Source organism: Manis javanica, chromosome 9 (assembly GCF_040802235.1).
Source record: "Manis javanica isolate MJ-LG chromosome 9, MJ_LKY, whole genome shotgun sequence".
Taxonomy (NCBI): Eukaryota; Metazoa; Chordata; class Mammalia; order Pholidota; family Manidae; genus Manis; species Manis javanica.
Genome location: NC_133164.1, coordinates 46249830 through 46321918, shown reverse-complemented (window position 1 = coordinate 46321918; position 72089 = coordinate 46249830). Strand labels below are relative to the sequence as shown.

General features: G+C 37.1%; 1 long non-coding RNA gene across 1 annotated transcript; it reads right to left on the bottom strand.

The window, feature by feature from the left end:
• Positions 1-20059: 20059 nt before the first annotated feature.
• On the bottom strand, positions 20060-54984 carry LOC118973267 (uncharacterized). Its single transcript, XR_005062533.2, has 3 exons — positions 54897-54984; positions 28550-28596; positions 20060-20231 (listed from the first exon to the last, which is right to left on the bottom strand). It is a non-coding gene; the product is annotated as an uncharacterized lncRNA (long non-coding RNA).
• Positions 54985-72089: the final 17105 nt, after the last annotated feature.

Genomic DNA, 72089 nt, shown 5'->3' with positions numbered 1-72089 from the left:
TGAGGAACTTGGGTCACTTTCCCACAGTATATTCTCAAGTCTGGATTTTGTTTTTATAATATCCACATGGTATTCATTTGTATTTCCTAAAAATTGCTAGTTGGATCTAGATATTTAATCCAATTTAGGTTTGAGACTTGAGTTTGAAACATAGAATACTTCGTATGTTTTCTTTCATTACAAAAGTTTATCTTAAACTATTTTTACCTCCTGTAGCATGTTTAAATAGTTAACTCAGATATCCAAAAGAAGTCAATATCCTAACCTTGCTGAAAAGATCTTTCACTAATAAAAATATAAACACTCTAAATACTATTTTTACCTGTCCATTAAAATGTGTTCTAGCAAGAATCCTAGGAATAGGTGTACTTTTACCATTGTAAGACATGAAAGGTGTTGGTTACTTCACGACAAGTTTTTGGGTTGTGATTTATGATGTAGTTTCTGATAACAGTTTGTAAAGTCACAGAAGGAAAATGCATGTGAAAACAGGTCACAAGTGGTATTTGATTAAAAGAATAAGAAATCTAGCATCTATTTATGTATTTGCTATAATATTGGACTATTCTTTCTAATTTAACAAATGCTTAAAAGTATTTTTAAAATCTCTACAAGGTTCCAGCAACAGTGTGTGCATGGGATACATCAATGAATAGGAAAGATAAAAATCCCTTCCCACTGAGTCAGACAATATATTAAATTTAATCATCAGGATCTTCTCAATGCTCTTTGTTTATGGCTATGACTTAAGTTCTGACAATATGGAAAAGACTTGTATCTTAATTTAGGCTCTTCTTCTTTTATTCTTTCCAATTTTAACAGAGATACCAAGATTTGTTTACAGACAAGATTTACATATGGCAAGAAAATGGATCAATGGGGCAGAAGTCCTTTGGGTCAGACAGAAACTTTTAGTTATCAGAAATTTTGCTCCCAGAGTACTGGTCTCTCAGGTAGAAGATTTGCTAATTTTAATTAATTACTCAATTTTTCAAAGTGCATTAGCCTAAGCAAAACTTAAGCACAGTGTTATATTTTAAAACACTTGCAATCTTCAGATTTTTGCTAAAGTTCATATGAGAAAAATGCAATAAAATCTATTTGAGGATGCAGCTGAGACAATGAAATTAAACATATTATGGACTTTCTTGTTCATAACAGAATCTGAACAGAATGATTAATTTCTTATTTTTATATTTCAGTTTTAAACGAATTTCTAATGATTTAGAAACATCTTGCCTGAGACTTCATGATATACTGATTTAATCCATTTGACTTTCACTTTAAGAGATTTGGGTTTAATCTGACTCTGATGTCAAATTCAATTAGTTTAGTGGCATATAGTCATTAACAAATAGTCCATCCACTCAGTATTTTAAGAAAGTGATAGAAGCATTTAAGTATGATATTGATAAAATAGTTTTTCTAATCATCTTTGAGAAATAAGTGAGTTAACAGAAAGTAGTCACCGCCTGAAGTTCTAAATATGCACCAAACCAGTAATAAAGATCTTGTGGATATTAAACTTATCAATAACTTTAGAAGTACACCTTTATGTTTTATGAGCTCCACCTGAAAAAATGAACCACTGTAGATACTCTCTGCCCTGCAGGTAATAGGTGCGCTGCCTGATTAATGATGATGGCTGATCTAACATTAAGTACAATAGCCATCATTACGCCAGAAGACGTTCTGTTTCTGTGTAAGATTGGCACAAGTAGCAGCTGAATGATAGTTGATGAACACAGACCTATGAGAAAGCTCAAACATCTCTAAAGCCTTTTACCAAAAGAATAGAACAAATACAATAAAAGGCTGACACATACGTTCCTTCATAAAACAAACAAACTCACCAAATATCCATTAATACATACTTGCTATATTAAGGAATAGTTGTGTTTATGTGAGTTAAACTACAGATTGTGCATGCCCAAGCATTCTCTATGCATGTGAGTTTTTACAAGTTTTTTCACTTGAGTAACTGTAATAGACTCCATGAAGAAGGAAAAGATAAAAAGCAAAAAAAATGTAGTTAAGCAGTTATTTAAAAATAAACATACAAACATTTCTTGCATAATCAATGAATGTGCTAGCAAATATCAATCCATATTCAATGGATAAAATGTAATTAATCTAAATGATTTAAATAAATTATGCAATTTTTATTTTCTCAGACAAAATAATAAGCAAACACTTGAAATAGCTTCCCTTTCTTATAGAAAGAATGCTGCACATCCAGAATGTTTTCTTACAATCAACTTTTTATATCCCCTAAATATATGAACTAGAAATGTGTGTGCCTCCTGAAATGAGGAATTCATCTTTAATATATCTAATCATAAGGGCATTTTAATGAAGATTTTTTATTTCCCACAGAGATGAAGTACAGTGTGTAAGAATCATTATTCAAACTTGCAAATACTAACTGCACTTAATTCACATAGAAGACACTAATTTCAAGAAATTCATTCTATGAATAAAAGATAGGAAACATAAACATCTATGAGTGGAAACACACAAAAAATTCTAACTTTTTATTACTATTCCATTATTCTGAATATATACTTTCAACAATAACTTCAAACAATATAATGGACAAAACACAGAAATAAATATAACAAGAAAACAGTAATATTTTAGAAAAATGATACTTTTTCTTTATGAACAAATGAGGTTACATGTAATTTAAGAATTTATAATTGTAATTTACTTCCTAACTTCTAAATTCATGGAATTCTTTTAAAAAATACTACTCTTGAATAGCAAAATTTTTAAGGAAAGACAATATTTTATGATGGCCAAAATCTATGTATGTGTGTATGTTGGAATTCAAAATCTCTAATATATACAGGTGAAGAAATTCTATACTTTTTCAATTCAAATGTATCCTAGATAAACCAATAATTAAGGGAACTACTGTAATTTTCACCTGTTATATAATCAGTAAGTATTTGTCACATGCCCAGATTACATAAGATTTATCTACAATATATATGAATGTTCCTACACTAGGTTTACATGAAAGGACAACGTAATTAGCCTTTATTATCAAGGACAGCCTAATCTGCCTGACATTTGGACATTTGCCCAGTGGTCTGTTGAACTCAGGTGCATAACCCCAGTTGAGGGATCATGTCGCAGCACCATCTGTTTCTGATTCTGTGATTCTGCCCAGATTTTTCAGCTCCTTGTGCTCAAATATTTCTTCTTGGTTTGTGAATTTAGGGTCATCTTAGACAAAACTGTGAGGCAGGTGATGTCTCTCCTTGATATTCTCACATTTCCCTTTTAACCTCTTGGCAACTTCACTGAAGTCCTGTGCCCCAGGTACTCAAATGCTGTCCAAAGTCTTACACCACAGAAAACCATCTAAAGCCTGCCACTTCTAGCAGCTCCCTAACCTCAAAATTATTGCTTCAGGTCCCAAATATTTCAGTCAGCATTTTTAGTTGTTAGTAATGAACACCAAATGTAACTATTCTAAACAAAAGATAATTAACTGGGAGGACACTGAGACCTCAAAAATTCATGAGAAACTGTGAGGAGTAGTTCAGTTGTGTGATTAGAAGAAAAGGCAACAGGGTAGCTAGAGAGTGGAGACAGCAAGCACAGAGGCTGCTGTAAACAAGCCTAAACTCATGTCAACACAAACGCTTTATACTTCTTATCTGAGATTTGAATATCAAAAAGTCCAAACAAAAAGGGCTGGGAAAGGCAAATACAAAACAATTTCCTTCTGCTACTTTTGTTTTGAAATCTACTTATTTATTATAAGATATATCATGGTAGTTATAGGAAAGAACAGAAACCAGAAATCTTATAATAAAAGAACAATCCAGAAAAATCTGTTAAAATGTTTCTCTGTATCTTATTTGAGATAAGATGAAGCTGCTCCCATGGCAAATCCAGGCATTATGTAGTAAATATAGTATTGTCGGTAAAAATTGCAATATTTCCAGAACCTCTCACCTGGCCTTAGTGGTTTTACATAACAAAGGTGTTTACCACTGCAGCATCTTGCAGCCTCCAGGGACAAGCTTCCTGTTGCACAATTTGTCAGGCACCTGTCAGTCACTGGGGCCCCACCTGCAAAGTTTCTTCCTTAAGGGGCAGGGAGAAAGGAGAGCACATGCCTGGATGGGAGAGGAATGGCCAGCAAGGAACTGCAGGAGAGACAAACAGAGCCAGGCCTCTTGTAAGCAGTAAAGACCTTCTCCCGTCTATCTTTTCCCTTGACTGTTTTCAGCTTCACCAGTTTCACTAGTTTATTTGCCCCAGGATGGGACCGCACTTTCCCCTGATGCTACAAGTATCTGAAAAGTCTTTAAGTCTTTGTTGACCACATAACCCACATGAATCAAGGTTTCATGGTCAGTAATTGGCAGGAATGAAAGACTTCAAGTATCTGTATTGAATGACATTTTTTAAGACAAGGGGAAAAATGTAAAGTAGAGAATTTACAGTAAAAGAACTTATGACAAAAACCATCAAGAAAAAAGTGGTCAGCCTCCTTAATAACCAAATAACTTCAGATTACAGCACAGTGAGTTCTCAGGTTTTTGTTTTTTTTCAAAAATGAGAAACAACATTTATTGTTTTCTGTTAGAACAGGGTGCTCTCGTGGGTAGAGAGTACAGAAGGAAAGGAGACTTCCTGCAGCAGGCTTCCTCACTCACCCCAGGGGTGGCACTGTTCATCCCAAGCTCTCCTTGCTCTATGGAAGGGAAGGGAAAGCTCTCCACCCACTCATGGGAAATGGGCCACTGTAGTTTTAATTTTGATTACTTGCATGTGTGGAAAGACATCCACCCTCCCGTCAAAAGGCTACATGCCCCAGGCACATTTACTCAGTCTGCTAGGACAGAGGAACTTGGGCCTCAAATCCACACCCCCATGTACAGCCAGGACAAGATGATACCCTGGAGATCTGGTGGGTATTCCTGGCTAGGGACGGAAGGAGACCCCGCTCCAGGTCAGCTGGTTAGAAACATGCGTAGTACCTCCAGTGAGGGGCTGAGATGCCAGCAGACAGCTCCCTGGCCACAGGAGCAAACTGGTCTAGAAGCTATTTACTGCATCTCCCCCTGAGATCTCTTAAATTGACAACAGTGAATTCTAGTTTCAACAGGGCACACCCAATGAGAGTCAGGTAAAGGACGTCATTAAGGCAGCAGTCTCAACAAGTCCACATGCAGAGCTCTAATCCCACCACCCCCTCCCCTCAAAGTTCTCAGTTTTAAACAATCAAATTTGTAAAGGTTTAAAAAATAAAACTGCTCAGGGCTAAAAGTATTTGGAGAATTAGGCAGTCTCATGCAGGAATAGATAAATGAATACATGATACAACATTGGTGGGGACTATTAAGCCACTTTAATCAGCATTTTAACATGTCAAAATAATGAAACCAAATAACTCATAAATCTAGGAATTTATCAGAAAATAATCACACATATGAGCAAGAATGTCCACAAGTTTATTGTTATACCATCCTTTATAAAAAGGAGAAGTTTGAAACACTTTAGCTATCCAACAACTGGAGCACTATGTAGTTGTTAAGAGTGATTTTTAAATATGGAAAATGTTTAGAATATATTAAAGAAAAAATTATATAATTTATGAAATAAATATTATATAATTTATGAAATAAATACATCATGTGATTTATATTAGTTTTCTAGGGCTGTGGTAACAAAATGCCACAGAATGGGTAGCTTAAGCAACAAAAAAGGTATTTTCTCACGAGATAGTGGGTATGTACCTGTATATCCTGTATATTAGTCTGAAAAGAATTATGGGATGCATAGCTTGCTCAGGACATGGGTATTATGGCCACCATGTGGCTTAAATGAACTTTTCTAATACATAAAGTTGGATATTTTTTAAAAAAGCTCTGGAGGTTAGAAGTCCAAGGTGTCAACAGGGTTGGTCCTTCTGAGGGTTTCGGGGAAGGATTTGTTCAGGCCCCTCTCCTTGCCTTGTAGGATGGCTGTCTTCTCCCTGTGTCTTCATATTGTCTTCTCACTATCCATGTCTGTGTCCAAATTTCCTCTTCTTATAAAGATCTTAGTCATATTGAATGGAGCTCATCTGAATGACCTAATTTTAACATAATTACCTCTGTAAAACCCCTATCTCCAAATATATTCAGAGGTACCAGGGATTAGGACTTCCACATATGAATTGAGAAGAGGGAAACACTTCAGTTCATAACATGAGTATCCATATTTAAATATCTTTTAAAGGTATCAATGTGTGTAAAAGTGTATCGGCGGCATATACATATGGGTATGTATGTGCACACATATAAAAAGAGAAAATAGCAGGAATGCATATATAAGCATTTCTGCTGAAATACCACATTTGTGTCCTTGAAAAATCTTCATTCTATAAAATTATGCACTGGAAGTATTGGGCTTAATGAGGAAATTGGGGATAAGAGCAGTCTGCTTGAATCCTATGAAATTTTGTATCCAAAGCACCAACAGTAACAATAACAATAAAAACACAAACAGTTCAATTTCTCTGGGCTTTTACCTAGCATCACAATGAGGAGAGCCTCTGTAGCCTTAAAACCAGGGGTCTTGCTTCCTCCTTTGAAATGGAAATCCTGAAAGACATTTACTTTAATGCTAGGATACATCTTTACAATTTCTTTATCAGCACTTTCAGCTTCTCCAGACATCTTAATATATTTGAGAGTGTAGAATTTTTAAGCCTCTTAGCCAGTCACTACTTCTACAATGGAAGGCAGTTCTGTACTTTTTGTAGTTCTTTTTCAGCTCGTTTTGTAAGTTCTCTCTGTATTGTTAAACCCTGATTGTAAAAAAGTTTGCCTCTGATCTCTTCAAAATATTAATGTGTTGGAAAATTTGGGGACATACACCAATAGGCCTTTGTCATTATACTATTCATCATTTCCTCTTTAAATAGGTCTTTTTTAGCTAATTTGTATTTTTTTAAATGTCTTATAGCACAAAAGACAGTACTTCCAGATGTTAAGAGTGTTTGTGGTGGATATGTATGGGATATTCATCTCCTAGCCCTCCTGTGCTTTTCCAGTCACAAGGCTGCTGTTAGCATCTCCAAATTAGTACAGTGTGACAGTGAATTGGACGCAGACATTATTCCAAGTGTGTGTATTTGAAATCTAAGTTAGTCCCCATTCCTTGGTACTGTTGGATATGATGACCTCATTCTTTTCCCTGTGGCTGAAACTAAAATGTAAAGTATTTCCAGCCATATCAATCAGAGGAGCAGAGGTTGTCCAGTTACAGGGGAGAGATACAAGCTGAAGTCATGTGCACAAATGAGGACGAAAGAAGGGCTGATTGTATTTGAGTGTCTAGTTTCATATATTCCTAAGATCCTGCAGTTTCTGATTTTGTTCTGCAAAACACCACACTATCTTTAAACAAATTCATGTTCCCTGTGCTTATGCTGATTAAGATCAGATTCCTATCACTTGCAACCAAAATAGTCCTGACAGGCAATAATAGCTCAGTAGTGAGATTATGTGTGACTTTGATGTTCTCATTATACTTTATTTTCAAAAATTCTATAATAAACATCTTTTATTTTATAAATAGACAAAATCAGAAGTAGCTGTAAAGTGAGCAATGAAATAAAAATTCTGTATAGTGATTATTTTGTAGTTTGTGCAGCTTTCAATAATGCAGAATGTAATGGAAATTGAGACACCTACTACACTATACTTTTTAAATCTGCATGATTTGCAATGTTCACAATGCCACCCTTTGTGACATGTATTGCTCCCCACAAGTTTCCCAGAAGTCATATGCCTTTGGCTATCTCTCACTAAAGAGCTATGAAATGCAACCGCATCTATAATGCTATTCTTACCTGTTTTCAGGAAGAGAAATTGTAGGACGCTTTATTTGGCAGGAAAGTCTTCCCATTCCTCCACCATCATCTCCCTCCCCTTCTTTCTTTTCCCCTTCTTTCTCCTCCCCTTCTTTCTCTTAATTACCCACACTATGTGTCTGTTGGTCCAAAGGAATCCCATAACTTTTTAAAAGGTACATGCATTTGTCTATAGTATGAATGGCAAGTAATATGCCCAAAAAGCCTCTTTAGAAGTACTTTGGAAGATACTCATCTCCAGTGTAAAAACTATTGATATTTGAAAACCTTTTACAGCAGTAAATACAACGTGGTGACAAAAAAAGGACTTAAATATTTTAAAGGAAAGTTAATATTTGTTCAGAAGAGGGAAAAAGTTTCCCAGTATCTACAATGACATATGACTTTAATTAAGCTTAAGAGAATATTAAAATAGAGTGAATGTTAATCTTGGGTAAAATTCCTCTCATAGTCTAATCAAGTATAAATTTAATGATAAAGATATAATAAAATAACTAAGGGCTTCACTGAAGATTTGAATTTTATATTTTAGAGGTATTTGTCACAACAATCCTTATAATATGTCTGTTTATATAATTGTGACATTGTACCTGTTGGTCTATAAATTATTTGAGAGCAGAAGGTGCACCATCTGTATTTATATATGGTACAGTGTCTTACACATTGTTTATCTTTAAAAAATCTGTGGAATTTGAAATATAATCTGGAAGGGATCTGTTATTTCAGTATTTATCTAATACATATCCCTAATATAGTACATAAAATCACTAAATTTCTTAGTCTTCTCCACCCCTCTACTCTTTTTAAATATTTTCTTCCTTAACCTCCCTCATTTACACACACTGGCTCAACTAAACAATCACCTGATGAAATAAACTCATTAGCAATCAGTATGATGCTTTTCTGAAAAATAATTTGCACACAGATCCTGTGACTAGTTGAGATGGTCAGTAAGCATTTGATTTGGATACAGAAGCAAGCATTCCCTCATAAAAGATAATACTTTGGGCAAGAGAAAAAAAACAGAAAGAAAAAAAATACAAGAAGAAAGAAAGAAAAAAAAATCAAAGGAAAGCTCTGCTCATTTACTAACTTGCCACTAAACAAGATGCTGGCTCTATTGCCAATATTACTTTTTAAGCAATCCTCTTAGTCTCCATACATAGCATAGTACATAGCACAAAGTAGGTGCTTAACAACAATGCTGCAATCAAGTATTTTACAGAGACATTTGCTAATAATTTCTTAATATCAATAATGACATATACTCATTTTCTTTTTGCTGAGATAGGAGTTTCGTCTAAGATGAACATATTCTTACCTATAAGCAAACCTGGAGATGTACACAAATTATAAAGAAATCATTGATTGCATTCTGATAATCAGGTGTTTTCACAAATGTCTGCAGGTACATCTTTTCATTTATAAAAGGCTAATTTTACTTATTAAAGCACTAAAATGTTTTTACTACTGTTAATAACATGTAGCTATAAAAATACAGAAGTGTGGCATCTGCAACAATTGAGATACACAAAGTGGAAACTACAACAGTTAGACTCAGGAGATCAGTTACTTCTTGCTAAAGATGGTATGTAATACTGAAAGTATGACCATGTTAAGTAGGTCGGTCATGTGCCTATCGCGCTTCTCTTAAAGCAAGTTGAAAAACTGATGAAAGACTAAGGACCACGGTGGAACTTAAAGCATTAGGGAATTAGAAGATGTAGTAAGAAAGTTCTCTTTCACTTAAAATAGTTATATGTTCCTTGCATACAAAAAACAGTCTTAATCCTCTTTTAGCTGTTGTGATCTTAGCTGAATTTTCAGGTTTCTTCGGTGTACTAGAAAGGGCAAAAAATGCTATTGTTCGAAGCTTTGCCCAGTTTTACTAAATTTAGGGGACAGAAACATGAGTATTATCTATTTTATTCTTTTAAAGAAGAAAAGGGGGGATTAGGACCTGTTTTTTTTTCCAAGCAAAATTCAACTTGAAGGAGCATTACACTCAGGTTCAATGTGGTCATGCTGATCCGATTAAGAAGTTACACAGGCACATTATGTCGTTTGCTTTGAAAGGAAAAGCAACTGACTTGATCAAAACATGTCTCCCCGTGGCTGCACTGTCAGAGAGGACCACTTTTAGGATGTGAATGACAATTGTTATTTCCCAGAATTGTTCAGTGAGTATCTAATAATAGATATCAGATGTTCTTTCCATTTTTTTCCTAGTCTAACTCTGTAAGATTCAATAAAGGGATCAGTAATTTTTGACTACGAACATATCTGGCTTCCTGCTACCACGTACCCAGGTTAATTCTGCATGTATTTTATATATGTGTGTAGAAGTACTGAGTATTCTCTTCCCAATGATGCATTATGTAAAAGATTTTCAAGTATGATTTAAATAATGTCTTCATTATACTATGAAGTAACTCCAATACTCCGAGTTGTTGCTGTATAAAGGTATCTTTCCAATAAAGAGAAAGTCAAATCTTATTACAAAATTTGCTAAAGAAACATTAATCATGGCCATATCATTCCACTGTTATTTATTGAGCACTACTATGTGTCAGTCCATGTCCCAGGTTATTATCATATTTCAATAAACAAAGGAGGACAAAAAAATGCCTACCCTCACTGCAGTCATATTGTAGTAGTGGTACTGACATGTGTGTGTGTAGAGGGTGGTAATTGATTTTGTGGAGAAAATACAGAGCCGAAAAGAGTAATAGGGTATCGGATAGGGAGAGTGGCATTTTTAAATATAGTTATAAGAAAGACCTTCACTTATGTTTTTAATTAAAGACCTGAGAGAAGTGAAAGCGATATCCATGCTGTCTTTTGTGAAGAGAGTATTCCAGAATTAGGCAATGTGCACAGGCATGGGTGCATTTCAGGAATAGCAAATAGGTAGAGCTGCAGCAGGTGGGCCAGGGCTGGAGTGATTGTGAGAGAGGCAACAGAGCAAAACATTGTGTAGGGGCCGGCAGATCACTGTAAGGATTTAGCTTCCCTTTGAGTGAGATGGGAAGCCATTGCAGGGTTTAAAGCAGTATTATAGACGTTCTCATGCTGGGTCCTGTGATGAGAACAGGTTCCTGGAGAATAAGCATGTAACCCAGCAGCCCAGTCGCAGTTACAGCAAGCCTGCGAGTGAGAGGTGATTATGGCTTGAACAGGGCAAGTGAAATTATATGTGGCCATATTTTTAATACAACTGAAGACAAATACAACAGGTTTTGCTGTTGGGTTGGAGGTTTGGGATAAGAAAACAAAATGTGTGAAGGGTGACCCTAAGGATTTGGTCTCACCACCTGGAAAGTGGGAGTTGTGTCTTTTGAAATAAAGACTGGGAAAACAAGTTTTGAATAGAAATCAGAAGTCTGGTGGGGATGCTTTAAGTTAGAAACCTACATGATAAATTCAAATATTTGATTGCATATGCAAGTCTGGAGATGACAGAGAGGTCCTATATATCAATTATCCATTTGTAGATGTATTTAGCACTATGAGAATGGATGGATTCACAAGAAGAATGAGTACAGAGAAAAAAGTGAATAGTTTAGAGGACTGAGAATTGGAACACTCCAGTATTTAGTGTTTGAGAAGGTAAGAAAGAATCAGGTAGAAAAATTTAGCAGAGTCAGCCAAGGAAGAAGAAAGAAAATCACATTGTTATGATTCTTTGAATTGCACATATATTTGTATTATATATGATATACATTGTTTGCACATATGTTAATAAACATTTTAATTATTTAATACAATCATTTATTATAAAGCAAATACTACATATTATATATTCTATATATAATATATATTCTATATACCACATATAGTCAAATAAATTTTATTTTGGACCTTGTATATAAAAGAAACATGAAGCCTAAGCTTGGAGCTGATGCTTGTTTCTACCCTTGAAAAGGCAGATAGGGAAGTATTCTCATCTCAATTCAATGAGCTAGAACAAGACTGGCTTGCAGCTTAAGGTAGATTTAGCCTACCTCTTTTTCTAATGTCTGCAAAAACAAGATGTATCGTGTGTTTGTTGCAGATTATCCCTCCAGTGGGACTTTGTCTCCTAAGAGCCATCAGGCTACGAGAACTCATTCTGGGGGGTCAGCCCAATTCTCTAGCTGTTCACATCGCCATCTCAGCACTCACACATGTCCTGTGGGGAAAAATCAGGGGTCTGGAGTTCCTGTACATGCCAATCCAGCATATAAACCCACATCACTGTCAGGAGTTTTGATATTACCTCCTCCCCCAATGGATTCACCTGCCTAATTAATCTACCTTCATGTACCATTGAATCTGACCCTCATCTTGCAATCAAATGACTCCAGGAACAGAAAACATCTGAAAATCTCAAGCTTAACTAACAAGGGTTCTTCCTGTTACTGTAGCTCATCTTATCTTTTCACTTCCACTGTTTAAGAAAAAACACAAAATTTTAACTTATTTTTTGTTTTTCCTAGTTGTTACTCTGAGAGTGACTTTCTCTTGCTAGTTACCAAACCTTACGTGTAAGTAGATGTCTAATTTTTTGTTGTCTTTATTCACATTTTTATAGCACAGGTTTTCCACACTATCTGAAAGTAGAGCATCCCCATGAAACACTTCATAGACCAAAGTGCTGTAAAGTGAAGAAGCAATTATCATTTCAGAAAAGCAAAAATCCTCTTCAGATTTCTTTTGGTTAGCAAAAACATATTAACATAAGTCTACAATCCTGTATTTGAGCATCTGAGAAAAAATAACTGAATGTCAAGCACAAGTGGGGCAGTAAACAGTACACAGATAGTTTCACTAAAGAACAAGATGTGGGGAGAGGACTCTAGCAATTGCTGGTGGTGTAACTTGAAGCAAGTTTTGTTAAGTTCTGAAAGCCCTCATTAAAGACTCAATAACAGGAGCTGTAATGAATATTTTTTTATTTACTTCCCTTTAACTTCACATTCTGATGAGAGCACTCTGATTTTCCTAGAGGAAACCACCATTCTAACTCATTCTGAAGCCAACTTGTGTTCACCTGAGTCCATCCCAGGCTTCGGGAGCGGACACATGACCCTAAAAGTCAAACAGAGCATTTCACCCCCAATGTAGTAACACCCCTGATCAGGGCAAGAGGATTCTGCCAAGTTCCCCACGTGGCCTGTTTGCACAGTCCTCTGGAATCATAATAAACACACATCTTGTAGCTCATTTGTTTGAGAGGATGGTGAAAGCTTAGAGCTGTTGGCATCCACTTTACTACCTCAGGGCAACCTTGCCCCACTTGAGGGATGCAGCACATGGGAAAACAGAGCCAAGAAACTGAGACAGGAAGTCCTGTTGGCTTCATACAAGGCACTAAATGAGATGAGCTTGATATAATATCAACTTTTACACTATTCTCTTAAACTTCCTTCACTCCTAAAACAAGAAAAGCCCCTACTAATACAACAAGGTTAAACAGTTTCCTCTCAGTCATGAAAAATAAACTAACAAAGTGTGGAAAAAGAAGACGCATTCCAGTTTCTGCAGAGATCTCTGCACTCTGTAAGAAGATAACATTTTTTTAACTGAAATTACCTACACTCCCTTAGCAATGTCAGGCTAAAAGAAGCAAACTCATCCTTTCTTTGATAGCATAAGCTGCAATTTTACTGTCATTGCACAGAAGGAAATGGGGAAATTCTGAGATCAACTAAATAAATGGGATTCCTGTTTTGATTCTTCACTAATGACTCCTTTAACTCTTAGTCGTTGAATACAAGTCAGTTTTCATACCCATGTATTACTGAGGTAGTTGACCTCAAAAAATAAACAAAAATAAATATATCAATGATGTCCTAGATGATACCAAGATGGTTGTAGATATTCATTTTCAGTCCAATAATAATAAGTGCAATGTCCTTTTACAGGGCAAAGTGTATAAATTGTAGATTTTTATTATTTTTGCATATTATAAAACTCTATTACCTTTAAAATAAAATTAAATATTAAGTTCTTAAATTCCTTTTTGAAATACTAATAGTGAAGCCAAGTTAGACATCATTAAGAGCGATCTGACTTGTTTTCTTTGGCCTCAGGCATCAGAAGTTGGATCCATGGAAGAAAATCAGAGAAAAGATTTTAACTTAATGTTCTAACAATTACCTCTGTCTAAAAATGAAATAAGCCATGAAAAATAATTATTAATTTTATGTTTGCCTTTGAGCCGTCAAATTCTTTAAAGTCTGTGATTCTTGATTGATAAATGGTGAAAGTCTAAAGGATTATTCCTATGAACTACATAGGAGAGAATTATGCTACATAGAAGAGAATTAATATTTTAATTGATTAAACTGTGACAGATTTTAAATATCTCCTCTTATTGTATAAAACTGAAAACAATTGTTATTAATCCCATTTTTATTGATTGAAAACGGAGGCTTACAAAGGTAAGGTAACTTGTCCAAGGCCATGAGCTAATAAATCATATAGCAGAAGTGTATTCTACAAACCCAGCGTCTTTCACTACGCAGTACTGTTCATTCAGTATCACACGCCTGATGCTTCTTTCCAAAGTTAGTAATGTTGCCTTGACATAAGTAAATTATTTATACAGCTATATGGACTTGAAAAATAATAAGACAAAATTAGCAGAGAGATAAAATTTATAAATATTTACAATGATTACAAAGAAAAAAATAGAAATTATTGCTTTTTTGTAATTAGTTTTCTGTTTTGAGCACTAAGGAAAAAAAACTTCAACTACAAACAAATGTATACTCACAGTTCCCCAGCACACTCTAACAGAAGTAGCCACATTTAGCTTCACAGGACTTAGGGAATAAGGGCATACAAAGTGCTATCACAGAACTAACTAGCATTAGTCAGGATGGTATTCAACATGTATACTAACCTATAACACTTCATCATTACTTTCAGTGTCATCAATGTAAACAGTATAGTCCTCTTCCATATCAAAAACTATAGATCAAGAGCTATACTGGAAGATTTCCAACATCTTTTTGGTGAATCGAATAACTTTTTTCACCGTTTCTAAGATGTAAGATATTTCTGCCAGAGAGTTGCTACAGTAATGTTGCCTTTATGTCCTGAACACAGACATCTCATATTCAAGGTTAGAAATTATAGAGAAAAGTAGACATACTATTTATATACTTCTACAAAATTAGATCTGATTATACCTAAGCAGTAAGACAGCATAATGATTAAGAACTTGGCATATGGAGCTTGAGTTCAGAGGACTTCTGCTCATTACTAGCTGTTTGACACCAAAAAGCTAATTAATTATTTATGCTTCTGTTGTGTGTTTGGTAAAATGGAGAACCTAATACTGCTTAACTGTACGTATGTGTGTATAAAGTTCTTAGAAAATTGTCTGGCACAAAATGAGCCCTGGATAAATATTAACCTTGATTATTTTAGCTTGTTTTTTTCAAATAAATATTAACTTCTCTGTCTTTTCTAGTTGCTATTCTGGTTTCATGGGGTGAGGGGAGGGAATTAGAAAGATATTCTACATGTAATGCTGTAATTTTTAAAATCTTATCATGTTTCCTAACTAAAATACTTGAATATAACTGTTTTCCTTGTTTCAGAAAAAAATTTTCAATAGTTATTCATGTAGTGATTACATTTCAAATACCATCTATTTTCTTACTCCCCTTTAAAATGAATCATGTAATATTAGTTGTCCTAGAAGATACAAGGTTGTAAAAGGAATCTATACTCCCTAAAATGTATGAGATAGGGATGTATGAAAATTAACTACTTATCAAGTCTACAATTCCTATAGATTCATAGAGCTACATAGCAAACTATACATTTATATAAGAAAAGATCAGGGAAGAGAAAAGAGAAACTTACCTTAAGTATTTTCACTAAATATATATAATCTCAATTTTATAAATAAAATGCAAATGACACATATGAAATTGTAATAGAATGACAGAGCAAATGTGTATGGTTTTGCCAACCTCTCTGCAAGTTGAAATTAACATACCTTTTAAAATAACTGATTCATCATGGCTCCATAGTTTACCTTTGTTGATAGATGGTGTCACATTACTTAAACTCCTACATGTGCAGAAATATCCTGTGACATTTCTTTAAATCAATTTTAGTGGTTACACAGTCATTTAGAAATGAAAACCAGGTAAGATGTAAATCAATGTAAGTTTTACAAAACAGAAATAATGGTAATGGATATAGAATAATATGTGTCTCATATATGACTTAGTACAGTTTTTCAATCCCTATAGTAATCTTTCTTTTTAAGCTTTAGTTTTAAATATTTCCTCTTTTTCTTTCAGATTCTGATTTAATGAACAATTTCTATAAATTGCCTAATGTGAAGAAACTAAACATTTCTACTGAGGCATAAAACCAAAACTTAGGATAATGTAGTCTAAAAAATTTAGATAATGTAAAGAATGACATCCCTTAATTAAGGAAGGTCATACTGTTTGGTTGAGTGTCAAGTTCAAGATGGATGCACATGGAGTGGTCAGATCCAACAGGCAAATAGTACCAGCCAGGTCGTTTGGAAAAGGATCAACTCCCAGGGCATAACAGATGTTGTACGTAGATGATTCTCCAAAGTAGTCTGTCCTTCCTGCCTATCCTGTTTTGTGAACTCCAAATTATTTTCAAATTTCAGCTATGGTTTTAATGTTTTTGTGAATCTTTGCTTGACTCACCCAGAAGTTAGGTACTCCATACTCCTTCACAGTTTTATAGGACCTTGACTGTGCCAGTATCATTCACAGAGGGGATTTAGAATGGACTTCATGATCATTTTACAGTCCAACTTTCAGATCAGGTTTTTCATATAGTTCAATATTATTTCAATATAATTCAATAAGCATTTGCTTATACTTATAATCCTGTATTGCAATTTGTAGAACCAGATAAGTTTAATCACCCTGGTGAACCACCAGAATACTGGGGTCATGTTTTATTCATTATGAATCAACATAAATTAGTGTAGTTTATAATACAAAATATCCATTCAATACCTACATTTGTTGACTTCTTTGAAACTTTCAATTTCAATGATTTTAAATATATGGGTCACAGTTTGCTGACAGAAATATATTTGTGCAAAGGAAAGACATCCCCCACAGGAGCTCCTTCACATCTCTGCAAGCTACCCTACCTGTGGTCCTGGTCTATTTTTGTTCACCATGTTACTCTCAGTGCCCTTTCAGAGTACCAACATTCATGAAACTTTTTCTATTATTATTCCTTTATAATAATAATAATTATGATTTCCACAGTATCTCTCTTCCCTTTTCTTTTGTCTAAAGTGTCTATTATGGAGCTAATTGATCTGAGAGAAAGATCGTTGTCTCCTACAAGCAAAGTAGTACATATTTCTAGTTATTTTGCTGGCACTTTAATGATTATACTTTAAAATATCTCTTTAAAGAAACTGTTGAAGTATTAAAGTTTTTAAAACACAATAACTGACTTTTAAAATATGCCTTAAACATGTATAATGAGGTGCCTTATTCCTCCTCTCCAAAAAACATCAAACTTAGGTTGTCATTTTTCAACACAGTGACCACCTGTTAGCACATGAAAACACATTTCTTTTCCCATCAGTGTCACCCTCTCACTCCTCCCTTCCATTATTATTAGACCTTTATGTAATTCCAGTTCTATAAAAGGGTTTAGGGCTTAATTTTGCAGTTTCAAAATCTGAATTCATTACTGTGTAGAGAGCTCTATTCTCAGGGAGTAACTTCACACTGACCAAGCACACGAGGTCTGATTACTTATACCATACTTAAAATGTATAAATTCATAATGAAAAATAATCATGTGGAGAACAATATCTATACCCAAAAGACCCACATGTTTCTTTCCCTATATTACAACTAAAATATGGAGTCAGAAATATGTAACAGTGTATAACATTCTAAGTCAGTACACCCTCCCTTGCCTCTTACTGAATGGGAGAATGCCATGCCCATAATAGCTTATCTGCCAACCTTAACCTACAAAAACAACATGTGATTGTTAACCAATCTCCTTACTCCATCTTGGATTCTTAGTTTGTTATAACTAAAAGCATCTCCTTGAGGGGATTTAGAATGGATTTCACTGATCATTTTACAGTCCAACTTTCAGATCAGGTTTTTAATATATTTCAATATTATTTTGAGGAGGAAAATACTTAATTTTTCCTTAATATCATATATATCACTTTAAATATTCACTATAAAATACATACCTTTTCAAAGCATCAGGAATTGTGGGAGGGGGCAATAGAAAAAAAGGAATAATAGTTATTTATTATCTATTTGTTCCATATGAGTTGAAAATATCTCATAAATATTCACAATAGCCATATGATAAACATTGATTATTTCCCTATGAGGCTCAAAAACATTATATAACTTCTCCAGATTGCACATAAGGCTAGGATGCAAGCATAGATCTAACTTTAAAGTATACTTTCCATTATATAGTGCATCACAGAAGCAAAGAACCCTGCCATGAGAGCAATTCATTATGGAGACTAGATGACAAAGAAAAAAACTTACTGACTCCACAAAAATTTATCTTATATGCATTTAATAATATGCACAATTGTTGCTGTTTTGCCCTATAATTAAGATATAAACACTGAACAGTTTAGTAAATAGCTGTACTTAATATTAAAAAGTCAAAGTATTTCTGAATCAGAACAAAGAAAAATCTGATAACAGGAAAGTGTTCTAAAGTCTTACTTAACAAACTGGAATCCCCTTAATCCTCTACTGATAATAAATAGATGGGGTTTTCAGCTACTTAGTTTGTAGTAATTTGCTACATAGCAATATAAAACTATTACAGCCCAATATAAAGCCTCCTTGTCTCCATCTTCCCTTTCTTCATGTGTCCTATTACATAAAATTGTCACATGTATAATTTATATACAAAGAACCACATTTATTAATGTGTATAATTTTGTGAATTTGGACATATGCAAACTTCCATGATGACATCACTACAATCAAGAGAATAGGCATGTCCAATACCTCCCAAAGTTTTCTTGTGTCCCTTTGTTTTTTATTTTTGCTCTGTTTGCTTCCATTTTTTGTGTTTTTTATTTTGTTCTGGATGTTACAACTTAAGTAGCTGGCCCTATATATGTGCTCTGCAAAATATCAGCTGTCCTGTTGATCTTCATTACTATTCTGCAGCACCTGGTCGCAGATGCCCAGCAGGAGCCTGGTACCCAGACAATAAGGATCTTTGGGGAGCACTAACAAGGCTGCCTCATAACACTGGCAAACCACCTCCATTGATGTCAGAGCTGCCACATGGCCTTCAAGAAGGTGGTGATTCATTTAGTTTAATTCTTATTTGCTGTTTTGCTGCTGTTCCTTAGACTAGAACTCAGAGATGAGCTAAGAAAGTAGAGCCAGAGCTCCATCTGACAGACCAAATCTTCTTTACCAACATTTTCACTGACTCTCACTGAATCTGAATGAAATAGTGGTATCTGGGATTCTCTCCACTATCAAATGAGTCTTTCCCAGAAGGCCACTCTTTATGTAAACATATACGTAGGATGGTGATTCCCCTGTAACTTCTTTCATGCCAAGACCCACTGATTTCTAGTGTGGTTATACTTTAGGGTTAAAATGCAAGCTAGCTTAATCAACAAGGATTACACAACAGAGCACATTAAGGCCTCATATTCCAACTGTGCATCATTATTACAAAAGTAGGTAAGTTTTCCCTTCTTAAATCCTAAAAGAATAGAAAGAGTCACATTAATTTTTTGACATGAAAACTGGGGTCCACAAGGTTAAATCAAATAGTTACTTAGGGTCTGATCAAGAAACACAATAAACCAATCAAGAAAATGATAATGAAAAAAACATCAAAATCTAATTTTCTATAAATATAACAAGTGAGAACTTAATCAATGTTTAAATAAACAAGGTCTTAACTATAGAAAGAAGCAAAATGAGAAAGCTCTGCTCCGATGTTGATAAAAGTGTGCCCTCAGGAGAAGGGTTCTAAGATATTTTCCAAAGAAGCTATCACACAAGTACCATTATAACAGGGAAAATACCTGAACTTCAAGTCACACTTTGGATGTTTTCTCTCAATGCTTCTGAATTCAAAGCTATAACAAAAACTAAGCTTTTATACTTACAAAGTTAAATTTTGGAACTTCTCACTTATCTCTCATAATCTTTGGACTCTCTTTTAACACAATTACTGCCAAACATGTGGACTTTTTTTGGGGTGTACATCGGCTATCTTAGATTTCTGATTTTCCTTCTTTCTAGTAATACTCAGCATTGTGTCTTCTGAGCCATCATTGTAATCTTGCATTAGCTCAAATCCAGAGCTGAAAAACAGAAGTATTAGACACTTATTATGCACTTAATAAATACCAATTCCACATAAGGCTGTTAACTAATTTCTGTTAAACCACCATAGCCATAGTGTACACCTTGCACAATTTCTATTTTTAATACATAGCCTGCTCATTTTATGTGAGTCACTAGTTTTAAGAAACAGTTTATTGCAACAAGTATCTCTTGTCTATCTAGCAGGAGGAAGGCACTCCGATGGGTGATGTAGAATCACAATATGAACAGCAGATGGTCCTGTGCACTGGGACTCTTCCTGGGCACACCCACTTTGGCAGTTCCGCACCCTATATCCTACCATTCTGATCAGAGCGAGGAGCAGGAAGTTGATGCGGGGAGAGCCAGGGCTGGCCCAAAAGAAAAGATTAACTTTGTCTTGTAACCTTTCTGCCCTGTAGCTCCTGGTGTCACCTATCTCTGCTTTCCCAGGATATCAATCTATTCATATTATTGTATACTATTTTGTGATGCATTTACTTAATCTGTCCTCCTCTTTTTCAAACTGGAATCAGATTTCAAAATTGCCTTTTTTCATCCTTATAACCATCAATTCGCCCTTGCAATGATGAGTGTCAGAGATAGTGTGCTTGCCTGGATGTAGTGTAGCATAACCACTGGTATAAGAAAAAAATGGTGACTTTGTATTAATAAACAGCATGCTTAGCATTCCAATAATGTTTCTTATACAAAGTTGGTATATATATAAAATTATTGGAAGAGTAAGTTGAAATAGAGGCTTTCTTTGCCACTCCCACCCCCTCCACACAGCCATACACACATATAAACATGGAAAAACATCTATCTATGTATTCTGTCACTACTGTATCGGAATCCAAAACTTCAGCATTTATTCTCCAAGTTATATTAGGCAAACTAATTAAATGTCATGAGATTCAGTCTCCTCATCTCTAAAATGAAGTTGGATAATAAATCACTTCATTTGGTAGCGATATATTTCACAGAACTGAGGTAATACAGTGACTAGCAGAATACCTGGGGCATAGGAGACAATAAATACCATTATCCCCTGATTCAAGTAAAAACAACAATCTAATCCACTGAAACCATAACATTTTGAATCTACTTTGGTTATAAATATCTATCTGTATTTACTATTACAGAACACATAATAGTATTTATCTGTATTTACTCTATACTACAGTATATAATCTGTATTTACTATTACAGAACACAAACAGTATTTAACTGTATTTACTATATACTACAGTATATAATCTATATTAACTCTTATGTTTTACATCTGTAAAAAGTGTTGAAAACTTGTATATATATATATATATATATATATATATATATATATATATATAAATTGCAATTGGCAGATGATAAACTGTGCGCCTAATTTAAAAAAATCACAAGCTGAAGACTGGAAAGTGCTATAATCAAAGGTTAAATGACTTACTCAACATCACAGTATAATTAATAACAGAGTCAATACAGGCCTTTTTGACTAACATGCTCCCTTCCCATCCCGCGCTGGCAGCACCAGCAGCCGGGCCACCGCAGCTGTCTGCCTGCCGGTGCGCTTCCCTGGACGGACTCCAGGTGAAGGTGCCCCACCTCGTCCTGCTCGTGAGGTACACTCAGTTTCACTTCTGGCTGTCTTTCCGTTTTAAATGTCCTACAGAGGGGATTTTCTCTGGCTGTATATTTAAAAGATATGTTTTCTCAAGCATTGCCTGCAGTTTGGCCCTGTTTTGAAATCACATTTCAGTAAGATCCGCAGAGAGCCGGTGAAATTGAGAGCAGTCACGGCCATCCAGCCGTAAGACAGTGATTAGTTTTAAAAGCAGTCATGTGACATAATTAATTCTCACCAGTGAGGTGTTAGACCAGATGAGTTCGTAGGGCTTCTCAGAAATCATGCTCTCTCTTAATAAATAACAGAAAGACGTGCTGTCTCTTTTCTCCTCTCTAGATATTATCAACCACATGTAACACTTGGATTTACAATAATCCATGAATCATCCACTGAGAATGGCAGAGGAGCAAGGTGGAAGGACTTAATGCGACTACAGACCTGATGAATAAGCGAAGTCTTGGAGCACCCTACCTCTCGACTTCATTAGGTGAAATATACCCTTATTGATCAAGGCACTTTTAGCGATGTTCTCAACAACTGCAGCATAAGGCCTGAGACTGACAAAGCCAGGATGAGCCTTCACTAGGATATTGTGATTCCTTGTCTTGGAGCCTTTAAAAATTTTTATAGTATCATGTATGTTATACTAGGAAACACACCTACTCATATAATGTAGAAAACTGAGATTTTATTACTCCAAGGAAGACTTTTTTTTTTAACAATTTAGGGAAAAGGAGTACATTTCATTCTAAAACACAATTTTTTCTTAATCAAGCAGTCCTCCATTCTGCAGCCAAAATAATAACACATAAACTACATTTCTGCAACTTACTTAAAATTCTTGTAAGTCTCTCCAACCCTATTGCTTGTAGCAGTGTTTCTCACCCGTGGCTGAACATTTTAATAACTTGGGGAAATTTTAGAAATAACAGTGCCCAAGTTCCCTCCCCCAGAGATTCTGACATTTTAGGTCTGGGTGTGGCCTGGGCATCAAGATTTAAACGTGCAGCCATGGATGAAAACCTTTGCGCTAGAGACTAATTCAGTCGGTTTAGGAAGGGACCTGGAAGTTATATGCTTTTATCTTTTTAAGGGTCTCCAGGTGAGTACAAATTAGCCAATATTGAGAAATACTGGCGTATGAGACAAAGTATGAATGCCTTATGTGGTATACAATACATTTTATTATCTCTCTCTAAATATTTTCAAACTGCCTTTCACAACAAGGACTGCTCCCTCACTCTGTTCCAGTTAATCTACATCAATTATAATTTAATTCCATTTCATATAACAGAAAAACTCAAAACCAGTGGCTTAAAGAGAATGGAAATGTATCTTTTTCTCCTATAAAAAAAAAGTTTTAAAGTATACATTGACAGCTCTAAGGTGTTATCAGAGTCCCAGACAACCCTTTATTTGACACCTCATTGGCTAGAACTTCATCATATGGCCAACCCTAGTGCCAAGGGACACTGAACATATTGTTCTTATAAACAAAGTCAGTGTTCTGCAATAAATGGGAAATAGAGGATAAATATTAGTTGGCTACAAACTCTATATACGAAAATATATAAAATTTCCCTAATCATCATGCTTTTGTCCCTATGTGCCTTTATTCAACTCTCAAGCAACTACTTGCCTTTTAAATCCAAGTTCAACTATCAGATTAACTACAAGAACCTTTCTTCATGTGAAACTGACTCACTCTTTTATGCATACTGATATCCTACCACCTAGGAAATTGTATTTGCACTTATATGTTTACATCATTCTCTCTTTTTACAGAACTATTTATTCCTTAAGCACAAAGGCAGTTTTAAGGTATGGATATTTCTAGCATCTAGAGATACTGTACAGAATAGTGACCAAAGCAAAAGCACAGACCCTGGCTCTACAACTTATTTTCTGTGTATAGAATTCAAAGAACTTATATTATATCTCAGTACCTCTCTTTCCCTATCTATAATTTTACATTTATGTAAAATAAATAGTGCCTATTTGATAAAGTTATTATGATGGTGGAATGAATTAATAAGCATAAAGCACTTAGAATAGTCCCTGGCACATTGTAAGTGCTATCCAAGGAGCAGTGAAAATTGTGAATGCATTGCCTAGCACAAAATAATGCCACATTTATTGAATGAATGAATCATCCATGTGTATTGACTTGCAAGTTTTAAATTATGAAGAGATTTATTGAAAGGGACATAGATGCATGAGATATTATCTGTATAATACAGAAGCAGAGCATAGAGCTGGAATGAAAATGCTGGCATCTAATGTGATACTTTGTCTCAAGTGAGGTCTCAAGTCCATGGAACACATGATAGATGATACCAGTCAGGGGAAGTGAAGTTAACTGAGGGTAATTGACACTACTGAGGGGAAGCTTCATGAATAAGATTAGTTCAAGCTGGATGTTAAAGGCTGCACAAAGATGTCAGAAAAAGTCATAGAGGCATTCTAGAAATGACAATGTGGTCCTATTTTTGAGGCAGAGTAGCCTGACTGGAACAGAGCTTTCGATCTGAGATGTAGATTCAACAAAAATAGATTTAACAAGCATTTGTATTTGAACAAAGTTCCAGTCACAGTCCTGCTAGTTTTAAAGAAAAAGATAGGTAGAACAAGAAAGAGTACTTATAAAGGAGTTCTAAAGAAAACTACAAGAATATAGATTTAATGTAGGTTAGGAATTTCATGAGGAAGCTGGTGTGTAAGGAGATATGGTGTGTGACATGTGGGAGCATTTGATGAAAATACAGTCTAGAATAAAGGACAGCTAAAAGATAATACCTTTAATAAAATGTATTACAGCACATAGCATACCACCTACATTTATCCCAGAGCATTAGTTTCCGAATGGAGACCAGTTCTGGAAATACAGCTGGGCTAAAATATCTTTTCAAAGCACATTGTGATTTATTTGGGGAGAAAAAGATACCTACTTTAACAATATATTTACATTCAGACTTTTAATCGACATTCCATGACATTATTCACTGTCAAATTATGAAGCTGACAAACATCTCTTTCCCCATGCTGCTGAAATCTCTGAAGATTTATCTAGATTTAGAGACTAGTTTAAATTGAATGACTGTATGAGAGGAGTTCCTATTTGAGCTTCCTTAATATCAAAATAATTTTTGTTTAAACTCATGCTCCAATACTTTGTTTTAATAACTGTATCTATATAGAAGCACCTTCTTTTCTGGAGAGATATTCTTTGCAATTTCCCCAAAGTCCTTGAAGTGGTTAAAAATATTTCAGCAACAAGAGATTACACAGAGTGACACCAGTAAAATGGCTGAACAGGAAACTTAGACCCTTTTTCCACTCATGGAGACACTGATTCAATAAAACATGCTCAATTCCCTTTCTGTGAATTCCATAAAACAGTTAGGAGACTCTTACATCCCAGGCAAGTGCAAAACCAGCCACATTAAAGCTAGTAGTGTTGCTGGGCAGCTGTATCTGGGGAGGCCTCTCTCTGTACACCAGACAGGGGAGGGAGGGTTCTTGACTCTGAATGAGAAAGAATTCTCAAGTAGGTGGGACAAGTGGAAGTAAGGAAGGAATTTGTTAAAGTGGAAGTAGCAGGGAATGGGAGCTGCTTTGCAGGCGACAAAGGATAGGAAAAATGCAGAGGGAAAGAGAGAAAGTTCACTGAACATTTGCTTAGTATAGAGCAGATTCCCTTGCCATCTCTTAAAGCCAGGGTCACTTGGTGTCCCATGTCTACTTGGAGCCACACTGCATGGGGACTGGACCCCACCACCTCAGGATTTAGGGAGCCATGAAGCACAGAATGGAGTGCGATTATGTTCTGAGAACCTCCCAAAGAAGGGAGGTTTTCAGGCAGCCTCCTGCAGCTGCAGTTCCGTCCAGGTCACCCTGGCAATGGGAACTTGCAGGCCCAAATCTGAGCTCTCAGCAGCCCCTCCTTACTTACCAGGGATAAAATGGAGACTTGGAAATAGAATGAAATAGCAAAAAAGACAAAACGCAGTAAGTTGAGCAAGGAGAAACCTTTATTTAAAGGTACACAGTTAAAGAGAGAAAAAGTACAGGTGTCCTCAGAGAGATGGCCCACTGAAAAGCTGGGGTTTCTGTCTCTTAAGCATTTTTCAGAGGACCAGGGGGTATATAGATGTGTATAGAGCTGGAATGAAAATGCTGGCATCTAATGTGATACTTTGTCTCAAGTGAGGTCTCAAAATGCTTGTCTACAGTGAGAGATATTAAGTCTCTTCTATTATCAGTCCTCCAGGTAATTCTGTAAAATTAACTTAACACAAGAAATTTACTGATCCAGTTCTTCTGGATAGCAGCTTCCCTCTGGGAACATATTAATCAAGATCACCTGCCCCGCCCCCAAGGTGAGCTGAGTTATTGTCTGTTTGCTAAAGAATATGTTAGAAATCTTACTTCCTAACTCCCTGATTTTTAAAATGGAATCTTAGCTTTAAGATAGAATCTCTCCTATTCTTACTATACTATTTATATCTCAGCATTTTTCATCATAGGCAGGAAAAGTTAATGATGATACTTGTCCCAGATCCCTGCCCTATCTCAGTAGGAAAATTTGTGGCACCCTCTCACCACTGCCAACCCCCGCCTCAGTGCAGTGTCCATGATCAGGAGAAAACTCCCAGCTCTCAGCTTTCCCCCAGGAGGGAAAGAAAAGATTGGACCATACATCCAACATACTAACTTTTTGGTGCAGTTGTTTAAGGGCCTGGTTTCTGTCTTGTCTGTCTCAGAGTGCAGACAGGACCCAACACACTCTTAGATGCCTAATGGCCCCTGAGAAGAAAAAAGCCTGGGACAGCATGAGCTCCATAGGGCCCGTGGTATAAGGCACCCTGGCCAAGTCAGCTCAGTGGCCTTCCCTCAGGAGGGAAAAGTGGACGGTGTGTCCAACTGCCTGGCTTTTTAAAGGACTGTCTGAGGAACCCGTTTCTGTCTAACCCAACTTTCTCTAGTGACCCACATACTCTAGATGACTCAGGGCCTCTGAGAACAAAAACAGTAGTGTGGCATTTTGCTGCTTTGGGGGACCCGCGAAGCAGCAGACAGACACCAGAGGAAGCAAGAGATGATGAGCTCCTGTAAAAAATGGAAATTGGCAAAAATCCCTCTAATTGGGAATCTGTAAGTCCAAGGAAGCCATATCTGCAGAAAAGGTGTGGAAGGCCTTGTGTGTTGCTAGCTGGGCTTTCTGTGTCAGAAGTTCATAAAGGCTATGAAAAGTGCCTATTTTATGTGGATCCCAACACAAAATTACAAGGAACACAAAAAGTTCCACCACTCCCCTTTCCTTCTCTCTAAGCCAGATGACAACAGGAAGCTCAATAATGAGCAATGTAGGTTGCAGGACAGACCAGCCATCCCCCAGTGGAGACCAATGTGTTTCTAGAGGCTGTTAATAGGTCTAGGAGCCCTATCTGATTTCCGTTGCAGTAAGATTCTATAATACACGCCTGGAGGGAAAATGGAAGTTCTATGGCTAGGATCCTCACCTGATACCCACCATGTACCAGAGATGAGGCAATACTTAGCCTACTGCGCAGGCGCATGCATACATACCCATTGGCAGTCAGGCAGTACAGCCGGTATTGCTATAAACAGTTCCCCCAGCTCTAAAAGCAGAGCCCAGAAAAGAGAGCAGACCTGGGGAGCAGACAGCAGAGGCAGTGTCTGGGGCAGAGACTGAGACAGGCTTGCCGCATGCAGAGGCGAACGTGATTCTAAGTGCTTGACCTGACACCGTGAGACTAAAGCTTGGTATGAGCCCCTTTTTACCCACAAGGTTCGTTGTCGTTATTCCTCACTGAATTCAGAGTGAACTTGCCCCGGGGGTTAAACCCTCAGGTGAGACAATACCCTGAGTGGAGGATCCAGGTGATCAGAGGCTTAATGTTTATACAATCCTGGAGGCACTCTTTAAAAAAAAAATTCAAAATTGTAAATCATTGCCAGATCCCCATGTAGATGAAGGTCCCAGAAACTTTCCTTCCCACTAAAGCCACTTCTGGAATTATTTCTACAATGTATACCCTGGAATGCTTAGAAATGATGATGCAGAGGTAGAAATTAGGAATACGGAGAATGGACTGGGATTAGCAAGAAGAAATGACCAAAAAAGAGAATTTACTTCTTTAGGCTAAATTTAACAGGCTTGACAGAATCTTACATTTTGTTTCATTTTCCTTGCTACTTTGTGCAGTAACAGTTTTAAAGATCAAATATTTTAGTAAGAACTACCATAAAAATCATTATTTTTCTTAACATTTTGTTAGGAATTATGACATTTTTTCACTCTCATTACTGTTCAGTGTGTTATGGCACTTTCATTAACTCAGTAAATATACTAGTGCTATATGTTGGGAATTCTTGGAGTACTAACATTGTCATTTACCAGAAGTTTGTCCATAGGTAACCAGTCACCATTTTAACTTGCTGTTCTGCATAATGAGGTAAAAGCTCAAGCCATCCTTATGGTGAATATAAAGATCAAAAGAGATACCATATAAAATAGCTCTTTATATGTAAGTGTTAAATCTCTATATAAATACATGTTTTATTACTAGCTTTTAGAACCACTCCCTGTTTGGTACAGCACAGAGGTTAACAAATATGATTAGAGTTGAACTGACAAAGGTTTTAAAACACAGTTCTATCACTCACCAGGTCTTAATCAAGTGTCTTCGTCTACGCAAGCATCAGCTTCTTCACTGAAAACGATAATAATAATGAGTTCATTCAGAAAGGTTATTGTGAGGAATCAAAAGTTAGAATGTATTAGATGCTTCAAACAATGATTGACATTGTAACATAATTAACGTTACTGATTATTATATTACTTAATCATATTACTAAGGGTATCTCTGAAAGCTGTATTTCATTAACCCTTGGGATTTTGTTGGTAGCTAACAATACTGAATCGTTTGGTAGATGATGAACTCCACAGCAGAAGGGATCAAGACATCCATTCTTAAGTTCTGTCAGGGTGTAGTTCAGTGATGTGATTGTATGTTATGACAAATAGATATTTGTTAATTAATTAATACTATAGTGAATCAAAACTGTAAGTTTAAGGAATGATATCGTCTTATTTTTTGTTAGTATTTTTATTAGTACTATGAATAATGCACAACTGTGGGAACTTCAATCCTAGTCCACTTTGTTAACTTCTTTAAGGAGAAGCTTGTTTCACACTATTTGACATTTTCCACCCTTTACTTAAAGAAACTAAATTAAAGCTATTGGTTAATAGGGTAGCTAATTGGTCTGTGAATATGTATAGTAGAGAGAAAGCAGAATTTTTTTTTCAAATAAAACTTTGGGTATTTGGTGGTCCTAGTTTGAAAGATGAGATCAAGTTTCTTGATAGCAATTTTGGTATAAATACATAGTTTTTGGATAAACTCAAATAGTAACATTATTTTTTATTTCACTAAGTTCAAATTGTATTTCCATTTCTTCAGTTGGTCTTAGTTTTGTTAATTTATATATACCCTTGAAAAATGGTATTTTAACTAATTAGTTATGCCTGGCCTTTTTTATTTTACTTTTTGGACCTTCAGTTATGGATTAGAATTAAAGCAATCAGCAAAATGAGGTTCGCAATCAAGAATAGAACCTCCTTCATGGCATATAATACTGCAATTTCAAATTTCTGAGTACTTTAAAAAATAAATAAATAAAAAGAACAATGGACAGATTTACGGGCTATTTTCCTCATTTTCGTCTTCATTCAAACCTTCTCTCTTATTATCCACGAAGAAGAACAGATACCTCCATTTAGCCTCCTTTGTTAAGTTTTTCTATTTTTTTATTTTTTCAGGTAAAGGTATGAGGGCTCCCTAGCTCCTGGGACAATTATTAAAATAGATTAATTTCATTTTTCCTTACTTCTTTGCCTTTGAGCTGGGAAAGGATGAACACAAACCTAAATAATACTCAAGTGATCCATGCCAATTTTGTCATTGCTGATACATTCTGCAGTAGCTGACACATAATTTAAAAATTATACCCTAAGTAGCATAAGTCATCATGGAGATTGTGGCAAGAAAAAGGACTGAAAGAAAATTTGTTATATAGAAATATTTATTGCAGAATATCAGAAAAGCAATATTACAACAGGTGATAGAACTTATTTCATATAGAATCAGGATATTGAAGCTTATATAACCTCAGACACCCTAAGGGAAATTCATTTAATGAAATTATACCTGAATATGGATAAAAGGTATAAAAATGCCAAAGGTGAGGAGGACTGTGGATTTCTATCCCACGCACAGACAAAAACAACTTCCAAGCCCTACCTGAAAAGTCAATTCTTTAATTATATTTGACTAAATCATTGATAAATTTAATACTTCAGAACTACTAATAAATATATCGGTCTTGCTATTTTGCCAGGAGGGTATGGCCTCTTCCATTACTGGCCTAGAAAACACTTTCTTCTTTGCCAACTCAATGGCTACCAGATTTTTAGGATGCCAAAGAAACTGCATATTTTGTAAAGTGTATTTTTCAAATGCATGAAAATGTATTTGAATAATCTGGTCTGGAGGGATTTCTCCTTTGTCTGAATGTAATGGCATTTAAAGGCTAAAACACACAATTTAGCATTTGGAATGTTTTCAGTGGTTCTTCAATGGTTTCAGGAAAATTAATCTTATCTTCCCGTAGAGAAAGTAGGTTTTTAAACAAGGATCATATATTTTAGTACTTTTAAATCAACCAGAGGTATATACAAGTATATGTATGCTCCACTGGTTGATACCTTTGAGGCAATTTAGATAACATTTAACACAATAAAAGAAACAATTTCCAAATATTGTTTTGGGGATTTGAGAGACCGTGCCTTCTCTAAAACCTTAGACTTGTGTTCTTAGCACTAGGTATCAAGCAATGCCAAATTTAAAGGTTTCCTTCTTTTCTTCCTCTTTCCCTCTTTCCCTGTTCTATTCTCTCCTTCCTTGCTTTTTTCCTTCTTCTTTACATCTTTTTTTCTTAAGACTTTGCTCTTTTGCAATATTTCACTTAATGATATGTGTAACAAGGAAATCTTCAAAACTAATGTGATTATGGAGAATTTTGATGGTAAATCACTAAAATACTGAGTTGTTCTTCAAGCAATTTTTACATTTTGTTATCAACATATCTTCATTGTTTTCCTTAGTCTAAGGAACATAATTCTTGGAAGAAAAACTGAAAAATGTAAAGTTATCTTATGACCTCATTCAAGGATATAACATGCTACTTTTCAGAATGTTTATTTTATTTCAGTTAATGAGTGTTATTGAACATCCTGACAGCAGGTCAAAAAAATAGTAGCCTAGATGAATGAACAAATAAGTCCAATAACATCTTTTAACATATTTTGGAACAAAGGATGGACTTCAATTAGTATGTGTGTTTCTGGCATTCTAAATTTGGAAGAGGGTAACAACTATATAATAGTGTAAAGATAAATTTCATAAAACAGAACTGAAGTTGAATTAAACCATCAAAATTATTTTATTTATAATTCAAAGAACTTAAACCAATAACCTTATTTGGGTAAACATTTAGGGAAGTTTTCTTATACTGTACATTATTGATATAAAGTGTATTAATGCAAAATTTCTTAACTATATTTAAACTTTAACATACAAATTTGATCTTAATTTTTCTGTTGTTACTGATTTATCCAAGTTTAGTTATTATTTCACAATTAATTGAACTATGTTAACTTCATGAAAGTATACATAAAATATTCAGAAATACACTTTCTTTATTTAATATTGCACACTTAAACTACCAAAATCAATGTATTTTGTTTAATGAGATAGTTTTCACTGTATTTAAATGAAATCTGAATTTTCTGTAACTGAAAAGATTTGACTGAAAAGGAGTTCAGTGTAGGTTAATGAAATACTCTTCCAAACAATTAAGGAAAATGTGCCTTTTTTTCATTTTGTCCACAAAAAAGCATGTTTAGTTTTTCATTTGCTAGCTGTTATATTTAATGGCATATGCTACAGGAAGTCTGACTAATGTAAAAGGAAGGGATTTTCACTGACATAGAATAAATATATAAGTAATACAAGCAGAAAAATGATATTTTAACTTAGCAGAGGGGTTCATAGTTTATAAAGTACATTTATAATGAGCGTTTTGACCTAAATAAGAATGGAAGGGAAAATAAAGTGAATAAAGGAGAAAATGAGGAAACAAGTACAGTGCATAGAATTGCCAGTCTTGGTAGCAGAATAATCTCCCCCTGCCACCAAACACAGACACATCCTAAACTGTGGAACCTGTGAGTATGTTAGGTTACATGGCAAAGCATCACGAAGGTTGCATAGAGAATTAAGGTTGCTAATCAGCAGGATTTAAGATAGGAAGATTTTCCTGGATTATCTGGCTAGGTCCAAACTAATCACAAGCGCCCTGGAATGTGGAAGAAAGAGGCAGAAGAAAAGGTCAGACTGATACAACATTAGAAGGACTCAACCATCTGTTGCAGGCTCTAAAGATAGAAGAAAGGGCCACAGCCAAGAATGTAGGCTGCCTCTAGAGGCTAGAAAAGGTAAAACAATAGATTCCTATCAAAAATCTCCAGAAAGGAATCTAGTCCTACTGATATCTTGATTTTAGCTTAATAAGACACATGTTGAATTTCTGAACAATAGAAATTTAAAATACTAAATTTGTAGTGTTTTAGTCACTAAGTTTCTGGTAATTTGTTATAGCAGCAATAAAAAACTAATATTTCAGCATTCTACTTTCATTGACTATTATCACATTTATTCTCCTATGTTAACATTAGAATCTTGTGTCCAGTAAGAATTTTTTCAAATTATTTCCACTTACTGATTTTGTTTGTGAATTTAGTGCAAAGTGCAAATTTTATGTCATCGACCATTGGAATCTTTTAAATTTTAGTTTTTTTCTTTTCACTTAGGGCAACATATGCCTTTGCTTATAAAGTTTATTATTATTCAGTTGAATTTTCTTTTCATTTAGATACTATATATTTTGTATTATGTTTTATCTTTTACATTTTAGGTTTTTGTTGCTGTTATAAGTGATGTCTTCTATTGTACTTTACTTGATTATAAGTGGTGTTATCATTTGTATGTTCATGTTAAAATCGATCATATTTCCAATTCTTTTCTTTTAAGTAATTTTTTAATTTGAGTATATTAGAGCTTCAAATTACAACAATATCCTTAAATAAGTTTTTCCTTCTTCCTTACATTGTGTTTCTTATTTCTTTCCATTTATCTCTTGCAGCGTTTGTTGGTACCTCCTGAACAATGTTAAGTAACGTCCAAGATCATGGGCATTCTTCTTTTTTCCTGACTTTTGTCATGCTATTTCTAGGATTTCATCATTAAGTATGATGTTCAACATTCATATGATTACTTGTTTTAATTGTATGGTTACAACAAAGCAAATAGAGCTAAATTCAGTATGCAACTCTGCTTCGAATTTAGAAATGTAAACTGCAAAAGAGATTACAATTAGTCTAATAAATATATTTCCTGCCTATGTAGAAGTACATTCCTAATCTACCATTGCACTCTGTGAATAACACAGAAGTGGGGTCACATACTGTTACAGACTATGGTGTCTATTGATATCCCTGGTAGGTAAAAGTGAATGCAGCAGATATACAAACCCCGAGTTTCTCAATTTAGGGGGTAAAATAAAAATATGGAGTATTAAAGAAGAGAGTCCATATAAAAAGCAGAGAGAAGGCAGATCTCAAGATGGAAAAGCAAGTTTTCAAACAAGGCACTCCTAGGAGACGACTGTGAGAGTTTTATTTACATATTCTTCCACATGATATCTGGTTTCAGCCTATGAAATAAAGTGTGACATTTTGGAGCCAATTTTTAGTAGCCAGCTTGGAATATTTTTTGAAGATATTTTCCTCCGAATTATAAATCTCTTAAGAAAATTCCCCAAATTCAGAAAAGGCTACTGTACATATAGCACTCTTACACTGATGAACTATGGTGGATGATTAAGTTTGGGGATAGAAAAGGAAAATTTGGCATTGTCTTAAATCACCCTCTACTCAGATCTGAGCAGTGGGATTAAGATCATTTTAAGGAAAGCTGGAAGTACTAGAATTCCAGACTGTGATTAGCAAGAAGCCATGGGGAGATGAGACAACTCCTGTCCTCATAGGAATTAAATTGGGCTTTTATTAAAGACACAGATTCCTAATGGATCTGGAATGGGACTTGAAATGTGTATACTAGCCAAAATTCAATTTATGGTTAGATTATTTTGTGAAAATGTAAACAGAATGTTTCCCTTCAAAACTGTAAGGATAAATCAATTACAAACATTTTCACTTTCATTGTGGTATATTGACATGTATATTACAGTACAAAAGTGTTGCTGTATTGATGCTTCCCTGAAACTTGCATTTATTTACCAAAAATATTCTAAAATATAGCTATCATTCCCACAGGCAAAACTTGGTCCCCAGTGGAATAAACTCTTAATATTGAGAAACCAATATTCTATTACAATTACTTGACTCTGCAGGAAATTTCTGGAACTAATCATTTTAATAAGCAAGTATATCCTGCTCTCTTAGTCCACTTGGTCTACAATAACTGAATAATTATGAACTATTAGATGTCTTATAAACAACATAAATTTATTTCCACAGTTCCAGAGCTGAGAAGCCCAAGACCAAGGTGCCTGCAGATCTAGGGGTCTGTTGAGAGGCTGCAGTTAATGTGTTAACTTAAAGGCATCCAAGTGTATGGTAATGTTCAATATGGGCTGTGTGAGAAGCGTATGGTTCTTTCAGCTGCTGGATTGCCTCTTCTGTAGAGATCTAGATCCTACAAGTCATACTTTTCTTAAACAGCACATATTGAATGGGTATCAAATATATAGCCCTTTGACTACACCACATAATGGGAGTTCTATCTCCTACTGATGATCAGGGTCAATTATCCCAAACAAGTGGGTGAATCATTTTCTGGCCTTTTGGTCTTTTTTTTTTTTTTTGTATCATTAATGTACAAATACATGAGCAACATTATTTACTAGACTCCGCCCATTGTCAAGTCCCAACCACATACCCCATTAGAGACACTGTCCACCAGCATAGTAAGATGCTATAGAATCACTAATTGTCTTCTCAGTGCTTCAGTGCGCTCCCCGTGCCCCCTCCCACTACACTATGTGTACTAATCGTAATGCTCCTTTTACCCCCTTATCCCTCCCTTCCTATCCATCCTCCCCAGTCTCTTTCCCTTTGGTAACTGTTAGTTCATTCTTGGGTTCTGTGAGTCTGCTGCTGTTTTGTTCCTTCATGTTTTGCTTTGTTCTTATGCTCCACAGATGAGTGAAATCATTTGATACTTGTCTTTCTCCACCTGGCTTATTTCACTGAGCATAATACCCTCTAGCTCCATCCATGTTTTGCAAATGGTAGGATTTGTTTCTTTCTTATGGCTGAATAATATTCCATTGTGTATATGTACCACATCTTCTTTATCCATTCATCTACTGATGGACACCTAGGTTGCTTCCAATTCTTAGCTATTATAAATAGTGCTGCGATAAACATAGGGGTGTGTATGTCTTTTTCAAACTGGGCTCCTGCATTCTTAGGGTAAATTCCTAAGAGTGGAATTCCTGGGTCAAATGGTATTTCTATTTTTAGTTTTTTGAGAACCTCCAAACTGTTTTCCACAATGGTTAAACTAGTTTACATTCCCACCAGCAGTGTAGGAGGGTTCCCCTTTCTCCACATCCTCGTCAACGTTTGTTGTTCCTAGTCGTTTTGATGTGGGCCATCCTAACTGGTGTGAGGTGATATTTCATTGTGGTTTTAATTTGCATTTCTCTGATGATTAGCAATGTGGAGCATCTTTACATGTGCCTATTGGCCATCTGAATTTCTTCTTTGGAGAACTGTCTGTTTAGCTTCTCTCCCCATTTTTTAATTGGATTATTTGCTTTTTGTTTGTTGAGGTGCATGAACTCTTTATATATTTTGGATGTCAAACCCTTATCGTTATGTCATTTATGAATATATTCTCCCATACTGTAGATTGTCTTTTTGTACTACTGATGGTGTCCTTTGTGGTACAGAAGCTTTTCAGCTTGATATAGTCCCACTTGTTCATTTTTGCTTTTGCTTCCCTTGCCCAAGGAGATATGTTCATGAAGAAATTGCTCATGTTTATGTCCAAGAGGTTTTTGCCTATGTTTTTTTCTAAGAGTTTTATGGTTTCATGACTTATATTCAGGTCTTTGATTCATTTGTGGTTAGACAATAATCCAGTTTCATTCTCTTCATGTAGCTGTCCAGTTTTGCAAACACCAGCTGTTGAAGAGGCTGTCATTTCCCGATTGTATGACCATGGCTCCTTGTCATATTTTAATTGACCATATATAATTGGGTTAATATCTGGACTCTCTATTCTTCTCCACTGGTCTCTGGGTCTGTTCTTGTGCCAGTACCAAATTGTCTTAATTACTGTGGCTTTGTCGTAGAGCTTGAAGTTGGGGAGTGAGATCCCCCCCACTTTATACTTCCTTCTCAGGATTGCTTTGGCTTTCGGGATCTTTTGTGGTTCCATATGAATTTCAGAACTCTTTTCCAGATCAGTGAAGAATGCTGTTGGTATTTTGATAGGGATTGCATTGAATCTGTAGATTGCTTTAGGCAGGATGGCCATTTTGAAAATATTAATTCTTCCTACCCAAGAGCATGGAATGAATTTCCATTTATTAGTGTCCTCTTTAATTTTTATCTTAATACTGTCTTGTAGTTTTCAGGGTATAGGTCTTTCACTTCCTTGGTTCAGTTCATTCCCAGGTATTTTATTCCTTTTGATGCAATTGTGAATGAAATTGTTTTCCTGCTAGTTCATAGTTAGTGAACAGGAATGGCAACAGATTTCTGTGCATTAATTTTATATCCTACTACTTTGCTGAATTCAGGTATTGGTTCTAGTAGTTTGGGAGTGGATTATTTAGGGTTTGTTACATACAATATCATGTCTTCTGCAAACAGGAACAGTTTAACTTCTTCCTTACCAATCTGGATGCCTTTTATTTCTTTGTGTTGTCTGATTGCCGTGACTAGGACCTCCAGTACTATGTTGAATAAGAGCAGGGAGAGTGGACATCCTGGTCCTGTTTCTGATCTTAGGGGAAAAGCTTTCAGCTTCTTGAAGTTAAGTATAATGTTGGCTGTGGGTTTGTCATATATGGCATATATTATGTTGAGGTACTTGCCTTCTTACCCATTTTGTTAAGAGTTTTTATCATGAATAGATGTTGAATTTTGTTGAATGTTTTTTCAGCATTTATGGAGATGATCATGTGGTTTTTGTCCTTTATTTTGTTGATGTGGTAGATGATGCTGATGGATTTTCGAATGTTGTACCATCCTTGCATCCCTGAGGTGAATCCCACTTGGTCATGGTGTATTATCCTCTTGATGCATTTCTTAATTCTGTTTGCTAATATTTTGTTGAGTATATTTGGATCTATGTTCATCAGGGATATTGGTCTGTAGTTTTCTTTTCTGTGGTGTCTTAGCTTGGTTTTGGTATTAGATTGGTGCTGGCTTCATCAAATGAGTTTGGAAGTATTCCCTCCTCTTCTATTTTTTGGAAAACTTTAAGGAAAGTGGGTACTGTGTCTTCTCTAAATGTCTGATAAAATTCAGCAGTGGATCCATCTGGTATGGGTATTTGTTCTTGGGTAGTTTTTTGATTACCGGTTGAATTTCATTGCTGGTAATTAGTCTGTTTAGATTTTCTGTTCCTTCCTTTGTCAGTCTTGGAAGGTGCTATTTTTCTAAGAAAGTTGTCCATTTCTTCAAGATTATCCAGTTTATTAGCATATATATTTTCATAGTATTCTCTAGTAATTCTTTATATTTCTGTGGTGTCTGTAGTGATTTTTCCTTTCTCATTTCTAATTCTGTTTATGTGGGTAGGGGTTTATCTATTTTGTTAATTTTCTCAAAGAACCAGCTCTTGGTTTCATTAATTTTTTCTATTGTGTTATTCTTCCCAATTTTATTTATTTCTTCTCTGATCTTTATTATGTCCCTTCTTCTGCTGACTTAGGGCCTCTTTGTTCTTCTTTTTCCAGTATCAATAATTGTGAATTTAGACTATTCATTTGGGATTGCTCTTCCTTCTTTAAATAGGCTTGGATTGCTATATCCTTTCCTCTTAGAACTGCCTTTCCTGTGTCCCACAAGAGTTGGGACATTGTGCTGTTTTTTTCATTTGTCTCCATATATTGCTTATCTCTGTTTTAATTTGGTCATTGATCCATTGATTATTTAGGAGCATGTTGTTAAGCCTCCATGTGTTTGAGAGCCTTTTTGTCTTTCTACAATTTATTTCTAGTTTTATACCTTTGTGATCTGAGAAGTTGGTTGGTAGAATTTCAATCTTTTTGAATTTATTGAGGCTCTTTTTGTGGCCTATTATGTGGTCCATTCTGGAAAATGTTCCATTTCCACTTGAGAAGAAAGTGTATCCTGCTGCTTTTGGGTGTAGAGTTCTGTAGATGTCTGTTAGGTCCATCTGTTCTAGTGTGTTGTTCAGTGCCTCTGTGTCCTTACTTCTTTTCTTTCTGGTTCATCTGTCCTTTGGAGTAAGTGGAGTGTTGAAGTCTGCTAAAATGAACACATTGCACTCTATTTCCTCCTTTAATTCTGTTGTATTTGTTTCCCATATGTAGGTGCTCCTATATTAGGTGTATAGGAATTTATAATGGTTATATCTTTTTGATGAACTGCCCCCTTTATAATTATGTAATGTCCTTCTTTATCTCTTTTTACTTTCTTTGTTTTGAAGTATATTTTGTCTGATACAAGTACTGCAACATCTGCTTTTATCTCCCTATGGTTTGCATGAAATATCTTTTTCCATCCCTTCACTTTTGGTGTCTGTATATGTCTTTGGTTTTGAGGTGAGTCTCTTGTAGGCAGGATATAGATGGGTCTTGCTTTTTACCCATTTTATAACTCTATGTCTTTTGATTTGTTCATTTAGTCCATTTACATTTAGGGTGATTATCGAGAGATATGTATTTATTGCCATTTCAGGCTTTGGGTTCGAGGTTACCAAAGGTTCAAGGGTAGCTTCTTTCCTATCTAACCATCTAACTTAACTCACTTATAATGTTATTATAAACACAGTCTGATAATTCTTCATTTGTCTTCCTTCTTTTTCTTCCTCATCCACTCTTTATATATTAGGTGTTTTATTCTGTACTCTTCTGTGTTTCCCTTGACTGATTTTGTGGATAGATGATTTTATTTTGCATTTTGTTAGTATTTGGTTGGTCTACTTTCTTTGCTGTAGCTTTATTTTCTCTGGTGACATCTACTTAGCCTTAGGAGCACTTCCATCTAGAGCAGTCACTTTAAAATACACTGTAGAGATGGTTTGTGGGAGGTAAATTCCTTCAACTTTTGCTTATCTGGGAATTGTTTAATCCCTCCTTCAAATATAAATGATAATCTTTCTGGATACAGTATTCTTGTTTTGAGGCCCTTTTGTTTCATTGCATTGATTATATCATGCCATTCTTTTCTGGCCTGTAAGGTTTTTCCTGATAAGTCTGATGATAGCCTGATGGGTTTTCCTTTGTAGGTGATCTTTTCTCCTCTCTCTGGTTGCTTTTAATACTCTGTCCTTGTCTTTGATCTTTGCTGTTTTAATTATAATATGTCTTGGTGTCATCCTCCTTGGCTCCCTTGTGTTGGGAGATCTGTGTATTTCCATGGTCTGAGAGACTATTTCCTTCCCCAGATTGGGGAAGTTTTCAGCATTTATTTCTTCAGATACTTTGTGTTCCTTTTTCTTTATCTTCTTCTGGTACCCCTATTATGTGAGTATTGTTCCTTTTGGATTGGTCACACAGTTCTCTTAATATTCTTTCATTCCTAGACATCCTTTTATCTCTCTCTGCCTCAGTTTCTCTGTATTCCTGTTCTCTCATTTCTACTTCATTAACAGTCTCTTGTACTTCATCCAGTCTGCTTTTAAATCCTTCCATTGTTTGTTTCATTTCAGTTATCTCCTTCCAGAATTCATCCCTTAGCTCTTGCATATTTCTCTGTAGCTCCATCAAAATACTTATGACTTTTCTTTTGAATTCTTTTGGTGATTTGGTCTCACCAGGTCCTCTCTCTGATGTTTGAGGGATTTTGGACTGAACAAGTTTCTTCTGCCTTTTCATGGCAATGAAAGTGATGATGTGGCACATATGTCAGCTGGGAGAACAAAGTTCCTTCATGCTTGCTGGTAGCCTTGCCCATCTCAGCTGCCTGTTCTGGTCAACCACGGACAGGGAGCCTTCTCTGAGTTAATTCCCTGATCTGCCATGGGTGGATCGACCCTTGGGATGGCCTAGGATACTGGCAGGGGTCACAGATGAGCAGTGCATGTTCTCCCTTCATGCTTTCAGGACTCCATGCCAGTCTCCTCTGCCTATGCCAGGCAACCACACACAGGGAGCAGCCTCTGGGTTGGTGCCATGAGCAGGGTGGCCCTTGGGATGGCCTAGGGCACTGGCAGTGTTTGCAGGTGATCAGCATGTGTTCCCCAGGATAACGGCTCCCCTATGTACTTTAAGGACTCCCTGCTCACTTCCTTTGCCTGTGCCAGTCAGCCACACACAGAGGAAGCCTCTGGGTCAATCCCCTGAGCTGCCGTGGGCAGGGCCACCCTTGGGATGGCCTAGGGCACTGGCAGGGGTTGCAGGAGAGCAGTGTGTGATCACTGCAAGAATAAAGCCCCTTTGTGTCTTCCAGACTCTGTGCCTGTCTCCGCTGTTTGTGTTGGTTGACTGAAGGCATGGGGAAGCCTCTGGGTCTGGCCCAGTTAGCCACGCACTGGGAGAAGCCTGTGTGTGGTTGCTGTGGGCAGAGCTGCTCCCCAGTTGCTCCACAGCAATGGTGGGTCAGCTGGTTCACTTGCAGTGCCGGTGGTGTTGGGAGGGGGAAATGAATAACAGTCTGCTTATCGCCATGAAGGGCTTCGGTACTGTGTTGCCACCCAGGGGTTTAGGGTGCCTGAAGTTCCTTAAAGTTCCCAGCCTGCTGGGATGAGTGTGCCAGGACGACTTTGTCCACCTGTTAAACCCTTGTCACTTTTAAAGCACCCATTTTTTTTTTTTTTGTTCCAGGGCAGCTAGCTGTGGGAACCTGTTCACAGACTTAGTCTCTGATTTTGTTTTCCTGTTCCTCTAATATATAGTACACCATGCAATGTGTGTCTGTGCTCCCGGTGCAGATTAATAGGGTTGGTTATTTAGCAGTCCTGTGCTTCCACTACCTCCCCACTCTGATTCATTTCCTCCCACTGGTGAGCTGGGGTGGGGGGAGTGCTTGGGTCCCACTTGGTTATGGCTTTGTATCTTACCCTTTTTGTGAGATGTTGAGTTTTCACAGATATAGATGTAGCCTGGCTGGTGTACTGTATCTTTTGGTCACTCTTTTAGGAATAGTTGTATTTGGTATATTTTCAAAATATATATGGTTTTGGGAGATTTCCACCACCCTACTCATGCTGCCATCTTGAGAATCTCCCCTGGTCTTTTGCCTGAAGTCTGAAGTGCTAGGTGTCAGGGCAGTCACAATTAGCTAAACCAAAAGTAGCAATCAAGCTTTTATTCATTTATTGTAACATAGTAAGCAAGAGGCAAAATAGGCACTGGCTTCCCAATGTTCCATTTTTTCCCCAGGAATGGCAATTGGTGAGAATCAGGTAAATCAGTGCAGATTTGGAAATGTCTTACTGCCCAGGAATCCTGAACAAACTGCTCCTATCATATTTTGTGACCAGGGTCTGGAAGAGTAGAAGAAGGGGTAGGAGTGGAAAGTGCTGGTCAGAGTGGATAGAAGTATCTCAGTCAAGAATTCCTGGTAAGGAGCTGAAGAAAATGTGGCTCAGCTGTGGCATCCTGGTGAGAGATGAAGGTGCCCGAGCTAGGAATGTAGATAGACATGGTTGGCCAAGGAAGGGAGCCTGAGTCCTTGACAGTAATTCCCTCCAGAAAACTGTAAGGCCTGGCTATGCACTGAGTTTAGTGTGAGTAGGACTTTCTCCCATGGGGCCTACCTGCAGATCTGGCAAAGCCTTTGTAATTGCCTATGCTTGGGTCTGAAAGCTCATACAGGATTCTGACCTGAAACCACAGTCCTCAATAAACAGCATCAGTCTCTTAGAATTCAATAAACTTTTGCTATTTCCTTTGGATTAAATGTTTCCTCCACTGGGACCTAGAGTTTCTAATCATGCAGGACTCAGATATACAGGGATAGGAAGTAAATATTCCCTAGGGGCCATTGGAAGTTATAGAAACTTTGGCCACTCTCTTTCCATGTGGATGTCTGAACCATGAATTTCTCTTATTAAGTACAGAGCACCATCTAATCATCTTTTTTTCAAGGTGTATACTGCATCCTGAGGATGGTACCTGATTCTCCTAGAGAATTCACAGTTGCCAGTTTAGCATTGCCATCAGCAGACCTTTTGGATTGTCTATCAGTCCAACAGCTTCTAAGTTACCAGATATGACCAATTGATCTCACAGTCACAGTTCATTCCTGAACATCCTTGTTTATAAAATGGACACAAAAGTGGTATTTTGTGAAACCATATGCCATAGAATCAAACATTCTACAAGCTCTCTAATTGTAGTGCTGGTTCAGGCCCTGCAGGCAAGGAAGACAGAACCATACCTCACATATGTGTCTACTCCTCTGAATGAATCACTGGCCCTTCCAAGGTGGAATGGGACCGATATTGTCAACTTGTCAAAGTGTCTTATTTGTCTCCTCAGAGTTTGTGCCACACTGGGGGATTAGTATCTCTACTGTTGACAGGTTGGGCACTCAGCAATGGCAATTGCTAGATCAGCTTTGTTAAGTGAGAGCCCATGGTATCAGACCATGGGCTGAAACAGCATCTCTGGCACCATGCCCACTGGGTTCATTTGTCCACTGTACTAGGTGGCTGATATTAGATACTGGCTGGCATCAACAGGTGACAGTATCATTTTGTGTAATTGGTTTTTTTAGTGTGCCTTTCATGGTGGATGCTGTCTGGTAGGTGTTTAAAATGATACAAAGAACTTCACACTTTCTACCCTCTGGCATTTGCCTACGTCTATCTAAGACTTCTTTATCCTCAATCTTCCCATCTTTCTCAAGGTGTCTGAGTGGTAAGTCAGACTATTAACCATATTCACAGGCCAGTATATATTCTAACCTCTAACCACTTCTAAACAAAGTGGATGACCAGTTACACTGTCCAAAAAAGTGGATGACCAGTTACACTGTCCAAAAATCTACCCATTGGGAGAACTAACTTTGCAGTTTTTCAAGCCACCCATAGGAGAGGCTCTAGTGTAGTTGCTATTCATTTTGATCCTACATCTGCATTCTGAGCTGATCTACCCAGGAACAAAGCTCAGGATTTTTCCTACTTCAACAGCTGAATGTACAAAATACTATATACAGCCATGTATGTGAGCTGAGGGAGGAGCAATGATACACAAATTTTTGATGGCATGGGTTTTGGGATACCTGTTCATGAAGCTTGTGCTCTCTTTTCTGCTCATGCTTAACTCTGCTTAAATCACTTCCAACTGACACTGGATTGTTGCTAATCCTACCAACTATGTGACTTAGTGGATATTCCAGAACTGTTTATTATGGACAGTTCCAGACACATATCACTTGGCCTGGCATGCCATCTCTTCCTGAGCTCACTAGAGTTGTTTTCAGTAGATGTATTACTCTCTACTGCAGGTGGAATGATCTTAATTTAGAATCCCAGGGGATTACTTTGTGATTCTCTCACAGGCACTTGCCACAAACTTCACTACTATACCTAATAACATAGACTTTGTCAGGCCTTCTGTTCCAAGTGGCAGGGTTGCTTGGAAAGGGAGGCAAGATGCTTTTATTTGGATGGGATAAACCTATGGCCAGTGAACCCTACACATTTTACTGATGTAGTAAGTCTTTGAAACTTCATAGTTTTTCTCCCACCCTTAGAATACATGAGTCATACCAAAGCCTTTAACTTGTCAGCCACTTCTTCATCCAGCATCTCTTTTATAAGATGTCATCTATTTAATGCATCAAAGTGATGTTCTGCCAGATACACAAATTGTCCAAATCTTTTGGAACTGGCCTATTAATGGATGCAAGAGTTAACATATACCTGAAGAAAACTGAAAATATATATTAACTGTAATAGATACATCAACTGTACATGAATGAGAACTGTTCCTAAATCAGTTTTCAATATGCATAGAAAATAGCACATTTACTATCAATGACTGTTTCATGTACTGACACCATGTTACTCAACTTTAACACAAATAGCTTGTCTGACCATTGCAATTGAACTGGAGGCTACCGCTGAGTTTATGATAATGTAGTGTCATCTTCCAGGATCCATCTGGGTTAGCAAAGGGAATATGCTGAATTAAATGGAAATATGAAAGCAATCAACAATTTAAATCCTTAAAGGTGGTACTAAAGTGGTACTTAAAAGTTGTCATCCTTTCCCAGAATATGATACTTCTATTGATAAAATACTTATCTTGTCCATCATGGAGGTTATAGTTTCAGGGGCTTCTAATTGGTCTTCCCCACTATACAGTTCTTACCACATAAGCCAAGTTCCCAATGTGGGGATTGTACTAACAATCAGGAATGTCTATCCTAGCTTTACATTAGGAGATTAGAGTGGGTCTGTGGATATAATATGAGCTGCAGAGTACCCCATGCTCTCCCTATTAATAGTCCCCCATATGCCACAGTCAAAGAGGACATTGGTGCCACTTCAAGTCTCCAAATACCAAAGTTCAGTAAGTGTACAAAATGTTTGGATGCTCTTCCTTTTCCATTGTAAATCTACTTGAGTAAATGACTGGGAAAGGACTGAATGAATAATTTCCTTGTACACTCACCATGGTATTATAGAATCCTTTTGCCAAAGGACCTAACATTCTCTCTAACAAGTGGATTCTTAATCAAAACTGTCTCCAGTCCAGAAACTAGAAAGGGATTTTTAATGTTTTTTAGGAGGACAATTTCCCCTGGTGTCAGATCATCTATTTAAAAATGTTTTTGTATGGGTTTAAGTTGAGTAATACCAGTCTTGGGTGCTCACATACTTCAGCCATCAAGTTTTCCATGCTTTTAACAGTTATTTCAGTAGAATTCACATCATCTCCTGAGACATTACCAGGATCTTAAATCCTGCATCTTGAGCAAATACTGCCAAATCAATAAACTCTCATTTATTTAGTCTGACGCTCCAGTACTCAGAAGCAAGCACCCCAGAATTTAAGTTCACCATCATTTCATGATCCATTAATCCTCTATATTAAAAATATCAGAAACTCATGAAACATTTATAGCTTAAAAATGTTTTTAACTAAAATGAATCTATTGAATTTTATTAGTGTTCTATAATATCCTCAAATTCTTATGTTTACATACCTTAAAATACCAGTATTTTGAGTATTTAAAAGGGGATAGTACATTTATATCTTCTTTACATTTGAAGCAGTTAGAGCATAAAATTTTCTCTTTATTTTTTTATGGATGTTTTTAAGTTCATTCACACTCCTATAGCTGCTCTGTACCAAAGCGTAATATCACCTGTACATTGCTAACACCAACTATAATTTAAGTTTATCAAGGGAAAAACTAGATAACTAAATACTGTTTTATAAAATAAGCTCAGTTATTTCCCTACTATTTTTTTGTCGCAAATAGAACTTTTGGCATGGATGAGAAACAACAGTGGTCTCTTCTGCACAACTGTATAGTGCTACGTGCATGGAGATTTTCCTGGGCTGCTAAAATAACTTTTGAGCTCTTGGCAACAATTCTCCATGGCAAATCTGTGACATCAGTTGAACTAGACTACTTTTCCAAGTATATATGTTAGCAAACAGCCTTGACAGGTGAAGATAGTGTCTTCTTTACAGCCAGAGGGAAGACCTGTTTACTGTTCAGGTTTATAAAGGTAATGGGTCCTTCTAAGGATAAAATTAGGGCAGGTTTGCTAGAAGTCCCTTATAGGAGATAAGTTTCTCCTAATTTCAAGATTCATCAGCTGTGACATGAACCCACTGTGTGTGCAGCATCCACCTGGCTTTACTTCAGCATTGCTCCCATGGTGCTGAAGCAGTGTTTTCCAGGCCACATAACAAATTATCACAATCATAGACATGTAGTTATCTTACACTTTCCAAGAGTCAGAGGTCCAGGCACAAGTTTAGCTTGGTCCTCTGCCCAGGGTCTCACAAGGCTGCAATCAAGGTGCCAGCCAGGGTGCCTGGTTTTCTGGAGGCCCGACAGGAAGAGTCTGCTTCCAAGCCCATTCAGGTTACTGACTGCTACTTGCAGTTGTATAACTGAGGACCCTGTTTTACTTGCTGTTGATGGACAGCTACCCACAATTCCTAAAGGTTGCCTGCAGTTCCTTGACAAGCAGGCTCTCCAACATGATGGTTTACTTCATCAAGCCCATAAACCAGATTAGTCTCCAGCACAAATCTGCTAAAACAGGGTCTTATTTAATGCAGTTTAATTATAGGGGTGACATGCTATTACCTTTACCAAGTAGCCTAACCATAAAAGTGCTGTCCTATCACATCTATGATAATCTATTGGTTAAAAGTAAGATCCCTCCCACACTCAAGGGGAGGGTATTATACAAGATCATGAACACCAGATGAGAATCACTGTGGGGGGAAAAGTGTCTTGTCCATCACAGGGCACATGGGCAACCAAGGCAAAAAGTGAAATTTATGCCACCTGCCCAGCTCTGAGTAATAAAGCCCTTCATCTCTCAGGAACCCAGTGTTTTCAGGCAGCAGCTATGAGCCTGTGGCAGGACAATTTTTTAGCCTACAAGTATGGTAAAATCCCAGACTCTTTATGGTTCTTAACATGATTTTTTTCTAATTTTGTCCTGGATATTCATAGGGTCCTAAGAGTTTAGAGTAATATTATCCTGGCCTATTTTCTCCCTTAGTGGTAGAGGATTATTCAGGGAAGAAGAGTTTTATATAACTATATAATATATCCATTCCCATTACTACAGACACTGAGAAACTTTATACTTCTAAGAACAAGAACAATTGGAAGCTGGTATTTCACACCCTAATCTCTACCTATGTAAGAGTTCTTCAATCTATGGCTTTAATGTTGAAACCAGTCTCTCTGGAGTATAGTTACATTACCAGTTTACTTAATTTGAATCTTTTTAGGCCCCTAGAGTACATCCAAAATGACTCTGGGAAAGGTAATATACCAGAACTCAGTCATGAAATTTATATCAGTGACCTGAATGGAATGTAATCACTCCTTTCTAAACTTGACAGATTCTCATATTATTTTTTTTTAAGTTTAACAATGTATAATGTCCTACTAGAACCAATAAATAGACCATCAGGGTGGTTTTGAAATGCAGATTGCTTTTAAAATTGTGCTAAAATGGCTTATTTTTGCACAGACTACTTAGCAATATGAGTTCAAAGATCACCAGTTGAATAGCCCATAAAAAGTCCATTATGTCATTTTATACGCATCTATCTGCCAAGTCCTCAAGATCATAATAAGAAATTAAATAGTTCAAAGAAGATAAAGTTATGGAAGTTAAGTGGTGAGACAATGCAACGCTCTACTGCTAAAGAAGTTATTTTAACAGTTTATAAAGTGTTGACAGCTCTTTTCCAGCTTGACTTAAGCAGTCTTGTGCTCCTGCCAAAGCAATACACTGTGTGATTCAGCCAGGTATATTGGTACCCATAATTTGCAGATCCTCCATTCCTCTTTTCTAACTTCTCCTTCTAAAAGCATTCCAGACTTTGACAATAGTAGACACTCATTGCCATTTTACTGCAGTAAAGAAGACAAATGCTCCCTCTCTCAAGCTGCAGGAAGCCTCTTACTAGACCCGGAGAAAGGTGAAAGTGACTCCCTTCCAGATTACTTTCTTTACTTTTCTTCAGCCCCTGGAACTCTCCAGAACACATGGGCACCACTTCTGATTTTGAAGTGTCCATTTTCTTTTCAACACCTCGCCAGCAATCAATTGTAGAACTCCCAGAAAAGAAGAAAGGCTTTTCCATTTTTTTCATGAACCAAGCAAAATTACTGATGTCCTGGTCACCAATCTCATTCCAACTACAAATCGTCACCTTTCCACCTCAGAATGCTCAATGGCTTCTCCTTCTTTCTGCTTTAGCCTGTATAAATATTCCCTGGTGAACTTCTGAGAAATACAGACTGTCAGGCCCATGTACATAGTAGCTAACTCATAGTTCTGTATGTGTTTTGCACACATCTTAGTGTGTAATTTTACTAAAAATATTTTACTACTAAAGCAGTGGTGTCTTGATAAATAATTAATACCCAACTCTCCAGGAAAAAAAAAGAATGGAAGTAAGGAAGGAAGACAAAGACAGATGGAAAGGAAGGATAAAAAAGTACAACATTAGAAATTTGCCAATTTCCATCATGTTGATACTCCCAGCATGGCTAATTTCTAGGTACCAGAGTGATGTCATTGGAGACAATGTTAGGAAAAAATTAGTTCTTATGAGCCAGCAGGGGTGAGCTCCAGTACACCACACCTAAGATCACCTGGGTGATTCTACATTTACTAAATTTCTTGCCCTTGTGTATTATTTACTGCTAGTATCAGTGATTTACTTGCTCTCTCTCTGTGGAATGCAGAACTTTCCTTTCTCCCTGCCTGATCATTTTCTACTAGGGATACTAATAATCCATCTGGGAAGCTATTGTCTGAGTAGCAATCCCAGATGCTTTCCATGGTTAGGGATGAATATTTTCATAGTACTCACCAGTTTATTGCAGTTATCTGTTTAAATGTCTATTTTGAACCTAAATTGAGTCATCAGGAGCTATATATCATTTATCTTGGTATCACCAGAGTGTAACAAAATGTAGGAACAAAATGTTTGTTTGTAAAACTCATAATTCACCATCATGAATCCATATTAATTGAGTCAGCAATTTCAATACTGATTTAGTATTGATTTAATATTGAGACATTTGAAATGCACCAAAGAGGATAGGGAAGTGGTAAGGTGACTAGTGGATTTTAAAGGGATGGTAAATGGAAAAAAATACATAGAATGAAACGAAATCTAAGTACTGCCTTGCTCAGAAAGTCAGTCTCTATGTTTTTGAGGTAAAAAAAAATCACTGATAGGCTTTATAAACAGTATGATTATATTTTATTGCTACTAATCACATTTATATTTACAACCAGAAGAAAAATAGCAAGGGGAAATCAATTTTCAAACTTTAAAGCATAAGCCTGAGGTCAAGGAAACAGTATTAAATTTCTACATTATTTTCCTCCAAGCTATAGGAACTAGTCAATACTAAAACCTAAATATAAAGCTGAACAGTATATAAAAAATTATCATTACTGAATATACTTTTATAGTAAAATCATTACAAAATATTCATATTTTCAACCTCTATTCCATATTAACTCAAATAATTTTTTATAGACTGTAGCATTGTAAATGTTTCCCATCTTTAAATTCAGGCTTTAGAATGGAGAAACAAACTCAATGGATATGCATCTCTGGAAATAACTTCACAAAGCAACAGCCTGACTTTCCCAATTCATGGCAGCCATGAATTAGAGTTATCCTGATCATTCACAATGGAAAACATAAAGAACAAACAGAGGAATGAAGCATGTTTTAAATGTACCTTCAATTTTCAAGCAATACCAACACAGAAGAAGGGTTAAGGATAAGAGGAATGGGAATGTAACTTTTGAGAATATAAATACATTTTACTTTCTGTTAATGCTTCCTGTCTCTGTTTTTGTGATTTATGATATGGGTTATTAGGTTTTCTCAAAAGGAGAGATCTCTAGAGAAACGTTGAAATTCTCATTCAAATTCTTCATTTTACTGATAAAGAATGTAAGGTTCAAAAAGAAACTATTTGATGCTGGCTAGGATGCAGAGAAATGAGAACCCTCCTACACTGTTGGTGGGAATGTAAATTGGTGCAACTGCTGTGGAAAGCAATATGGAAGTTCCTCAAAAAACTAAAAATAGAAATACCATTTGACCCAGTAATTTCACTGCTAGGAAGGAAACCTGAAGAAAACAAGATCCCTGATTCAAAAAGACATATACACCCCTATGTTTATCACTGCACTATTTACAATAGCCAAGAAATGGAAGCAACCTGTGTCCATCAATAAATGAGCTACATACACATAATGGAATATTATTCAGCCACAAAAAGAAAAGAAATCCTCCCATTTGCAACAACATGGATGGATCTAATGGGTATTATGATCAGTGAAATAAGCCAGGTGGAGAGATACAAATATCAAATGATTTCACTTATTTGTGGAGTGTAAAAATAAAGCAAAACAGAAGAAATAAAATAGCAGTAGACTCACAGACACCAAAGGGGAGGGATTGGGAAGGTGGTAGGGGGGATGGGGAAGGGAATTAAGGGGCACAATAATTTGAAATCACAATATAGGTATGTCACAGGGATGGTAGTACAGCACGGAGAATACAGTTAATGATTCTGTAACATCTTACTGCATTGATGGATAGTGACCTCACTGGAGGGGGTGAGGACTTGATAATATGGGTACCTGTTGAACCACTGTGTTGTATATTTGAAACCAACATAAGATTGTATATCAATGATACTTTAATAAAAAGAAAAAAAGAAACTATTTGGTGTGGAGGAGGTTTGCCACACTTTTACTTTTATCACCAATACTCTTGGAAAAAATGTAAGCTTCAGATAACTACTTTTATTTTTTTCTATTTTATAGTTCATCTACTTTTCTTCTGTCCTTTCTTTTTTCTTCTTACTGAGAGTGGCTCTTTTCCAAATAAATAAAATTTTAGAATATCCTTCCACATTTTTTAGGCAAAGTTGAGTTCTTGCTTAGGTTAATGATATTTTTTAAACTGGAATTTGAATTTTGTTTTAATTTTTTTTTATTAATGGACTGCATGACTCTTGAGTTTTTTTCCCCCTCAGTTCAGAATTTTTTAATTTCAGAGTAACATGAATAACATCTGTCTTTTCAAAGAGCACCTAGCCAAACCTTCTGCCAACCCTGGAAATTGATCTGTCACAATCCTTACTACCACAATATCCCCACAGTCCTAAAGGTGTTCCTCAACCAAATTCTTCAGCTTTGTATGGGAGATTCCCCATAAATACTGATCTCGCATCCCCAGATGTGTCTCAAATGCAAAATCCATGTCGTGCATCTAGATTCATACACCAAGGTTATGGTAACATAGCCCAGTGTAGCATCCATGTTTCCTCAGACCAATCTAATATTCCATTTATCTTGCACTGTCTCACTACTTGTTTCATTATTAATAAGGAATTTTAATAACTACTATCTTCACATATTCGCTTTGTGACTTGGTCAGGTCACTTTATTTCCCCAGGTTGGCTTGCTCACATCTGCAAATGGAGAGAACATGCCTTCCAGCTGTCTTGTCACATTTTCTGTTTTCGAGACTACCTGCTTATTAATTACCAAAAATTAGGAAACAGGTTTAAATTAAAGCATTCAGAAGCACAGAAAGGATAGAAATGAAACATTGCAACCGTTTCCAGTGTTCTGAAAATCCTGAATTGTAGATGACTTAAAAATTGCAAATCCTGAATTGTGGATGAGTTAAAAATTTTCTTTCTGAAAGTCAAGCTTCTGGATGGCATTGTGGTAGACCAGGTAACTGCTCGCCAAATTTATTTTCTCTTCCTCCAGGGCACATAAGTACAATTCATAGCTCAGTCTCCTTTGAATATAGGAAATGACTATATACCAATAGAATGGTACCAGAAAGGAAATGGGTCACTTTATGCCTGGCTATCAAACCTTCCCAACATGATTCTGTGTGCTTTTCCCCTCGTGTTCAAGACTGAAATTCTGCAGAGAAGCAGGCTCCAAAACAAAACAACAAAAGAAAAACAAAGTAATAAAACAACAACATATGTAGGAACATCCACTTTCTGTTTTGGCCTTCACATGAATAATAAATATCTAAATGTCTACTTTATTAGAGCACTGAGATTTCTAAGTTCTTCTGTTAAAAAAGTGAATGTTGATGACATTATCATATCTAGTACTTGAGGGTTCTTAGAATGTTATAGTTTTGATGTTCTAATTTTTCAAAACATATCTCTGTAATAAACACATAATCTATGTTAAAACTGTACCACAAACTTTGTTTCTTTACATCAGTAATTGCAGTTAATTCTGAATATTGCTCAAAAATCTTGTTAATTTATCATTTTGATTGAAATTCCCTTTGAACTTGTCAAAGAATTTAGTCATTTTAATTAATTGCAATTTTTCTTTTCCCTTTAGGGAAGTTGTGAATTTCTTTTGCCTCAAAATTGTCATTCACATCCTAAGAGATTAGAAATCCCTGCAGGTAGCTTTAGAGAGGTTTATTTCTTAATTTCAAAGAGATTAAAATATGAATACTTTTAAAGAGGTTTAAAAAAAGTCCTCCATATCACATTCACATCTAGAATGGATTAGAATATGTTGGTGTGATAAACATCCTACTTTTACTATTGAATTTTCTATTAAATGGATATATACTGAAAGTGAGAGTATAAACATTTTAACAAACAGATTTAATATATATGTATACTCTTTTTTTACTTCTTTTTATAGTAAGAGCAAGCCCACAAAGAAACATAAAAAAGAAAACTCTTATTTAGAAAACCAAGTCAAAAACCAAAAGGTATTGAATCTAATAAAATTTTATGAAACACTTATGAGTATTATGTGGATTAAACAATCAACTATACTAATAAATAATATTTCCTATATTAGAACATTAATTTGCCAGAGACAACCTATCAAACTAAAATAGCTAGCACACTGTAGCAACTAATACTATTTAAGGAAATTGTTTAAATAACAGTTGGCAAAGTTATTTTGGAATAGTGAGAAAAGTACAAAGATGGCATAGATGCCCTTGAGGGTTTTTTTTTATTAAGGTATCATTGATATACAATCACATGAGCAGTATTGCTCATGTGAATTCCCCCCATTATTAAGTCGCCACCACATACCCCATTACAGTCATAGTAAGTCCATCAGCATAGTAAGATGCTATAGAGTCGCTACTTGTCTTTTCTATGCTATACTTTCAGTTTTATATTTGTTTTCTTTTATGTGAAAGGAGTGAGGTAATGGGATTTCCAGAATGGCAGTGGTAGGCACTTGCAGACACTTTTCCCAGCTCAAGAATCATTTACTGGTGAACATCATAATAAAACAGCCTTTGAAATCTCTGTAAGGTGTCCTGATGACATACAGGAAATGGATAAAATTTCTTTCAAGATAATCTAACAAATCTCAGTAAGAACTCTGTGAGTCTACCGCATTTGAGCCATGAACCATTCCCATCCCCATCCCCAGATCAGTATAAGAAAAGCTCTGTTCTCAGTAGCCACATGAAGGCCTGGCTCCCTCTTTTCCCAGCTCCTAGTCTAGGACTAGGGTTCATCAGCTGCATGCTTCATCCTACTCAGTTCCATGCTGCAAAAGCTAGATTGCAAGAAAGTGCAAGTGAAAGTGAGGCAGGTGTAGGTGGGACTCTGGCAGATAGAGTTCAAGGCCCCAGTAAGCTACAGTCAGCATCAAGGCTTCACAACAAATAAGAAGCCACAACCTGGACATATAGAAAATTCAGCCTGAGAAGCAAGAGAGTTTTTCTTTTGATCCCAGCTCAGCCTTGGCAACAAGTCCCTGCCAATCATGTAAATTCCTCTGTTTTTATGCTTGGAAACCCTAGACATGGCAGCCCTAATGGCATCCTCCCTCAGAGCCCCTCCTGATGAGTGGGAATCTTTTTCCTTTTCACTTATTAAAAGCTTCACTGGTTGTTCCATACTCTTCTATGCTGGCTTCATTCCTCATCACCTCCGAGACATCATTCCAGGAAGAACAGTAACTCCTCCACTGTTAACAGACAGACAGAGGCTTCCTTCTACTTATCCCCATTGTAGGGCAAACTAACAGCCAGACCAAGCCCAGTCCAGCCAAACAATTAAGCAAATAAACAAGCAAGATGTTAACAAATAACACCACCACCAAGATCTAAGACAGGATTAAATGTCCAAAGTTGTGACAAAATATTATCTAACAGCAACAAAAAGGCCTAGGGGTAGAGCAAAGGGTATCGATACCTGAGTTGCTGAAATGCATTAGTGTCCATTTTTCAACAAAAATGTATGATGTGCAAAGAAAAAGGAAAATATGACTCCTACACCATAAGAAAAGAGTAGAAAATATTGTTTGTATTTAAGGGAAGCTCAAATGTTGGGTTTAAGGAACAAAACTGCAAGGCAGATACTAGAAATATGTTCAAAATACAGACAAAGCTGTGCTTGAGGAATTAAAGGAAGGCATGATGACAATGTTTCATCAAATGGAAAATAACAATAAAGAAATGGAAATTTTTTACAGGAACAAATTGGAAATTCTGGAGTTGAAAAGCATAAAACCCAAAATTAAAAATTCACTACAGATGCACCAAGGAAGATCTGAACTGGCAGAAAAAGAATTTGTGAACTTGAAGATTGATAAAGTCCATCATTGAAGTACAAGGGAAAAGGGAATGAAAAAAATGAACACAGCTTTGGAGAAATATGGAAAACCACTAGCACATCAATGTATTTGTAGGAGGGCTGCCAGAGCACAGGAGAGAGAAAAAGGAGCAGAAAAAAATATTTGAAGAAATAATAGCTGATTTCTTTTGAAATTTGATGAAAACGTTTAAATTACACATCTGAAAGGCTCAATGAATTCCAGGTAGAATAAATACAAAATGATGCACAACCAGACATATCATAATAAACATGACAGTAAACGAAAGCAAAGAGAAAAATCTTGAAAGCACCAAGATAAAACAATTTATCACTTACAATGGATGCTCTCCAATATGGTTAACGGGTGACCTCTCATCAGGAACAATAAACAATAGAGTCCAGAATGCAGTGGATAAAATAGCCAATGTCCATCCCCCAACCACAGCAACAACAACAAAAAAAAAAAGCTGTCAAGCAACAATGCTATATCCAGGGAAATTTTTGAAAGTGAAAGTGAAATAAAGACAATTACAAAAGCAAAAGCTGAGAGAATTCTTTTCTAGCTGAACCACCTCCCAAAAAAACACTAAAGGAAGTTCTGTTGGCAGAAAGCATTAAACCCAAGAAATTCAAATCCGTATGATAAAACAAACACCACCAGTAAAGGTAATTATATATTATACAATTACAATTTATATGTGTATATTATATATACTTATATATATAATGATCTATAGAAAACAGCATAAATGCATATTACTTCACCTCTTTTCTCTTATTTAAAAAGCAATCCATAAAACAACATCTATATATTACTGTATTGTTGGTCCTGTAACATACAGAAATGTTTTATATTTAGCACTAACAGCTTAAAGGAAGTGGGTGAAAATAATACTGTTTTTGGAGTAAGGAAATGACACCATATGGTGACTAAATCCTCAGGAAGAAATTAAGAGATACAGAAATGGAAGATAATAAGTTTAATATATAAACAGTATGAATATATACTTGTTCTCCTTTCTTCTCTCAGATTCTTTAAAAGACATAAAATTATAAAAACTAATGCCTAAAACAATATATTGATGGGTTTGTAAACTATGTAGAGTATGTATAACCATAATAGCATAAAAAAGGGGAAAATAGAGCTATGTGGGAGTAACATTTTTATATCTCACTAGTATTAGGTTAGTATAAATCTGAAATAGATTCTGATAAATTAAAAAATATATGGCAAGCCCTAGAGCAACCATTAAAAATTTAACTAAAAAAACTACAGTGAAAAAAAATTAAAGAAATTAGAAAACTTTCACTTAATGCAAAGAAAATATTAAAAGAGGGTTAGAGGAGCAAGTAAGATATAAGCAATTTTTTTAAGTAAATGACATAAATAATAAAATTAAAGGTGATTGGATTAAGCAGTCTGATAAAAAAAGATGGTCAAATTAGATTAAAAAAACACAACTATGTATTGTCTACAGGAGATACATTTAAGATAGAAAGATACAAAAAGATTGAAAGTAAAAGGATGAAAAAGTAGATCATGCAAACAGCCGTCATAAGAAGTTGAAGTCTCTAGACCAATGTCAGACAAACACACCTAAAAATAAAAATGATCCTAGAGATGATGAACTGCCATTTTATAATAATAAAATGTTAATCCATCAGGAAAATAACAGTCATAAAAATATATATGACCCTGAAAACATATGAAAATAGGAAAGACATAAAGGGGAAATTGACAATTCAGTTATAATCATTGGAGACTTCAATGTTTCACTTTTAGTAATAGATAGAACAAGTAGGCAGAAGATCATGGAAATAGATTTGAACAACAGGATAAACCAGCACGACCTAACAGACATCTACAGAACACAATGCCCCCAACACAACGTACATTCATCTCAAATGTATATGGAGTAAGACAGGCAATTATCAAGGCCATAAATTAACCTTAATAAATTTAAAAGGATTGAAAGAACAAAAAGTACGCTCTCTAAACACAATGGAATGAAATTAATAATCAATAGCAGAAGGAAATTTAGAAAGATCACAAATATGGAAATTAAACAATTGTAAGAGAAATCATATGGAAATTTTTATGGAAAAATCACAAGAGAAATTATAAGATACTTTGAGATGAATGAAAATGAAGACATAGCATACCAAAACTTATGGATGCAGCTAACTTCAGGGCTTATAGGGAAATTTATAGCTGCAAAGGCCTATATCAAAAAAGTGGAAACATGTCCAATCAATAATGTAGCCTTGCACCTTAAGACACTGGGAAACAAAGAACAGTAAACAGAAAGATGGAAATAAAAAAGACTATAACAGAAAGGAAATAGAGATTTTAAAAAAATCAAAAAATTAATGAAACTAAAAGCTGCTTCTTTGAAAAGATTAACAAAATTGGCAAACTTTTCACTAAATTGAACAAGAAAAAAGGTAAAAGACTAAATTACTAAATCAGAAGATGTTGGGACCTTTTGCCTCTTTTAGGCCTGTGACGGCCGTAGACTGGAGGTTTCCATCCTCCCTTGTTACTTCCACATTCATGGCCTAACTAGCTTCCCCAGCTCACGCTCTTGGCCCTAACTCTGCCTCCCCACCTAACACGAAACTTGCCTAAAGACCCTAGTGACAGATGAGATAATCAATTCCCATTGGTTTATGTTACTTCCTTATCTTCCCCTATATAACTAAGCCTCTGATGGAATAAAGCTGAGTTTTGCTGCACCCTTGAGGCTGACACATCTCCCTGCTTGATGTGGTTTTGTTTTTCCCTGGATCTCAGGGGAGGGTGTCTAAGCCGCCAACACTTGCCCTCTCGCTCAGCCCTGGGGATAACAGGCTGGTCCTGCTTGTCCCCCCGCCTTCTTGTTGCTGAAGGGCAACAACTGGTGCCCCTTGTGAGGAACGAGGAACTTCGCTGACGAGCTAATCGGACTATGGGTAATTGTAATACCATAAAATATGGGACATTCTTCTTCCAAGCCTGATCCCTCTCTTGAATCCCCTAGGGTCCTCCTCCGAAGTAAAGGCCTAGAGCTCTCTGACAGCCAAGCTATCAAAACCTGGGAGACCTTAGTTAAGGTCGCCTGTGGCTGCCTGCAAGTAATTTGTTTGACTGGGAAACTTGGGACAGGGTGGAGCAACTCGTATGCAAAGCCCAAGTTAATTGGGGTGATATCCCCCCTCTGGGGACCTTCCCCACTTTAGCAGCCCTTAAGAGTTGCTTCCCTCCTCGGCCATCGAAGCCAGCTGCCAAGAACTTAATAGACAGAGAAGCCACACCGGGTCGGGAGCCCCTTCCCGGGGAGATTCTGATCCCCTTCCTCAGGCTGAGTCCACGCCGGCAGGACAAGAAAGCCTAAAGAGCCAGATGAGAATCATGGCAATGGCGCCCTCGACCTTTTGATGCCGCCCCCTGGCCTCCCAAATCCATGGCTCCTTTGTACCCACCACTTCCTGGTACTAGTTCCTCTTCTAACCCTTTCAAATCATCATCAGCGCCCCCCTCCTCCATATCAATGAGCAGGGGTTTCGGCTCCTCTCCCATATAAGGACTCATGCTCTCCTATTGGCTGCCAACCTCAAGAGAATCCAGGGCTCCACCCACAACCCTACCTAGGGCCATGTCAGCTATTTCCTGTCAATGTTAATCCCGGAGTTAACTGCCCTGCCCCCTGGTACCCTTGGGAGCCAGGTAACCTTAAGGAGTTAAAGAAGGCCATTCTTGAGGATGGCCCCAATGCTCCTTGGACTGATACCATCCTCCAGAGACTTGCTCACCATCCGTGCACCACCGCAGATCGGAGGGCTCTTGCCCAGGCGGTTCTCCCTGGCCCCCTTTATATTAAGTGGTGTGCTTTGTATAAAAAGGAATGCCAGCAACAAGCTGAGAAGAATCTGACATACTCTTTTACATATATATGGATGATATTATCTTGGGGGCCACTTGTTCCCACAAATTAGACGACCTCTTTAAAAGGTGCCTTTCCCTGCTCAAAAACTACAACTTTCAATCACCCCAGATAAAGTTCAACAGATAGCTCCTTTTAAAATTTTGGGGACTACTTTAACATTAGATGTTGTCTCCCCTGTTAAGCCCTAGTTATGTATTCAAGACACATATATGCTACCGCAGCTCCAGAAACTGCTGGGGGAAATCAATTGGATGAGGCCCTGGATTCCTATAACCATAGCTGCTCTTATCCCTCTTTTCAACCTATTAAAAGGCTTTAACCTAGCTTCAACAGTGACTTTAACCCCTATACATAGAGAGACATTGATGAAAGTTCAACATGCCATTGATAACGCTGCTTTAAAAAGATATGATCCAAACTTGCCACTGATCCTCTATATTATGGCAGAAGAGACCCTCCTCACTGCCCTTTTGGCTCAGGAGGGAGATCCCATACATTGGATACATCTATCTGTGGGAGGGGCACCCCGAGTGTACTCTATAGTGGATCAAATGGCTTACTGCATTGTCAAGGGACAAGATCTTTCTGTCTGTCTTTTTGGGTGTGAACCCCACTCTTTGATCATTCCTTTTCAGGTCAGTGATTTCTCGTGGCTACAGAGAAATAATTCCAGATTGGCAATGGCCATGGAAAGCTTTCCGGGGATAGTGGACTGTCACTATGGTCCCTATAAGTAGGTGAGTTCTTTTAGCCAGTTGGTGTGGCAGCCGCCAAAAATGTTCCTCACTGAGGCAGGCCCCTCTTTCCCCTCTGTTTTTACTGATGGGGGTAAGTGGAGAGCCTCTGTGGTAATGTTTCCCCCCAGGCACAAGTGAATGCTCTCCAGCCGTAACCCTCTTTCATGAGGTGCAGGGCTCCACCCAGTTTAAAGAGCTTTATGCTGTTGTTTTAGCTCTGTCTGAGATCCAAGGCCCTCTTAATCTGCTTTCTGATAGCCTTTATGTTGTCAATCTACTGCCCAACCTTGCGGGTGCTCACATCAGACTTGACAATAATCCCATCACTCCTTTGATGATTCAAGCCCGGCATTTGTTAAAACAGAGACTCGTTCCCCATTTTGTACAACATTTAAGAGGACATCAGGACTTGCCAAGCTTTTTGTCGAGGGACAATGCTCTTGCAGACCAACTAGCTTCAGCCTACACAGTATAGGAAGCCACCTCTTTTCATCAACTTACACACACTAATTGGAGGGGACTACACCATCGGTTCCCTCAAGTCCCCATCAAAGACTTAAAAAAGATCATTAGAACATGTAAGTCATGCCAGCCCTTTTTACAGGTTCCTCCGCTTCAAAAGAATGGAACAAACCCTCAAGGCCTGATGCCCAATAACCTTTTGCAGACTGATGTCATACATATCACCCCTTTTGGGAAACTTAGATACGTATTTCTAACAGTTGATACCTTCTCTCATGCTTGTTGGGCTACAACCCATACGAGAGAAAAATCCAAACATGCCATAAGCCATTTTCTCCAGTGCTTTGCCGTTTTTGGCTTGCCAGACCAAATCAAAAGCTATAATGGTCCATGCTTTATTAGTAAATCTTTCACTGAACTCTTGAGTAAATGACAAATTTCCCATACCACTGGAATTCCTCATAATCCTAAAGGACAAGCAATCGTGGAAAAACACAATCATACCCTCAAATGTCAAATAATAAAACAAAAAGGGGGAACACTCCCACCCCATGTTCAACTAAAGATGGCATTATTTACTCTAAATATTTTGAATTTTGCCAAAGGTGAACACTTCTCGCCCTTCCAAAAGCACTGGACAACAACTGTTCCTTATCAGACAGTTAGAGTCCGATGGAAGGACCCCCTTACTGGAGAATGGAAGGGCCCAGACCCCTTCATTAAAGCTGGAAGGGGATTCGGCTGTGTCTTTCCGACCAATGAAAAAAGGTCGATCTGGGTCCCCACAAGGGCTTTCAAGTATTACCCCCCTAAGGAGGGGGAGTTCACTGATGTCAATGATGACCCAGAAGGCCCCCCGCCTCCTGAGAATATCTCTCTTTTTTCTCTCTTTCAGGGTCTGCAATGAACCCAATGATGTTGGTCTTCCTGTTAATGGCAATAAATCTCCCATTAGCTAGGACAGGATTTGGAGATCCCGGTCAGGCAAGAGCCATACTACGAAAAACCATCGGAGACCCCTGCACAGCCTGCACTCACTCCAAGGCCCCTCCCCCCACACACTGTTATACATCTACCAAAACCTGCCCTAATGGGCAATGGGCAGTTACACTTATCCAAGGGACAGAAAATGGATGCCCTGGGAGAGTTCTTTCTCACCATTATTGGCCAGGCCCCAAAATATCTTCACCTGCCCAAGGGAAATCCCCCTCTGAGTGTCCTTGCACCACTTTTCTTGCCTCCATTCATGCTTAATGCTATCAGGAGGTTAGCCCCTGTACTCACCAGAACAAAACATACTGGTATGCAACTCTGATAAAAGGCAAGGATGAATATGCTGACTGTCGAAAGAATAGGGGAGAGAACGTCTGTTGGAATAAATTTGCCCCTATAGGTGCCTCTGATGGGGGCGGAGTCCAAGATCAGGCTCGACAGTACCAAAATTAAAAATCTGGTAGACAGGCTAATTGAAGACCAAAATCCCCTGATTTACCACCCTCTTAGCCTCCCGGAGATCAGGGGAGAATTGCTTCTTGATCCTGAGACACAATCAATCATACAGGGTGCTTTTACCTTACTCAATAGAACCAATCCTGATTTAGCTAAGGATTGCTGGCTGTGCTTGAGGCCGGGACCATTACAAGCCAATGCTCTTCTTGTTAACCTGTCACAGACCGAGCCCCAGTACCAGCTGTTACCCCCAAGTTCTAGAGTCTATCTAGACCCTCTTTCCCCTAAAGGCCCATGCTTCAAAGCTGACCCCAGTTCTGATAATACTAGTGAGACAGATGTGGGTCGAATCCACTATTCCTTTTGCCAACAAAATATTACTGTGAACAATACTCTTCTCTGTCCCCTTAATGAAACAGTCTTCATTTTTGGGGAGACACATTTGGCTTTCTCCAAACAGGCTGGACGGGGCTTTGTGCTCCAGCTGTCATTTTCCCTGACATTGGGATAGTCCCTAATAATCAGAGCCTCCCTATTCCTGCTTTAGACCACATTGGAGGTAGATCAAAGAGGGTCATTCAGGTTATCCCCCTGCTTTTAGGTCTTGGGATGGCCACTGAGCTGCTACAGGGGCAGCAGGATTAGGGACCTCTCTGCATTATTATAAAGCTCTTTCTCAACAGATGATCGATGACCTACAAGCTGTGGCCAGCACAATTCTTGACCTCCAAGCACAGTTAGATTCCCTCGCAGCAGTAGTCCTACAGAACCGTAGGGGACTTGACCTCCTCACAGATGAAAAAGGAGGCTTATGTCTCTTTTTACAGGAAGAATGCTGCTTTTATGCGAACCGCTCCGGCATAGTCCAAAATAAGGTCAAGCAACTTCAAGAAGACCTTGAGAGATGCCGAAAAGAATTACAAGCCAATTTTCTTTGGACTGAGTTACATGGGTGGTTGCCCTGTATTCTGCCCCTCCTTGGTCCTATCCATCTTTTGCTCCTACTTTTCACTTTTGGCCCTGCATTATTAACAAGATTATCCAGTTTGTCCAAAAAAGAATTGAATCAATTCAGTTGATGTGTATGCAGGTACATTACCAGAGAGTTGCCACGGAAGCCAGTGACCCCTACAATCGCTGTGAACCTTATGATGAGGCCGTGTCTGTTAACTCCCCCTGACTATCTCCCCACATGCCCATGATGGGTAAGATCTCCAAGGTGGAGACAACCTAAGACAGGCCACGGAGGATGAGTAAGCTTGGGACAACCGAAGAGCTGCAAGGTACCCAGTGACGGGTAAGATCCCCAGAGGGGGACAACCTAAGACAGGGGCCTTGCCTTCTGGGACATCCCAGAACATTTATAAAACAAAAAGGGGGAATTGTTGGGACCTTTTGCCTCTTTTAGGCCTGTGATGGCCGCAGACTGGAGGTTTCCATCCTCCCTCATTACTTCTGCATTCGTGGCCTAACTAGCTTCCCGCGCACACTCTCTTGGCCCTAACTCCGCCTCCCCTCCTAACCCGAATCCTGCCTAAAGACCCTAGTGGCAGATGAGATAATCAATTCCCATTGGTTTCTGTTACTTCCTTATCTTCCCCTATATAACTAAGCCTCTGATGGAATAAAGCTGAGTTTTGCTGCATCCTTGAGGCTGACACATCTCCAAGCTTGGTGTGGTTTTGTTTTTCCCCGGATCTCAGGGGAGGGTGTCCAAGCCACCGACACTTGCCCTCTCGCTCAGCCCTGGGGATAACAGGCTGATCCTGCTTGTCCCCTGGCCTTCTTGTTGCTGAAGAGCAACAAGAAGACTAAAATCAGAAAGTGAAGTAGGACATCAGTAGTGACCTTACAGAAATAAAACTAATTTTAAAGGAATATTATGAACAATTATATGCCAATAAATTAGATAACTCTGATTAAATTAATGACTGATTTGGAAACTTCTGAACTAAATGGATAAATTCCTAGAAAGGCAGAAATTACTGAAATTGAGTCAATTGAATAAGAAATAAATAGAATTTGATTTAATGAGAAATAGTTTATATAGATTTAATATATATTAACACAATAAAGGACACAAACACATGATCATTTCAACAGATGAAAAAAAAATCTGACATCCAATAGTCTATCATGATAAAACAATTAAAAATAAATACAAGTGAACTTTCTTAACCTGTTAAAAGTATCTCCCAAAAGCCAGTGGTTAACATCATGCTTAATGTTAGTGAAAGACTGGAAGCCTTCCCTGGAGATCTCTATTTGCAGGTTGTTTTCTATGTATACAGAAAACCTAATAAAATCTACAAAAATGCTACTAGAATAGTGAGAAAATGTATAAAGTATGCAGGATGCATTACCAAGACATAAAAAGCAATATTTAGTTAAAAAGTATATTTCTGTACACTAAAAATTCTCCAAAAGTTAAATTAAGAAAACTATTCACTTATAAAAGCATCAGAAGAATAAACTACTTATGAATAAGTTTAATAGAATAAGTACAAATATGTACACTGAAAACTACAAAATACTGTTGAAAGAAATTAGTGAAGATATAACTAAATGAAGACATTCCATTTTTCATGAACAGAAGATTTAATTTTATTAAGATGGCAATATTCCCCATATTGATATATACATTTAATATAATTCCTATCAAAATCCAACTGGTTACCAAAGGGGAGGGGTGAAGCAGGGCAGTTGGGGAGGGAGGAAGAAGGGGATTGAGGGGTATCATGATTAGTGCACATGGTGTGGGGGGTCACAGGGAAGACAGTATAGCACAGAGAAGACAAGTAGGGACTCTGTGGTATCTTACTACACTGATGGACAGTGACTGCAATGGGGTGTTGGGGGGACTCGATAATAAGGGTGAATGTAATAACCACATTGTTTTTCTTGTGAAACCTTTATAAGATTGTATATCAATGATACCTTAATATAAATAAATAAATAAATAAAATCCAACCAGTTTTCTTTTTGCAGCCATTTTCAAGCTGACCCTAAAATTAATATGGAATTACAAGGGATCCTGTTTAACAAAAATAATCTCAAAATAGGATAACAGATATGGAAGGCTAATGCTTCTCATTTTCAAAACTTAATACAAGACCACACTAATCGAAACAACGTTTACTCATATAAGAATAAACATGCAGATCAGTGGAAGAGAATTGAGAATTCAGAAAAAAATTGTTTCATTTATGGTTGATTGACTTTTTATGAGGATGCCAAGAACAGCTTTTCAACAAGGTACAGGGCAACAAAATCCACACATACAAAAAAAATTAAATCAGACCCTTTCTTGACACCAAACACTAAAATTAACACAAAAAATGGTTCATAAACATTACTGTGAGAGCTGAAATGATGAAACTCTTAGAAGAAACATAGGAGTAAATCTTTGTAACCTTGGATTAGGCAATGATTTCTCTATGCAAAACAAAAACAAGTTACAAAAGAAGATAATAGATAAATGGCAATTCATCAAAAGAAAATACTTTTGTGCTACATAGCATACCTTTGAGAAAGTAAAAATACAAGCTACAGAATAAGAAAAAATATTTGTAAATGTTATATCTGATAATAGACTTGTATCCAGAATGTATAATGAACCCTTACAACTCAATAATCAAAAGATGAATAGCCCAATACAAAATGGGTGAAGACTAAGATTAGACATTTGCCCAGAAAAGATATGTAAATGGCCAATAAGCCCATGAAAACCTGTTCAGCATCATTAGTTGTTAGGGAAATACAAATCACAAGAGATCCCACTTTATAGCCACTAGAGTATACAATCAAGGAAGACACTAGCAAGTGTTAACAAGAGTGTGGAGAAGTTTGAAGTGTCATACATTGCTGGTGAGACTATAAAAGAGTGCAGCTGCTTTGAAAAACAGTTTTGCAGTTCTCCAAGCTGTTAAAAATAGAGTTACTAAATAAACTAACAATTCCACTATGTATATCCTAAAAAAAAAAATTAAAACCACAATGACACACAAAAATTCACATGCAAATGTTCAAAGCAGCATGGTTGTATAATAACAAAGATATGAATCTTTGTCCCTAGTCCCTGGCACAGAGCTCCTAAAAAACCTTGGAATTTCCAGTGATGAGGATGACAGGAATGTCTTTTGTTCTAATGAGATGACTCTTGATGGGCCCCTAAGCTAGTTTTGGTTGGGAGCTGGTTACCAGAAAGACTAACCCTTGACTAGCAGCTGGGCACTTTCAGCAGCACTCCCCACCTCCGAGGAGAAAGGAGGGCCTGGAGATTGAGTCAATTGTCAATGACCAATTATTTCATCAGTCTTGCCTACCTAATGAAACCTTCATAAAAACCTCTAAACAGTGGGATTTGGGAGTTTCTGAACTAACAAACACATCTACAACTAAGAGACTGACATGCTCCAACTCCATGGGGACAGAAACTCCCATGCTCGGGACCCATCTGGATCTTGCCTTGTGTAACTCTTCACCTGGCCAGTCATTTGTATCCTTTATAGTAAACTGGTAAATGCAAATAAAGTGCCTTCTTGATTCTTGAGTCATTCTAGAAAAGTACCCAGATCTGAGGAGGAACTCATGGGAATCCATGAATTATAGCCCGTCGGTCAGTTCAGGTGGCCAGGAACTTGCAAATGGAATCTGAAGTGGGGGCAGTCTTGTGGAACTGAGCCCTTAATTTGTGGGATCTGAAGCTAATTCCAGGTAGACAATGTCAGAACTGAATTGAATTGCTGGACATCAGTTTGTATCAGAGTTGGAGAAGTGAACATCCAAAAAGACACCATGTTTTGGGGGTTAGGAGTTAAAAAAGTTCTTAAACTCTAATTGGAAAGTGATTTTGATGAAGCTCTTTCCATCAAGAGATGGAAATTATGTTCCCATCCTTTACATCTAGACTGGCTCTGTGACTTGCTTTAACCAGTAGAATGTGTAAGATATTTTGTACTGATTCTCATATTAACCCTCACAGAAACTTGCATGCTTCTGCTCTCTCCTGGAACCTTGCGACTGCTATGTGAACAAGCCTGGGCTCTACTGCTGGATAATGAGGAATGCACACCATCCCTGGTCACCAGCCCACAGCAAAGCCAATCCCTAGACTTAGGAGTGAAAACACCCTAATAAGTCAGCCCCCTGATGAGCATAGCAGCCGGGTTACTGCAGAGTCATGGGCCAGCCCAGCCAAGATAAGATGAACCTAGTTCCAATCTCATCAGGATAAATACAAATCAAAATTAAGAAAAATTTTTAAAAATTTTCTTAATTCTGAAGCCAAAAGAGAAAGAACTCCCCTCCCTTTTCTTATAATATTTCCTTTAGAAGAAATTTCATTGTCAATTCTTTTCCACCTTTTTAGATATATATAAATCTTTAGAAAACACTAAATAAGCCTACTGCCAGTTTTAACATTCAGGCATGCTTTTCTTAAGGACCTCTAAGCTATCTCTTTGAAATGTAATCATTAAGGAAAATAATATACCTATCTCCTAGTCTCCAATGAGCAACTGAATGGAAAGAGACTGACTAACTTAACTCCTGCTCCTTGGGTCCAAGTTGTAAAAACTACCTCCTGTCATTGTCAAAATATAGGTTCATTTTTTCCTTTGGATAAAGGCAATTAGCTAACACAGATGGCCACTCCAATTACCAAGTAAATTTACAACACTCTATGAGTGACAAATGCTGGTCTTGAGTCCTCTTACTTGACAACTAGTTATAGTCAACCTGAAAATATGTATGTAACTGATTGTATCTACTTGGCTGTATAAAGAGGTGAGATTTCTTCTGTCTTTGGATCTTTTTAGCCAATTGCCTATGATACACATCTCAGGCTGGCATAAGATCTTTTCATTATTTTTCCCCAGTAATCAACAGAACCACCATCTGACTTCAGGCTCATGAACAGCAATAAGCAGTAGTTGTTTTAACTTACAAATTTTGGATTTTTTTTACCCATTTAAAAGCCAATAGGTAAACTCTGTACAACTTAAAAAATTATATACAGAATTTCAAACATACACAGATGTAGACAAAAATGTATACTGAACTCTTGTGTGCCCATCACCTGGCTTCAAAAATTAATGACCATGACTTTTGTTTCATCAATATCTGAAACCAAGGCATCTTATTTCATTCACTTCTGTACATTTGAAACTGATAAATATCATTAAAACACAGAGTGAACTACTTACTAAAGTTTTAATTGATAGAAGTAGAAATATCCAAAGCAAACACAAAAATAGGAATACCTGAATAGTATCATCCTCACATATGCTTTAAAATTTCATATTTCTCTTCAGCATTTTGCCTGTGGCAAAAACAAAAACAAAAACAAAAAGTGCCCATGAGAGTCTGAGGTTATTTGTTGTTCCAGAGGGGCTCTGTTTTTCTTGGAATAGGTGTAAGTAAAAGCTTGATTTTTGTTAATTAGTCTCAATAAAAGCCCACTGGCTCTGCAAAACAAAAGTAAAGCCAACCAAGATATGCTACCCTCACAGCCTGCAGGCCAACAGCACCTGAACCACTGTCTTCCACAAGGATAGTGTGGCTATAATTGCAGTATTTCCAGAATCTCTCCCCTGGCCTTAGTGCATCTCCATATCAATAGGTGTTTCCAAGGGTGGAGAGAAGTAGTCATCTCCATATCAATAGGTGATTACAAGGGAGGAGGAGGGTACATTTGGACAGGAGAGGTTTGGTGGGGCTCCATTTTGCAGCCAGGTATAGAGAGACACTGGTGAGCCTAAGTAGACAACAGATTCTCCCACTTTATTTCTCCCTTTGACTGATTTTGGTTTCAAAGGTAATTTGCCCCAGGCTGGAAACATATTTTCTCACTAGAGTCACAGATAGGAAGATTCTGGGCTGGTCCAACCCGCTGCCACTTCCACTACCTGCAGGTGGCATTCCCAGGGACCCTTGACGTAGACCTGACGCCCAAGCTCTCCAGGAATTGCCAGAAGGAAGGTTCTGCAGCAAAAACGAGGCCCAAGCAAACCGAAGGCCCATAAAGGCACTGGTCCCCCCTGGATGGCCAGAGGCTCTGATACTTCAGAGACACCCCACCCCTCCCAACCCCTCACACCAGACGCCCCCACCCTCCTGGAAGTCTGTGCCCACAACAGGGAGAGCTGCCACATGGTCCCAGGGGCTGTGCTGTCCCTACAGGGCCATCACTGGCCCCTGCCATTGCCATCATCCTGCTGAAGCCAAGGCTCCTGCTGGCCAATGGGCCCATGCTGGCCCACGGGCACGCAGTGGAAACACACTTCAAGCATGGAGCTTAGCAAGAGAGGCCTGGAGGCTGAAGAACTCTGGACTTAACCAGAGGTGTGTGGTGAGGAGGAGCCCCAGAAGGACCACAGGGGCCTGCAGAAGGAGGAAGCAGGCCACCCTGCACCCGCCCTGCACCGAGGGAACCCATGGCGTTGCCCAGTGGGGCCTGAGCTTTAGCCGCTCCTCGGCAACCTTGTTCTGGGCATGCCCAGCCTGGAATGACCCCTAATCATGTCATGGTCCTGCTCCGCTATGGTGACAACCCCACCCCGGTGCTCCTTTCCCTGCCTACTTGGCTGTCCTTCCTTTGAGGCCTTCACCAATCCTCCCAGCTCAGGGCAGCCCAGCAGTCCCTCACTAACTCGCCCTGTCACTGGTGCACTTGAGCAGTCTACGGGATGGGAAGGTTGGTGGTGGGGACAGCATGCTGGCTTGGCCCTGTGGACTCCAGATGTAGACCTACTGACCAGCAGGCCTCCCTTCCTTCCATCCCCTTCCCCACTCCCTTTCCTCCTTCCATTTGTAGCTTTCAAAATATATAGCCACTTGAATGTCATTCAAAATTGTGTGAATTACCCTAAAAACAAAAATGAAAAAAATTTAAATGTTGCCTTTATAGCATTTATCACAGTGAGATCTGAATTTAAATGTGGCAAATCCACTTCAATATCCTTTTTTCTTTGATTCCTTTTCTTAATAATTTTTAAAGTAAGGAAAGTAACTGAAAATATTTAATATAATATTAAATGTGCTATGTTAAAAAAGAACCTTCTCATCAGAATTAGAAAATGCATTGCCTCCTTGTTTTAATTTTTTCATGCTATATAGTGAGGTAATCACATACCTGACTAAAGAGTACTAATTCTCCCATACACAGTTATAGAAAACTAAAAATTAAACAAACAAAAAAGGCAAATGAACAAATAATAAATTATGATATTTTAATTTTTTAAGTCTATAATTTTTATTATATGCAAATTTGTTATTAATCTGTTTTAGTAATTTATGGAGTATCTACTTAAGCAATTTAAAAGGTGGTAAATATTTCTTGGCTGTGCAGCATACCACCAATTTGTGTTTATTTGTGGGATAGTAAATAGGAGAATTTTGTTTAGGCTACCCATGAAGGGTATGTTCAGAGCATGAGTGCCTGTCCTCACGGTTTCCATAAGGGCAAATGAGATTGGAGAAAAAAAATCTTTATTAGGAAAAATTATCAACTTCTTTTGTATATGTAGCAAAGCAGAGGTCTCAAAGGACAAATGAACTGGCTTTCATGGTAAACCTTAGATTTTCAGGGCTCAATGGCATATTTTCATCCTAAACTTCTCATATTTAACTGAAAATAAGAGATAGCCTTCTGTTTCCTCAAGTGTCCTTTGATCTCACATACATTACTCTGTGGTTCATGTTTCTTACTCTATAAAATGGAGAGAAAATATAAATTCCTCTCTATCTTTTTCCCACTTCTACCTGGGAAAAGGAGAACATGAACTTTATTAACAACAAAGCAGGGAAATCTTTACAATAGCTCTTAATATTTTTAATGCTAGCTAAGAATAATATTGACTAATGTCACACCTTATTTCATATTTCTAGCTGTTTCTCTATAGAGTTCAAAGAATTTGAGAAAAATGGGTGAGAAATATTAATAAATTGGATTACATGGGGTTTACCCATTCCAGAAAGAAGTATTTAATTCCTTACTCATAAATGAGAAGGGGAAAACTGGGCATTTTATAGGAATGTACTAAATGTATTATAAATACAGTATCCTAGGTTGTATTCTATACCAGTTATTTATTCCCTTCTCTGTAACATTTCAACCCCTTGCTATGTGATCTCCAGTGCCTTCTGTGAGTGGAATATTTCCCATGCCATCAATGTTATAATTTAACATGTACTTTGAATTGGCAGATCAAATGCAGTTGAGATGGACTTATGCTTCAGAAATTACCAGGTTTGCATAGTATATTTTATCCTGAATAAAGGAAAACTCCTCAGTGTGGGATGTGGTATGAAGAAGATACATGTAGTATATTCACAGGAAACTTTTATCTAACAAGTTGCTGTCAACCATTGTTTTGGTTGGTTTTGTTTTTTATTTTTTTTATCTGAAGATAGGAAGATTAAATTACCTGTTTTTTAAGTAATCATAAAAATGGGAAAAATAGGCCTTCCTGTATTCTTCATAAGTGAGGACACAGCACCTCCCGACCATCTGTGCTATATCTGTCCCCTGAGTTCACTGATAGCACCAACATATTACAAAGGAAGACTTAGTTATTCCTAAGAAAAATAACTTCTTAATGATGTGGAGCTCTAAACCCTGAAATAAAAGTTGCAACAGAGATTTATGGTCACATATTTAAGCAACAGTGCAAGCAAGACTATTAACCATCTGAGCTTTCTATTGAGAAAAACTTACAGCAAAAAATAAGACTTTACTGAAGAGCCAGAGGAATACATGAAGAAATAATGTGTGCAAAGAGAATTTGAAAATAGTAATGTTAGTCAAGGTCTGAAATACGTGAAGTCAACAGCCAACATACTGAAGCTGGGTTTTTATGCCAAGGAGGAAGACGGCAGAAGCTGTGGAACTCAGTCATCATGGATCATTTATATGGCAGGCAGAATTGTAAATCCTGAATGAAATACAACCATCAACAAGCTCAGTCAATAAATTGCTAAATATGTTTCAGAGTAAATTATTGTTAGCTCCCAGGTTAGTGTCCCAAATCTTTGCTGAATAGCTTGCATTTAATAGTTGTTAGATATTTGTCCCATGGTGTTCTCTAATATGTTTAGAATAAACACATGGAAAGCCTGCTAGACCCTAAAAGAAACAAGTAAAATCAAATTTTAAAAAAGACATTAGTCTGGAAATTAAACTTAAAAAAAAACACAGTGATCATATTTCAAGGAAAAATAGATCTATTTGCCTTCCGTATTAGTTTTCTATTGCTGCGGCGCCCAGTCACCACAAACCGGCTGGGTTAAAACAGCACAGATGTATTGACCTACTGTTTTGTATGTCAAAAGTCTAGTTAAGATCTCACTAAACTAAAATCAAGGTGTTATCAGGGCTGCCTTACTTTCTGGAGGGTCTGGAGGAGAATCTCTTTCTGCTCATTGAGTTAATGGAATTCAGTTCCTTGTACTGTAAGACTGAGGGCCAGTCCCACTTCTAGAGGCCACTCACTTTTTATGGCTTGTGGCCCCTCTCTTCCACCTTCAGCAATAGCAGGTTGATTCTATGTCAGGCTTCCTCCTTCTTCAGTCTCTTTAATCCATTTGGGAAAAATGCTTTGTTTTAAGGAATTGTGTGATAGTTGAGCCTTCTTATATAATCCATAATAATCTTACATCTCAAGATCTATAACTTTAGCATACCTGCAAATTCCATTTTGCCATGTAATGTAATCTATTCAGAGGTTCAGGTGATTAGGATATTGCTAACTTTGGAGGGACATTATCCTGCCTACCACACCTGGTAAATAGCCAATCCAGTATTCATAAACAATAGAGTGAGAAAAGAAATGGACATAATTAAGAAAACATTTAGAAATAGAAACTGACACTTGCCTAAGTCATAGGGAACCTGAAATACCTGCAGAACACTGGTGATGGTTTGAAAGGTGAAGAACTCTCTAGATATCTGTGGC